We start from the raw sequence: 62,650 nt of genomic DNA, 5'->3' as shown, positions 1-62,650 counted from the left end.
ACATATCATTCGCTATTAAGAGTTTACTACGGATAGCATAAACCATAACCTACCTCCACCGAAGATTCGTGATCAAGCAAGCAAATTCCCCAAATTCTTGTTGTCCTCTTCGTTTCTCTCTCTCTCTCTACTCGTTCTCCCTCTCTTTCTGTTCTTTTTCTTTTTCTCATTCAAACCCTCTTTCTTTTATCCTAATTAGCATATAATTAAGTATAAAGATGGCCATAATATCCCACTAATTAACTCAAGGTTACCTCTTTTAACCCCCAAGTAATTAGACTTATTAACATTAACCCACTAACTTTATAATTAAAGCAGGAATAGTCCAAAACGCCCCTTAAATTACTAACAGAATTCCGACCCAGCCTGGGATTACGCAGTCTGTGACGGGCCGTCGTGCCTGCGACGGTCCGTCCTGCTGCTCCGTCACAGAGTTCAGAGACTAGATTTTCACCAAGAGTCTGTGACGGCCCGTCACGCCTGTGACGGTCCGTCCTGCCATTCCGTTACGAAGTTCAGAGAATCGATTTCAGTACCCAAATTTCAGAATTCTAAGTATTTTGGAACGAGACCCCCTCGACGGTCCGTCGTGGGTTCCGTCGTCTCAGCCAGTTTTTCCAGAAATAAAATCTGCAGCTCAAAACGACTAAACAGGTCGTTACAAAAACCCACTCCAACCCGCCCATCCCTCTGGCCCGCACAATCTTAAATTTGCCCGGCCCCTCATAGCCTTAAACCCACACCACGCTGCATCAGCTCCGCTTATGGCCATCCCTACACATGATTTTTAGACATACCCTTGTTGTGAATTACTATTTACTAAGAAGTCGTGACGGCTTAAGCTTAGAGTCCCACATGCACATAATGGTAATGACATATTTGATATGTTTGGTGTTGACAAGTCTAATTTATGGGCCCGAGGCATATCTAGGGTTTTGAGAAAATAGGTGCACTAGTACGAAAAGGTGGATCTAACATATAAATTTGATTTGTTTAAAATTTAGGTTCTTATCACTGAAAATTTTAAAATTATAGGTCAAAAATTGTTTTTTTATCTATCCAAAACACTTAAAGAGGTGTTATCCATTTTTAAAAAAGAAAATAAAATAAGATAAATAAAATATTGATATATCCAACCTAGCGCAGAGTCCACCGAATTATCATCACACGATATATATATATATATATATATATATATATATATATATATATATATTATACTTCTACTGTGGATTCACACATTTATATCGAAATATATTTAAAAATTTAATACTTTTATATACAATTTTCGAAGGAAACATGGGTTCACGTGAACCCGGTGATCCCCTCCTTGATACGCCTCTGTCTAGGGCATATGAGGATATTAAGCAATAATCTTTTTTCTTTTAATGACAATACTGTAAGAGATTAGGTTGCATCCACCTTGACCAATTAGAGTTTTTTGAAATATAAATGTCAATCTTTTCCCTTTTGAAAATGTCAAACTAGCTCACCATCACAATCTGCATATTCTCAGGTGATGCCATTTGTGGATGCGTTGAAAAAGACTCCCACGTTCTCCAGGTATGATTCTCAGTCTCCTTTCTATATTTTCCTAATTATAAAATTTGGACAATTGATAGTTACTCGTAATATACTTAATCCTTTTCTCAATCATTGCTATGCTTACTCTTGTCATTCTCTCACTAACCTACTTATAAATGTTTATATTCCCTCAATTTGGTCCATATATGGTTCAACTAAGTCTATGTTAGGTGTAATTGCCCCATTTTAGACAAAATCTATTCATATTTAAAGCAATCAGGGGCATTTTCTGTTTATTGGTTGCTAAGTCATAGAATATTGCTATACCTACCAATGTCAATACCTTCTGTTATTGCTATATATTGCTATAAATATGCACTTCTATCTCTCACTATTTCCAACATTGAGTTTCTCGATTTGAAGAAGTTGTTAAATAGAATGGAGCATGTGGCATCAATTTCAGAAGGAGATTGGAGTTCCTTAAGTGGAATGTGTTTTACTGAGGAGGCGGATTTCATGGCACAGTTACTTGGTAACTGTTCGTTTCCAAATGAGTTACCAATTAATTCTAATTTGATAGAACCGATAATTCTACTTCAAAAATTAGAGTTAAGCGAAATCGATGTTTTGATGATAGACAAGAAATGCACATAGTTAATGCAGCAAAGCAGCAGCCAAAGCGATACAAAATAAAGTAGCAAAATGTCGCAGCCACGTAGTCAAGAAATAGAGTTATTTGTCAAAGCCAAAAATAATATATTAAAGGTATAAGTTGATACAAATAAGGAAACCTTAAATATATTATTAAGGAAGGAAGTTGTATATAATAAGGATTGTACTATAAAAGGTAATCCTTGTTTAACTATAATTTCCTTACCTTATCTGATAAGAATTCAAGGCAAAAGAAAACTCTATAAGAAGAGGACAATCTCAGATGAAGAAGATCACGACTTCACATAGAAAGAAAAGTGAGTTTTATTCATTGAGTAGAAGTCTTCAAGATCGATAGGTTTCCTAAGTTTAAAAAGTTCTTGAGTGAGAAAGTTTTAAACGTGTAAGACTATCTTCTTGTTTCGTTCTTGATTGTAAGTTATGAGTTATTGTACAAGGAGCGGGTTTGGCTTCTTGTAGGGTTGAGTTTCTGTGAGGGTTATAACAAAAGGTGGGTTTGACCTTTTGAGAGTAGAAGTCGATTGTAGTCAATCGAGAGAGGTAGTAGTTATAAGGCTTTTTGATTATTGAGTTGTAATCACAAAATCTTATAGTTGAATTAATAAAACGAGGTTTTTCCTTCCTTGAGTGAGGAAGGTTTTTAATTTAATAAGTGTTTGTGTCTTTACTTAAAAGCAACTTACAAGAACCTGGTTCTTGTTCTAGGGGATAGGTTTCTTCAATTGGTATCAGAGCAGGTCTTTTCGATAAAAGATTCACACCTTGAAAAGACTCAATGGCAGCACCACCTACCCCACAAGAAGGAGCTTCACAAACACGACCACCATTGTTCAATGGCAAATACTATGGATGGTGGAAAAATCGTTTGATGGACCATCTTATTGGTGAAAACCCTGATCTATGGGGAGTAATTCTCGATGGACCAACTATACCTATGAAAACTGCAACTGATGGAATCACCAAAATTCCAAAGGAAAGAAAAGAATGGAATGCTGAAGACAAGCTTGCAATCCAAAACAATGCCAAAGCCAAGAAAATTTTGATCTGTGGCATAGGACCAGACGAATACAATCGAATCCCGTCTTGTCAAGATTCCAAAGCCATATGGGAAACACTACAAACCGCTCATGAAGGAACAACGCAAGTCAAGAAGTCCAAAATTGATAATTTGAACAGGCAATATGAGCTGTTCAGGATGCCAGAAGGGGAGACTATTCAAGATATGCACACCAGGTTCACTTCCATCATCAATGAGATGTACTCCTTGGGAGAGATAGTTCCTAATGGAAAGGCAGTAAGGAAACTCTTGAGTGTCCTTCCTGAAACTTGGGAAAGCAAAGTCGAGGCTATCACTGAAGCCCGCGACCTAGATTCACTGGCCATGGATGAGTTAATTGGTAATCTCATCACATACGAACTCAAGAAAAACCAAGAAAAGGAAATTGGAGGAAAAAGGAAGGAAAGGAACCTGGTTCTAAAGGCTACTACATCAGATGATTTTGAAGATGAAAATATTGCCCTCATAACCAAAAAGTTCACCAGAATGCTAAAGAGAGGGCAGGCCTTTCAAAAGAAAACTCCTCAAAAATCATCTGAAAACACTTAAGACTTGGTTTGTCATAAGTGTGGGAGCCCGGATCACTTCATCAAATTCTGTCCACTTTGGGCTTTAGAGCAGAAAATGGCAAACTTTGAGAAGGGCAAAGACATCAAGAAAGATAAGTTTGTCCCCTCAAACAGAAGAATGACAACTCAAGAGCCAGATATCTCAATGAAAAAGGCCTTTGCAGCAATGGGGAATTCATCTAATAAAGAGTCTGAGGGTGATGAGACAGAAAACAAGTCCCTTCTTGCACTAGAAAAGAAGATGATTATGACTTTCTTGCTCTTGTAGCAGTGGAAACCAAGGAAAAAGGAAACCTGCAGATCAGAAGAAACCATACTAGCATTCATGGCTGGATCAGATTGTGAAGAGGATAAAGAAGAAGAAGATATGAATGAAAAGGTTAGTCTTCATCACATACAAGATAATCTAAACTCATACTCAAAAAGGGAGCTAGAATCTTTACTCTACACTCTCATTGATGCATATAAAACCATAGACTCAAAAAGGGAATTGATAATGGAAGACTATGCATCACTAAGAGAAGAAAACAAGAATCTTGAAAAACAAAATCTTCATCTTTTATCCAAGAATACTGAACTAAGTAAAAACCTAGACTTGGTAACTAAAAGGAATGAAACACTCTCCAAAGAGCTTCTTGTGACTAAAACTGAAGCTGAAAATGGAATGAGATGGACCAGGTCCTCCATATTGCTTGACAACATTCACAAGAATCATACGTCTGAGAGACATGGGATAGGTTTTGATAGAACTAGATCTCAAGTAAAAAATCCCAACATAGATTGTCTATGCATGCACTGTGGGCTGGTAGGGCATAAAAGTCATGATTGTCAAAGAAAACAAACTGCTCATAACAAAAACTTGAAATCCTTGAGAAAACCTCCTCATGAGAAAACCAATGAGCAAAAACAAATTCCTACAGTCAAATCTCTTCCTAGATGGGCCAGAAGAAATCTTATCCATCCATTCTCTAAGCATAAATCAAAGTGGATTTGGGTACCAAAATCTAATTCCCAAAATTAAACTGCAGGGAACAGTGAAGAAGAAGCAACAACAATGGTACTTGGATAGTGCATGTTCCAGACACATGACTGGAGATAAAAGCAGGTTCCTCTCACTCAAGAACATCAAAGGAGGAAACGTTGCCTTTGGTAATGGAAAAAGTGGTGAAATTCAGGGAATTGGAAAGGTTGGATCAATGGATACTCATGCAATTGAGAACGTATACTATGTGAATGGCCTACAACATAATCTATTGAGCGTATCTCAAATATGCGATAAAGGAAACAATGTTCTCTTTACAGAAAAGGAATGCAGAGTAACAAACTCAGTGACTGGGAACCTGGTTCTACTAGGTAAGAGACACAAGAATGTGTACAAAGCCAAGATTGTTGACTCCAAGGAAGATACTCTTAAATGTCTAAGTGCAGTCTCTGATAGCTCCATGCTATGACACAAAAGAATGGGACACATTAGCATGACAACTATAAATAAACTCATATCCAAAGACCTGGTTAGGGGACTGCCAACCAAAAGTTTCAGGGACAACCAAGTATGTGGAACCTGCATTCAAGGAAAACAGGTTAGATCATCCTTCAAACCAAAGTTGACAGTGAGTACTACCATGCCACTAGAACTGCTTCACATGGATTTGTGTGGACCAATGCGTGTACAAAGCAGGGGTGGAAAAAGATATGTGTTTGTAATAGTTGATGACTACTCAAGATTCACTTGGACATTGTTTCTTGCAACAAAGGATGAGACATTCACTATCTTTGAAATCTTTGCAAAGCTGGTTCAGAAAAAATTCAACAAAGAAATAATTAGCATCAGATCCAATCATGGGCTGGAGTTTGAGAACTCACAATTCCTACAATTTTGTACTACAAATGGGATTGAGCATAACTTCTCAGCACCTAGAACACCACAACAAAACGGTGTAGTTGAGAGGAAAAATAGAACACTGGAAGATATTGCAAGAACAATGTTAATCTCAAGCAAACTTCCAAAATTCTATTGGGCTGAAGCAGTGAACACAGGATGCTATCTAATAAACAGATGTATGATCAGATCAGTGTTAAACAAAACACCATATGAGCTGCTAAAAGGAAGAAAACCAAATTTGGCACATCTTAGGGCCTTTGGGTGTGTATGCTTTATACACAACAATGACAAGGACAATTTGGGAAAATTTGATGCCAAGAGTGATGAAGCTACTCGTCACAAAACAAAGCCTACAAGGTACTGAATAAAAGAACAAACCGTGTAGAAGAAAGTGTTCATGTTGTCTTTAATGAAAATAATAGTGAAGTTGAAGGAAATTCAGAGGATGAACAGAATGAGGAAACCTGCTCCAAGCCATCAGAACCAAAAATATTGGGAGAAGAATCTACACCCTCGCATAAAACACCTGAAATAGGAGATAAGTCTACTAATGAAACTGGTTCTTCTGCACCTCAAGAGCCAGTAAACATTCCAACTCACAGTTGGAAACATCAAAGCTCTCACCCATTGCAAAACATTCTTACTCCTCTTAACTCAGGCATCTCTACAAGATCCAAATTACGGAGTATGTGTGCATTCTCTGCCTATGTGTCCGTAATTGAGCCAAAAAATATAAAGGAAGCACTACTAGACTCTGATTGGGTTAGTGCCATGCAAGAAGAACTCAATCAGTTTGAAAGAAGCAGAGTATGGAACCTGGTTCCAAAACCTCAAAACAGGACGGTAATAGGAACAAGGTGGGTGTTTAGAAACAAGCTCGATGAGCAAGGTCAAATAGTACGCACTAAAGCTAGGCTAGTTGTACAAGGATACAACCAAGAAGAAGGTATAGACTACGATGAAACCTTTGCACCAGTAGCAAGAATTGAGGCAATCAGAATATTGGTCGCATATGCTGCTCACATGGAGTTTAAACTCTACCAAATGGATGTCAAAAGTGCCTTTTTAAACGGTTATCTGCAAGAAGAGGTGTATGTGAAACAACCCCCAGGTTTTGAGAATACCATGTATCCTGATCATGTATATAAACTGGACAAAACACTCTATGGGCTAAAACAAGCACCTAGAGCATGGTATGATCGATTGTCCACTTTTCTTCTCATACATGGATACACAAGAGAAAAAATTGATAATACACTGTTTCTTCGAAAACAAGGTGAAGATCTGTTCTTAGTCCAAGTATATGTAGATGATATCATATTTGGAGGAACCAATGACGCACTGGGGGTAGAATTTGCTCAACTAATGAATAATGAGTTTGAGATGAGTATGATCGGAGAGTTAAACTTCTTCTTGGGACTCCAAATCAAGCAAAATCCAGTTGGAACATCAATTCATCAACAAAAGTACATCAAGGAATTACTAAAGAAGTATGATATGAATGAAGCTAAATCAATTGACACACCCATTGGGACAACAACAAAGCTTGATAAAGATAAACCAGGTTCACCAGTAAATGACACTAAATATAGAGGTATGATTGGATCACTCCTATACCTTACTGCCAGTAGACCTGATATAGTGTTCAGTGTTGGTCTATGTGCACGGTTTCAGTCCTGTCCCAAGGAATCACATCTAAAAGCTGTCAAAAGAATCCTGAGATATTTAAAAGGCACAATGCACCTGGTTCTCTGGTATCCAACTGGGGACTCTTTTGATCTAAAAGGATTTGCTGATGCAGATTATGCAGGACATATGGTTGACAGAAAAAGTACCTCTGGGATGGCACACTTTTTAGGACCATGTTTAATATCTTGGGCAACTAGAAAACAAAATTCAGTGGCTCTATCTACTGCGGAGGCTGAGTATGTTGCAGCTGCTTATTGTTGTGCCCAACTTCTTTGGATAAAACAGCAGCTTAAAGATTTTGGCATAGAAACAGGTTGTATTCCTATTCTATGTGATAATACAAGTGCTATGAACATGGCCAAAAACCCAGTTCAACACAAACGCACCAAACACATAGATGTTAGACATCACTTTCTTCGTAATAATGTTGAAAAAGGAAACATAGTAATGAAGTTCTGCAAAACTGAGGATCAAGTTGCTGATATTTTCACCAAGGCACTGTGAAGAGAATCGTTTCAGAAAAATAGACTTGAGTTAGGGCTCATCTTTTTAGATTGAATTCTGTCCAACCAAGTTCTAAGGAGACATGAACCAGGTTCAGTCAAGTTGGTTCTAAAACTGCTTTACACTTAGGTGTCAAAAATAAAAAATAAAAAAAAGGGGAAAAACAATTTCATCTTCTCTCTCCTATGTCACGTCTCTGAAAAGCAGGTGCAACCATCAAAGCACACGTCTCCTCGATGTCAATCCCCCATAATTACTCAAACCCCTCGAATACAACATCAAAACCGTTCCCAATAAAGCACTCTCTCTAAACAAGCAACCAACTCTTTCTCATCTTCATTCTTCAGAAAAAAAAAACAAAACAAAATCCTCTCCATCACCATGGTTAATCCACTCGTTGCTTACTCAGATGACGAAAATTCATCTGACAGTGCATCTTATCAGGGGGAAGAGAACCCCGTAGTTGATACTGTGCTTAATCAAGGGGAAGAAAGCCAACTCCCAACCAAACCATCTATATCCTCACCCAAATTAGATCCGTCTACATCTCCACCACCAAAAGTTACATCTCCACCATCACCAGTTAAAGAAACATCTCCACCTCCTGTTGCAGAATCTCCACCACCACCCGTCATAGAATCACCACCACCACCAGCCCAAGAAACCCCATTACCACCGAATCCAGAAACTCCCAAAAATCCCTCTACTTCCCCATCTCACAAAACCACTCCTCAAAATCCACCACCATCTCCACATTCTCCAATCAATGATGACATTCTTCTAAGTACACTTCACCCTAAAAAACCAAGACGGCCAAGAAAGCACATTGCAGTTAAACAGGTTCTTCCACACAGGCCAGTGACTAGGAGTGCGAATGTGGTCAAACCAACTGATGATGCAACATCTAGTGTGAAGCGTCGTCGTCTGGGTAAGTCTCCTGTTCACTCATCTGTTTCTCCAATGAATCTTGATTGAAACTGATGATGTCTCTTAGGGTAAACATTCTGAAACTCCTCAGTCAAAATCAAAATCTGCAAAAAGAAATGTAGATAAATTTCTCAAAGTGGGAAAGAAAAAGTATTTTCAAACCAAGACAGTGCTTAGGGGTAGATCTTTCACCCTGATATACTATCAATGGATATAGTCAAGCAGGTTTGTGAACTACTAAGGTTTCAGGGGTGGGAGGAGTTATTTCTTGAACCTAATCTGATTTATGAACAAGAAGTGGTAGATTTCTATACAAATTTGGTAATCTTGGAAGGAGATGTGGTATCGTCTAATGTGAAGGGAGTTGACATTGTTTTTAATGCAACCAAACTTGGGGAAATCTTGCATACACCATCTGTGGGGATTAATGAGTATCATTGGGGTTTTGATAAACATTCTAGCTTACCAGCTAAGTTCTCTCAAGGTAGAGTCAATTCTAGGGCACAAACTGTTTTAAAGGGCATTATGAGATCATTGCATAAGCTCCTCTTTGAGATAGTACATAAGGTGATACTGCCTAGAGGTCACCAACGTCACATTGCCTCCATAAGAGACATGGGACTTATGAATGCTCTTGAGTGCAAAGAACGCATTGACTGGCCCACAATGATTATCAAACATCTTGCTAGAATTTTTGATCCTAAACTAGGTTCTTATTAATTAGCTTTTGGAAATCTGTTAACTAGAGTGTTTGATGCATTTGAAGTACCATTGGGAGAAGGTAGAATTTTGACTCGTGTAGATATGTTCACTCAAACCATTCTTGCTGATTGTGGCATTCCCATGGAGTCGGAGCAGGTTGCAAATGCTTCTCCACGAACATCTGGTCCTGTTGCTCAGTTACTCAGGGAACTCAAAGTAGCTGAAGAAAAATATTCCACTCTTGAGTTAGAAAACCAGAATCTACGTGCAGAACTTCATACTTCAAATGCTGAAATTCACAGGTTGAAAGATTAGTTGGTGCAGCAGCAACTTGCTAACAATGCAAGGGTTGACAGAGTTTTGGATATGCTTGCTTCTGCTTCAACCAAGCCTAGTCAAACTTCAACTTGAAAAAGCATCTTGTTTGAACCTGGTTCTCTTAGTTTTTTAACTCTGTGTTGTTACTTTTCGTTTTGTTGCCAGAACATTTTATTATGCTCAACTGGCTGAGCTTCAATTGTTGCTATGGATGTTATTTGGTTTTGTTTAGCTGCTATTGGACTCTTTTTGATTTGTCAAAAGGGGGAAGAAGGTTTGCATTGCATCACACGGATAGATATGTCTTCATCAAAAAGGGGGAATTTGATAGAACCGATAATTCTACTTCAAAAAATAGAGTTAATCGAAATCGATGTTTTGATGATAGACAAGAAATGCACACAGTTAATGCAGCAAAGCAGCAGCCAAAGCGATACAAAATAAAGTAGCAAAATGTCGCAGCCACGTAGTCAAGAAATAGAGTTATTTGTCAAAGCCAAAAATAATATATTAAAGGTATAAGTTGATACAAATAAGGAAACCTTAAATATATTATTAAGGAAGGAAGTTGTATATAATAAGTATTGTACTATAAAAGGTAATCCTTGTTTAACTATAATTTCCTTACCTTATCTGATAAGGATTCAAGGCAAAAGAAAACTCTATAAGAACAGGACAATCTCAGATGAAGAAGATCACGACTTCACATAGAGAGAAAAGTGAGTTTTATTCATCGAGTAGAAGTCTTCAAGATCGATAGGTTTGCTAAGTTTAAAAAGTTCTTGAGTGAGAAAGTTTTAAACGTGTAAGACTATCTTCTTGTTTCGTTCTTGATTGTAAGTTACGAGTTATTGTACAAGGAGTGGGTTTGGCTTCTTGTAGGGTTGAGTTTCTGTGAGGGTTGTAACAAAAGGTGGGTTTGACCTTTTGAGAGTAGAAGTCGATTGTAGTCAATCGAGAGAGGTAGTAGTTGTAAGGCTTTTTGATTATTGAGTTGTAATCACAAAATCTTATAGTTGAATTAATAAAACGAGGTTTTTCCTTCCCTGAGTGAGGAAGGTTTTTAATTTAATAAGTGTTTGTGTCTTTACTTAAAAGCAACATACAAGAACCTGGTTCTTGTTCTAGGGGATAGTTTTCTTCATAATTACTACGGAGTTTCATCTGGTTATGAATCAAATATCAACATGTTTGGATAGTCAGGAGGAAGAGAACATAGTAGTTTCTTCTTTCCTCCACCAAGTCATGAAAGTCACTACTCAAGTAATTCTCGGCCTATGTTGATGAGAAATGATAGTTTTATAACAACAGAACGTGGTGTGATGGATACTAATAATCCAATTGAATCAAATCAGTACTTCGTTAATAACGCGGCGTTTGATGAAAACATGGCTTGACCTCTTCTTGATGTAAACACCTTGCAGCTAGGAAGAATACATTATGAAGATAAAATGGATCATAGTCCAACAGAGAGTTCTAAGAAAAGAGCACGGTTACATGGTAATGTGAGTGCTATTTATCAACTGTAAAACCATTCTATCGGATTTGATAGTTGTTGTTGTTAATCTGATTTAATGATCTCTCATAATTTTGTGATATAGGTACCAAAGAACAAGAGAAGCACAAAGATGCAAACTGACGTTATGATTGGCGATATGGATGGGAAAAACAAGGCAGTGCTTCAGAGGCAAAACTCTATGATCCGTTGCTGCTCAGAAGATGAATGTAATGTTTCTCTCGAGTTGACTTGAAAATCCAGCGCAAGCAGGGGTTCAGCAACGACCCCCAGAGCTTGTATGCCAGGGTATGTAACTAACTGCCTATTATGTATATGATATTAAATTTTGTTGTTCTGCTAGTATATACTCCCTCCGTTTCAAAAAGAATGTCCCTATTTTCTTTTTTAATTTGTTTTAAAAAGAATGACCCCTTTCCTTTTTTGGCAACACTTTAATTTTAAATTTCCACGTGGCATGTTTAAAACTACAAGATTAAAGCGTATTTTGGTACATTTGACATAACTTTAATTTAGAACCACAAGATTAAAGTCTTCTTTCCTTTCTTAAACTCCGTTCCAAGTCAAACTAGACCATTCTTTTTGAAACGGAGGAAGTATGTAAAGTAATTTCTTCTAACAGAAAAGAAGAGAGCGAATAAACGAGAAATTGAAGACCTTACAAACTCTCATACCTAATGGAACCAAGGTAAGTTAAGTCAGTGTAACTGCATTAGCCATCGATCGTTCTGTTATATATCTGCTGAGAGAATGTGAACCTAAAACGGCAAAATATTTTATGACCGGTTGACATTAGCACCATGCTTGAAGAGGCAGTTCAGTATGTTAAATTTTTGCTACTCCAAATCAAGGTAAGCTTTATTATCTTCCTTAAACAAAGTGTTGCAATGCATTAAGGATTTAAACAACACCAAGACAATATGCATACCCAATCATATTCACGGGGAGACAATAATCTATGAGCTCAGACTCCCCAAAAATGTTTCTATATCAATATTGAATCTTCCAAAATTCACTATTTTTGAAGGATCTGACACTAAAACTGAACAATATTTTGAAAAATCTCATCATATTGTGTGGACAAGAGTGGTATTAAATACACACATTGTTGAAGGGGTGGGGGGAATTCAATGAATAAAATAGATACTATATACTATTATTTTATTTGCATATGTTGACATGCTATAGAGGTTCATTTCCTTTTTTTATGTTACCAAATAAAGACTTATGTTGAGACTATAATCATATATTATTATAAGAGGGAAAAAACGTTAAAAGTTGAATTACAATTTTACTCTTACTATAAATTAAAATGTTCTAAAAGCATTTAATTATTCAATTTAAATGTTAAATTGTATCATTTTAAAAAAATGTAGATGACTTTTGCATTCCTTAAATTAATTTTTAATTAAATATTTGGAATGTGAAAAGATATATTTTAATTGTACATGTATATCCTAGAATAATTACTGGCATATGAAAAGTGTGACCCCTCATTCATCCGATTAATGCCACTAATTTTATTTATTTAATTTATTATTACTAAGATATTAAAGTGTGTTATTATATATGTATGAATTAGTAATAAATTATTGAGATAATTTGTAATTGCCTCGTTTATTACTAATTACAATGATTTGTGTTTTTCATCTTTTTAATTATTCATTCAAACTAGACTAGACTCCAAGTTCAAAGCATAATTATTAATGGTAACGTTAATTCTCTTATTAAGTCTAACTATGATTTGTATTTTTCATCTTTCCATCTATCTATATATTAAAGACTATTATTTAGAACTGAAAAATATAGAATTTAAACAGACATTTTTACTACTATTCAAGAACTAGGTGATAACTATTGAAAAATGAAAGAAATTGTCATTCAATTGATAATAAAAAAACTATTCCATCTATGATAGGAAAAAAAGACATAAAAAATAGAATACATGAGGTGGGGAGAAGAACTTGAAGACTTCTTTTTAGACACGCCTAAGTCCTCATATCTCTTTCGATATATATTCTCCATCATGAAGATTGTTGTTGTTTCTAATTTCTTTTGCTTTTCTAATAAACTCATTGCGGTGTTGTAATCTTATAGATATTATTATGAGCTTTTGAAATAGATGTTGTATGTATGAAGTTCAATGTTTAAATTATATCTGTCAATTTATATTTTAAATGTAATTGCTTTTAATCTTGTATAATTTTGATAGTACTGTCTTTTAATTTTAGAACCTTACTTAAATAATATAAATATTTACTCTATGGTTTCTCATTAAAATAAAATAGGCAATCTTATCAATAAGTGTGCATGTATTTTTAATATCCATTTATGACTATAAAAGGTTATCACTGATATTTAGATTCTAAAAAGACTTATACAAAGTTAATGGAGACTATATTATATTAATTAATTTCACATACTTTTTGCTTGATGATTTAAACGTTTCTATTTGATAGCACAATTTTAAATTATATAACAATAGTGAAAAATAAACGTGCAACGCACGTTGTCAGAGACTAGTTAACTAATAAAAGTGTATTTTCTCTAATAACTTAAGATTTTAGATTAGATAGTTACACACTTTAACATCATATTAGAGCAGACAAAGGTCCTTGTAAGGAATTTCCATGTGCTCGTCCCATGAAAAAGAATATGACTTGCACGTGAGGAGCATGTTGAGGAAATAATAACTAAAAAAAAGTGTTCTCTATGCTACTTTAGAATGAACAGATGGATGTTAATGTGGTGTGTTTTGTGCATGCAGCTCTTGAACTCTGATGATCTACGGATGTATGCTCCCATTGCCTACAATGGAATGGACCTTAGGCCTTGATCTGAGGATTGCTATTCCAAAATGATAAACGGTTTTTCAAAAGCTCGACACATGGACACATTATTTCTCTATTACTTTCTCTGTCTCAAATTTATGTGACACATTATTTTTTTCAGTTTCTAAGAAAATATATCACACTTTGCTATAATTAAAAGTAACTTAACTTAAAATTTTCATTTAATAAAATTACTTATAGTCACATAATGGTTAAAAAGTGTTTTACACCAAAAATTTGAGAAGTCTTCATTTTTTATTTATTTTTAAATTAGTGTCTATTCAAAATTAAAAGTGTCAGATAAATTAGGATCGAGGAAATATTAGATTAAGAGCATTATCATACTGGGAATATAGAAAATATTGTAATTTTACAATTGTATCAAAATTAGACTTAACGACTACTTATTATCTAATCCACAACAACAAATCGATCTTCTGATCTAACATAAATTCAAATGTAACTCAACTTGATGAATGGTGATATATAATATACGATTTAGAAATATGGAAGTTTGCGAGAAAGATTGTAATAATTGAGTTATAATGTGTTTATCTTTTCAATGATAAGCTGATTGGTTCTAGTTTGTCTGTAAAGAGTATTATTTTAATTTTTCATCTATTGATAGTCGTCAATAACCCAACATGTTGCATTCAATTAGGTCTTCAAATCGGTCTAAATTACAAGAGGTGATATATGTTTATTGAATTAAGGGCTTTTTTGTTACAAAAATTAATAAGAGAAATTTGTGAAAGAACTTGGAGGAAATTTGGGATTTAGGAGAATGATATTAGAATGGATAGTTTTGGGACTTAAATACTTATATAGGGCTTAGAAATGAGGTCAAAATGAGATAGTTTAGGTCCTAGACGCATAACAAAAGACTAAAATAACCCCGACTTAAAAAGGTTGACGGAACCCTTGTAAGGAGGCCTTCACAGAAAATTGGGGAGGGGGGGGGGGATTGTGATTTACAATCACTCACCACGGTTCTGTAAACATACCATTTACACCTTCACGGTCTGTTCAGGCGTCCGTGAAGGGTTCACGGATGGGAACATTCGTCCTCCAAGTCTAAGGTGTTATAGCTATGAATGATTGTTGAATATTGATTTCGTTAAGATGAAGTTGGTTATCATCTAAATGATGTTTGTGTTCTTAAATTAATTTGATGCTTGACCTCCAATAAAATAAATACATTGCCCACTTTTAAAATTCGAGAGTGAAATAGAGATGTAGAATGTGGAATACAAGGAACATAATATTTTCTTGCATATCACTTGAATTGATTTGGTATTTAGGATAGAGATATATCTAGAGTTGTGTTTGGTAATAAAACAAGAAGAGATATTTAATGCTCACTAGTTGGTTCGATCTATCCCCGCTCAACGATATAGTTAGATTGTCTGCTAGGGTAGGTGATTAGAGGTCGAGAGATCATGATCATAATATTAACCTTATAAATATGTCATGATTTCCCTACCTCTAATCACCTATCCTAGTTGCACTAGCATCAGCACAGGCTAAACTTTAATTTTTATGCTTTGGAATCATCTGGAGTTCCGTGAACACAAACGATGTATGAATATGATTGTAATGACATTCTGGACTCCATGCAATCAACGAAAAAAATATTTAGAGGACATCTACTAAAAATGTTGACTGAAGTCAACACCATAACTATATTAAAAGAAAGCAATTGAATGCCCAAAATCAATATGAAGACCTAGAGATCCAAACCAAAGGTCCTACTAGGAAAAAATTAATATTCTGGAGCTAATGACGCTAACAAAATTCTCATACTGTAACTAATCCTCCAAAAGTTGACTGAAGTCAACTCTATTTTAAACTTTCCAACATCTCACCTAAATGCACAAACTCACACTAGGAGCCTCTGGACACAAACCAAATGTCCTTGTAGACTTAACACAATATTTCAGAGCTAATAGAACTCTCAAAATTCCATTCTAAGGCCATCTACTTGTACTTCTGATCAAATTCAATCATTCAAGTTTCAAACAATTTTCAAAGTATAAAAACTCACACGAATTCTAAAAGAATGACCCGGTGACCGAACTATTAGTCCCAGCAAGTCATAAATGACTTAGGGTCACTTTTGGAAAGATCTAAACACATAAAAGATTGGGAAATAGAGGAAATTTAATGGAGGTCATTGCAATTATGAAACTATGTTTGTGTAGAAACTATCCAAACAAGTGAATTGAGAATGCTTGGAAATGAAAACAAATACTAGGAAACATTTTCTTTAATCTCCCATGGTGTGAATTTAGATTTTTTGAATGAATTTTTGTTTTTCTTTCTCAGAGTTTTTTCTTGATAAGCATAGTGGGAAGAAATGTTTTATAATTGTAAGCTCTCTTGGTGCTATCATAAAACACTCTTCCTACTATGCTTAACAAGAAAGAATACCGAGAATGAAAAAAGCTTTTATTCGATTAATCTTAATTCACATCATGTAGGACCAAAGAAAGCGCTTCCTATTTTTTTTTCATTATTGATCATTTTTTAATTCACTTGTTTGGATGGTTTCTAGACAAGTATATAGTTTCATAATGGATAATATTGTATTCATTTAATGATATAAGGTTTATATAAATTGTTTTCTACATTAAACCTAGAATATTATGATTATAAAGTAATATAGAGTTAACCGTGATGAAAAAATTCTCATCTGAACACATTTACCTAGTATGTTTGACCAATGTCAAACTTAGGCCCTAAGCTTAAAATTTAAAATGCCTGATGACACAAAAACATACCAAAAATCTCGGGATCCAAGATGACCATGACACTAGCCTAAAGTGAACCTTTCAGAGTTGATGGAACTGCTAGAATTGCATTCAAAGACCGTTTTCCTGCACTTTTAATCAAAATCAATTGTTCAAGGTTCAAAAGATCAAAAACACAAAAATTCACATAAAACCCAAATGAACGACCATGTGACTAAGATGTCATCCCCAACAAGTCATAAATGACTTGAGGTCTCTATAGGTACACTCTAAACGATGAATGAATAAATAAATATAGAAATAACTTGGAGAGTCATTACTGTTAATGGAAAGAATATTAGCCTCACTTGCCTCCAATCAATGCCAATAATCATCTGGAATCGAGTTTGGATCTTCAAATCTATAAAAACTAAAAGGAAGGGGGGACGAACATTGTTTGTTACCTTTGCGGTTGGTGGACTAGTCATCCATATATACTCCCGAGTGTATAATTATTGGATGGACTTAATATGAGGATCCATAAATTTTAGCCCCACAATGACAACTTCTTCTAACTCCGTCCATCGAAAAAGTATAGAAGGAGATAAGTACACCAAAGATGCCAATAAGCTAACATTAGTCTCTGGGATAACAACTACAACAACATGAGAATCAACAGGGTTGAATAGACCTTACAATCAGGGAAGAACATGTATAGTGTAGAACGAGTGCCAAAATAATGGGTAATAGGTAGGAATCATAGGTCAATCGACCTCGCGATTACAATACCATTGTTACAAGTGAGTAATTAACAAAATAATAGGGAAATAACAAAGACATAATAACTAGGCATGCATCAAACTAAAGATACACCAGTAATTAATGAAAGCAATATAGTTATCTTAGCTTAAATGGACCCTCTTAAGACTAGAAGGCACATACAAATGCATAACAACAATAATTATACTAGCAATAACCTGTCTAAACCCCATAAGCTCAATAAGTACAAGAATATACTACACTATAAGATACAATTCCATAGTAAACACCAACATCATCCCCAAATCTAATGTTTGGATAACCTCAAATAACCTATTATATCTCATAATCTTATATTAAAGCAGTTGGTCCTTCCTAGAATCTTATAATAGAAAGCCTTATTGAAACCTAACACACCTCAGAATCTTACATCATAACGCCTTTATATAGCATAACATATCCTAGAATCTTATCATGACAAATTAAATAGGTTATTATAAAATTAGATTCATTGTTTCTTGTGAATGTTTTAAATGTAATTTGAAGACTCCTTGAAATATTGCAGTTTAGATGCAACAGATACAACATATCATAGAAGGAGCAAAACTAAGATTACCTCACATTCTAAGGGAAGAGAACAAAGTTTCAGATTATTTGGATGATAAAGCTTTAAATGATGGAGCAGTTACATATCAATAAGTTCCAACAATTGACATTAGAAGGGAAAAGGTTGATAAACAGTGACAAGTTATTATGTCCATACTTCATAACAACAGCAAAGTGGTAGATGCAAATATAGTTTCATGATCGAACAACAACAAGGAAATACAATAAAAACATATGGATGTCAAGGAGATCTAGAAGAATCAATCCCAAAAGGGAAATAATAGAAAGTAAGAAAGGTGTACCTGATAATGAAGAAATCTTGGAGCTCAACAATCATAACAAATGATGATGAAGGAGAAAAATATCTCAAGCATAAACCACGAAAGAAATGGTGAGACACAACATCAGACACAACAAAGAAGAAGAAAAAGCAAGATCTAGAGTGTTCTTACCTCAAATGGGGCTGAATAACAAGCAACAACATTGGTAGAGATTGAGAGAAAAGCGCAACAAAATAGAAATAGGGTTTTGGTTTTGATTGTATTTGTTTTTTAATTTGTTTTTATGATTTTTTTTTGTATTCGTAGTGCTGTCTTGTGGGTTGGATCTGATTGGATCTATTTTATGCCTAGTTTGATTGGACCATGTATAATAGGTGATTATTTTTTCATTTACATTAAAATGCCTACATGGCAACCTAATTTATTAAAATATTAATATCGCATAATCTACGTCAAAATTGCTAGTCTTTTTTTGAATCTTACATTGGAAAGCCTGGATATTACCAAACATATCCCAAAACCTTACATAAAAAATGTTGCTCCTTTCCGAAATTTCAAATTTGATATCCTTTGTTGTGGCATTTTAATATTATTATAATTTGCTAAAATCCCATTTGCTTTCTGCCTAATTACATTAATATGGTGCAATACTACCGTTTGGCAGTTGATGACATTTTGTGTCATCTTTATTACCATTGTAAATATATAGTGAAGTGTAAGTTAGACTTTTGGCTTTCTTGGCAGAATAAGTAGTGGTTATTCTTTGACCATTACTTCCCCATATTGAAAGCTCATTATTCATCCTCCATTACTTTTGTAATCTATATAATCTATGTAACTCCTAAGGTCATTATCTTCACTATTTACTACACCATTATGTGACATCCTGCCACATTTCCAGGCCAGTTTGCAGCAGATCCAGCCCAATTCGCAGCAGCCTGTTGGGGCAGGCCCAAGTTTCCAGCGTCTGATGGGGCAGGCAGCAGCCCAGGCGGCCCAAGGGACTTGGAGAGGCTTGCAGCAAACTCTAGAACGTCCTAGAGACTTGGAGCAGACCTTGGGGGCAGATTTTGAGGCAGACTAGAAGGATTCTAGGAGCCTTTTTCGGAAGTCGTAGAGACATCTTCTAGGGATATGAAGCATGTACATAGGACTTGTAAATCAGCACTTATTTACTCTTAGGCATTAGAGTAGTATAAATAGTAGGATCATTTCATTTGTAAAGCATCCAATAATCCAACAAGTAATATAAGTCATTCTTCCGAAATTCTGCTTTTGTCTTTCTTCTTATTTTCTTAGCGATCCGAGTTTAAGGCTTACTTGAGTTTGCAAGAACGTGAAAGATTCGTGAGTAAACCGTCAAGTGCCGCACGAAGTCTTGTCCGAATTAAAAAGTCCGTGACAAGTGGTATCAGAGCAGGTTCATCGTAAGAAAATGACTAACGAAGGAGACGGCAGTGGCGCTAGCAACACCCCCAACGTTCGCACTGATGGAGGAAAGAAAAACAAGAAAGGGAAGAACAAGCAGAAGGGAAACGAACCCAATCTGCCCGATCTTCCACCAAGCGATCCTACACCAAGCGATGGACAAACATCTCTCCCGCCCACTATTGTCGATGGAAATGACGACGACAACGGCGAGGATGCCGTAGACGTTACTGTTGGACATGAGTGGATTGCAAGCGTCGAAATGGCAAGGCAAGCTGTTGAGATCTTAGGCCAGCGCTTGAATGGAATGGACAGAAACTTCAAATACCTTGAAGAGCACGCCCTTGAGGAAGTTGAGGACCTCCGGAAGGAGTTGGAGGTACGCAAGCGGACTGAGTTAGCGATGAAGGAAACCATTACTTCTTTGGAGTTCAGGTTCTTAGACGCCCTTGCGACGATTGAGACGCTGAAGAACAAGGTAGAAACTCTCGAAGAAGAAAGAGAGGTTGGTGGATCAACATCACTTGGCCAGGAAAGGGAGACCAGAGTCGAGGTTCCCAAGCCACCAATATTCAAAGGTGTCCGTGACGCCTTAGAGGTGGGTAATTTCCTATGGCACTTGGAAAATTATTTCAAGTGTAATCGGGTCAGGAGCGATGCCAACAAGATCAACACTGCCGTGTTGTATCTTTCCGATGTAGCCATGTTATGGTGGAAACGCAAGGATGCCGAAATTGAGAAGGGCTACGTACCATCGACACATGGGAACAATTCCGTGAGGAATTTAAGAAAGCTTTCTTCCCCAATAATGCCGTGTATGAGATGAAACGCAAACTCCGAGAGTTGAAGCAGACGGGAAGTATTAGGGCATATGTGAAAGAGTTCACAATCTTGACCCTCCAAATTCCCCAACGTACGGAAGATGACATGCTGTTCACCTTCATGGACGGGCTGCATAATTGGGCGAGGACCGAGCTAGAGCGGCGTCAAGTAAAAACCATTGATGAAGCCATCACTCAAGCCGAAACCTTGACAGATTTCAAACATGATCGTTTGGACAAGGCGAAGGGCAAGGAGGCAAGGGGCAGTCAAGCCAAAGGTGGGGGAGACCGTGGCCGAGGCAGGGAACAGTCGGCACATCCCAAAAAGCATGACACGCCCAAACCGGATGGCAGACGGTTTGAACGCCAGAAATACTCGGAGAAGCGGACGCAGTCCAGCAAAGGAGACGGGTGCTACATATGCGGCGGACCACACGGTTATGCCAGGTGCCCAGAGATGAAGAGCCTTGGTGCCATCGTCCGTGAACGGAAGGAAAAGGAGGCACAAGACAAGGCGAAACCGGCAGACACAACTCAGTTAGGCATGGTTAGTCTGTGTGGTGCCATAGCCAAACAGACCGACCAGCCAAGAGACTGCAGGACGCAGTATGTGGACATCTCCATCAATGGGCAACCAGCTCGGGCCATGGTGGACTCCGGTGCCGAGGCAAACATCATGACCAAGACGATGGCAGAAAAATTGGGACTGAAAATTGTTCCAAGTAACAATCGCATCAAGACGGTCAACGCTCCACCAACTCCCGCATGCGGAATCGCTCGTGAGGTCAGCATTACCTTAGGAAAATGGCATGGTAAAACGAATTTTACCGTTGCTCCTCTGGATATTTTCGACATCATTCTTGGGCAGGAATTCTTTCAACTTTGTCACACAATGATTGATCCCTACCTTCAACAACTCATGGTGATGGAAGGGGAAAAATCATGCATGGTACCTCTTGTTAAGGTGCCAAAGAAAGATGGGCATGCTCATCTATCGGCCATGCAGATTGTGAAGGGCCTGAAGAAAGGAGCACTGACTTTCCTTGCCACCATTGCAAGTTCGAATGAAGACCATGGTGCTATGGAGCCCTTGCCACCAATCATAGAAACTGTTTTGGGGGAAAACAGTGATGTGATGCCAGAGGAGCTGCCGAAAACACTACCTCCAAGACGCGAGGTAGACCACATGATCGAGTTGGAGGCTGGAGCCAAGCCACCTGCGCGTGCACCCTACCGCATGGCTCCGCCTGAGTTAGAGGAACTGAGGAAGCAGTTGAAAGAGCTCCTCGAAGCAGGTCACATCCGTCCATCCAAGGCACCCTATGGTGCGCCAGTGCTGTTCCAAAAGAAGAAAGATGGGTCGATGCGCCTATGCATTGACTATAGGGCGCTCAATAAGATCACAATTAGGAACAAATATCCGATCCCGCTGATTACAGATTTGTTTGACCGTCTTGGACAGGCCAAATACTTTACCAAGATGGATCTTAGGAAAGGCTACTATCAAGTGCGCATTGCAGACGGGGATGAACCAAAGACAGCATGCGTAACCAGGTACGGAGCATTCGAATGGTTGGTGATGCCCTTCGGCTTAACCAACGCCCCTGCCACCTTTTGCACGCTGATGAACGAAATTCTACATCCCTACTTGGACCAGTTCGTAGTAGTGTACTTAGATGACATAGTCGTCTACAGTAACACTTTGGAGGAACATGTGGAGCACTTGAAGAAAGTCTTTAAGATCTTGCGGGAGAATCAGCTTTATGTCAAGCGGGAAAAGTGCGAGTTTGCCCAACCCAAGATACACTTCTTGGGCCATGTGATCAGCCAAGGTGAACTTCGCATGGACGAGGAAAAGGTGAAAGCAATTCAAGATTGGGAAGCACCTACCAAGGTGACCGAGCTACGTTCATTTCTTGGACTTGCGAATTATTATCGCAGGTTCATTAGTGGGTACTCCGCTAAAGCCGCCCCACTGACCGAGCTGCTGAAGAAGAACAGGCCATGGGGGTGGAGCGAGGAGTGCCAGGGAGCATTCGAAGGTCTTAAGACTGCGGTTACTGAAGAACCAGTCTTGATGCTGCCCGATTTCACAAAGATCTTCGAGATTCATACGGATGCTTCTGATTTTGCCATTGGGAGAGTCTTGATGCAGGAGAGACACCCAATAGCATTTGAAAGCCGGAAGCTAAATGAAGCTGAACGACGGTACACTGTGCAGGAGAAGGAGATGACGGCCATTGTGCATTGTCTACGCACATGGAGACACTATCTACTAGGCTCCAAATTTGTGGTAAAAACCGACAACGTTGCCACTAGCTATTTTCAGTCGCAGAAGAAGATCACACCAAAGCAGGCTCGATGGCAAGACTTCTTGGCGGAATTTGATTATATTTTGGAATATAAACCAGGAAGGGGCAATGTAGTGGCCGATGCATTGAGTAGGAAGGCTGATCTAGCGGCTATCTCTTCAGCTCGTTGTGACTTACAAGGCGCAATCAAAGATGGTATGCAGCACGATCCGGAAGCCAAGAAGATATTGGAACTGGCTGCCCAAGGCCGAACCAGGCGTTTTTGGGTAGAAGACGGATTCTTGCTTACCACCGGCCGGAGAATTTATGTACCAAAGTTCGGCTCAATCAGACGGCAGATTATAAAGGAGAGCCACGATACTCCGTGGGCAGGGCATCCAGGCCAGCGAAGGACGAGGGCGTTGATTGAAGCTCTTTACTTCTGGCCACGTATGCGGGACGATATCGAGAGTTATGTGCAGACTTGTCTTGTGTGCCAACAAGATAAGGTGGAGCAAAGGCAACCAGGAGGGCTGTTGGAGCCACTTCCCGTAGTAGATCGTCCATGGGAAAGCATCACTATGGACTTCATCACTTCTTTGCCGAAGTCTAATGGATTTGGCACCATTATGGTCGTGGTAGATAGATTTTCTAAATATGGTACCTTTATGCCAGCCACAGCCGGTTGCACTGCCAAGGAAGCTGCACAACTGTTCTTTAAAAATGTAGTGAAGTATTGGGGGCTGCCGAGGTCCATCATCAGCGATCGGGATCCTCGTTTCACTGGGAACTTTTGGAATGAACTCTTTGAAATTCTCGGTTCAAAACTTCATTTTTCCACAAGTTTCCACCCCCAAACAAGCGGCCAGACAGAGCGCGTCAACGCCTTGTTGGAGTGCTATGTTAGGCATTATGTCAGTGCGCACCAGAAAGATTGGCTAAGCTCTTAGACATGGCGCAGGTTTCTTATAATTTGCAGAAGAGTGAGTCTACTGCGCGCACACCATTCGAGTTGGCCACAGGTCAGCAACCCCAAACTCCCCATTCACTACCAACTTCGTTTGAGGGGAAGAGCTTGGGCGCTAACCATCTTGCCAAGGGTTGGGAGGAACAACTTGACACTGCCAAATCTTATTTGGATAAGGCAGCAAAAAGAATGAAAAAGTTTGCCGACCGCAAGCGTCGTCCCACGGATTACAAAGAAGGCGACATGGTTTTGGTAAAGTTCAATCCGAGGCAGTTTAAGGCACTAAGAGGCGTCCATCATAATTTAGTGCGTAAGTATGAGGGTCCGTTCAAGATTGTTGCCAAGGTGGGCAAAATTTCATACAAGTTGGAGTTGCCTCCACACTTGAAGATCCACCCGGTCTTTCATGCAAGCGTCCTTAAGCCGTATCATGAAGATAAGGACGATCCCAGCCGGAACAAATCGCAACGGGCCCCTATCACTATCACTGCCTCGCATGACCGAGAGATTGAAGCCATCATAGACTACCAAGCCAAACGGAAACGAGGACAACAAGCCAACGCTATGTTCCTCGTACATTGGAAGGGACAGACTCCTGAAGAAGCCACATGGGAGAAGAACGAAGACTTGTGGCAGTTCAAGGACAAAGTCCAGGAGTTTTTGCAACGATGCGTCGCGGTCGTCGCATCATTAGGTGGGGGAGATTGTGACATCCTGCCACATTTCCAGCCCAGTTCGCAGTAGATCCAGCCCAATTCGCAGCAGCCTGTTGGGGCAGGCCCAAGTTTCCAGCGTTCTGATGGGGCAGGCAGCAGCCCAGGCGGCCCAAGGGACTTGGAGAGGCTTGCAGCAAACTCTAGAACGTCCTAGAGACTTGGAGCAGACCTTGGGGGCAGATTTTGAGGCAGACTAGAAGGATTCTAGGAGCCTTTTTCGGAAGTCATAGAGACATCTTCTAGGGATATGAAGCATGTACATAGGACTTGTAAATCAGCACTTATTTACTCTTAGGCATTAGAGTAGTATAAATAGTAGGATCATTTCATTTGTAAAGCATTCAATAATCCAACAAGTAATATAAGTCCTTCTTCCGAAATTCTGCTTTTGTCTTTCTTCTTATTTTCTTAGCGATCCGAGTTTAAGGCTTACTTGAGTTTGCAAGAACGTGAAAGATTCGTGAGTAAACCATCAAGTGCCGCACGGAGTCTTGTCCGAATTAAAAAGTCCGTGACAATTATCTTCCTATTCATTGCTAGGAAGACTTCTTCTAGTATAAATAGTGGTGGTCTTCATTTGGTTTTATACACACAACACCCAAGAGAAAAACATAGAGTGAAAGAGTTACTCAAAAAGAGAGTTATTATTAGTTGAAGGGAGGTGCTCTTTTTTGTGGAGCTTTGGACTCATCTCTTGTCCAGAGTTGTTGTGTTATACTTTGTGAAGGCTGTTGTATCCTGGAGGGGACGAGTTAAAGATGACTACTGCTAGACCGGTGAAAACATTTGCTGCAGTGGGCTTGAATCTCCTTAAAGAGAGCGAGATATGCGCGCCTCAGCCTGAAGAGATTTATTTTCTTCATTTCATTTTTGAATTGTAATTTTGTAATTTTTTGTTATCTTGTAAGTTTTCGCTAACAAATTTTATGGAGATTCATAGATGACTACAATTGAATAAACCGCGGATGTCAAGATGGGAGATCATAACAAGCCAGTTCAATAAAATAGTAACCATTTCAAGAGATGGAAGGGTAAAGTACTTTTCTACCTAAGTCTTCTCAATGTTTTTTATGTATTAACCGAGAAGAATCCAAATAAAGAAGACATCACCTCTATGAATGATGATGAAACTATTTCTCATCTAGAAAAAGTGGAAAAGTACGATGGTGATTCCTATAAGTGTCGATATTATCTTCTTAATTGTCTATATGAAAATTTTTATGATTATTATGATAGAACTTACTCTAGTGCAAAGAAAATGTGGATGGCGTTGCAGAGTAAGTATGATACCGAAGAGGTTGGAGCGAAAAAATATGCAGCTAGTAGATTTTTTTCATTTTCAAATGGTGGACAACAAATCAGTGGTAGAATAAGCTCAAGACTACATCATGATTGTTAGAGAGCTTAGATCCGAAGAGGTTAAGATTGGAGATAACCTTATTGTTTGTGGAATAGTAGATAAACTTTTACCTTCTTGGAAGGAATTTCAAAAAACTATGCGCCACAAACAAAATAAAACCTCTCTTGAAACCTTGGTAATGAAAATCCGCAAGGCAGAAGAAGCAAGGGGCCAAGATGCACTTTTACAAACAGAAGAGAACAACATCATATCGAAGGTAAATTTGATTACTTCGAATAATGCTACTTTTGAAAATCACAAAAATACTTCTTTAAAGCCTAAGAAGAAAAAATTCAAGAAAAATAATGGTAGACCTCCAAAGAAAAATAGTGGTGAAAATCACCAAGCACAAAATCAACAAGTTCAAGAAAAGAGACCATGCTTTGTTTATGGAAAGAGTGGGAATATTGCTCAATTTTGCAGATTCCGGAAACGGGTTCCTAACCCTTAAGCAAACATTATCGAAGAACCTTTTGTGACAGTGATTACCGACATAAACATGGTTGAGAAGGTTGATTGATGGTGGGCTGATTCTGGTGCAATCCGTCATGTCTGTTGTGACAAAAACTGGTTTAAAAAATATAGTCATTTTGAGGAGTCCAAAACCATCATGCTTGGTGATTCTCACACTACTCAAGTGCTTGTAAAGGAAAATGTTGAATTGTGTTTTACTTCTGGAAGAGTATTAACTTTAAAAGATGTACTTTATACTCCTTCCATGAGAAAATATTTGATGTCTAGTTTTCTTCTTAATAAAGCAGACTTTAAAATGATTATTGAATCTGATCAATATGTAATAGTGAATAAGGGTATTTTAGTGGGTAAGGGGTATGTATGTAATGGGATGTTTAAATTGAATGTTGAGATGAATAAAACTTCTACTTCTATTTATATGCTTTCTTCTACCAATTTTTGGCATGCTCGTTTGTGTCATATTAGTGATCGTTATGTTGGAATTATGAGTAGTTTTAGATTAATCCCAATGGTTAAAAAGAATTTTGAAAAGTGTGAGGCTTGTAAAACCAAGATCACTAAAAGACCTCATTTTGAAGCTGAAAGAAAAACTGATTTGTTAGAATTAATTCATAATGATATTTGTGAACATAGTAGAATTCTAACTCGTGGAGGTTATAGACATTTTATCACTTTCATTGATGATTTTTCTAAGTTTACATATGTTTACTTAATGAATAATAAAAGTGATGTTTTTGAAATTTTCAAAACATATCTCCATGAAGTTGAAAATCAGTTTGGTAGAAAAATAAAAAGAATTAGAAGTGATAGATGTCGTGAATACGAATCAAATGAGTTTTTAATTCTTTTGTTAGATCATCGGGAATAATTCATGAAAGCACTCTTCATTACTCTCCTTCATCTAATGGAGTAGCGGAAAGACAAAATAGAACTTTTTTGGTTGAATCGACTAATGTCATGCTTATTGAGTCACATGCACCTTTGAATTTTTGGGGTAAAACTATTTTAACTGCTTGTAATGTGTTGAATCGTGTGCCTCATAAAAAGTGAAAACTAACACCTTTTGAATTGTGGAAAGGTTACAAGCCAAGTTTGGGATATCTAAGAGTTTAGGGTTGTCTAGCATTTGTGAGGCTAATGGATCCCAAGATTACAAAGTTGGGTAAGAAAGTTACTACTTGTGCTTTTCTTGGTTATGCTTCAAATAGTACAACCTATAGATTTTTTAATCTTGAAGATAATATTGTAATAGAATCTGGTGGTGCTATTTTTTATGAAAATAAATTTCCATTTGATTCTAAAAAGTGGGGGTCAAAGAATTGAACAAAATATTTTTCACTACCTAGTTCTTCTACTCCCACTTTGAAAAATAAAGAAGTTGATGGTTTTGAGATAAGAAGTAAAAGAGCTAGAGTAGAAAAATATTTTGGTCATGATTTTTATGTGTTTAATGTTGAAAATGGACCTCTAACTTTGGAAGAAGCATTATTATTATATGATTCTATTTTTTGGAAAGAAGCTGTAAATGATGAAATGGAATCTTTAATTTCTAATAAAATTTTGAGGTTAGTTGATTTACCACCGGGTTGTAAAATATTTAGTTGCAAATGGGTCTTAAGGAAAAATTTCAAACCGAATGGTTCTATTGATAAATATAAGGCTAGGTTAGTCCCAAAAGGTTTTAAACAACTAGAAGGCCTAGATTTTTTTGATACTTTTTCCCCGGTAATAAAAATTAAATCCATTAGACTTTCAGTTCCTATAGCTGCAATTTTTGATTTGCAAATTTATCAAATGGATGTAAAAACTGCTTTTCTAAATGGAGACCTAAATGAGGAAATTTATATGGATCAACCCGAGTGTTTTGTTGAAGCAGACCAAGAAAGCAAAGTTTGTAAACTTACAAAAATCCCTATATGGCTTGAAACAGGCACCAAAGCAATGACATGAAAAATTTGATTCCTGCATGATTGAAAATGGTTTTAAAACAAATGGGTGTGACAAGTGTATATATCATAAGTCTTGGAATAATTCACATGTGATTATTTGCCTATATATTGATGATTTGTTGATATTTGGATCTAACATGCATGTTATTGATGAAGCTAAAAATGTTCTTAGAAGCCATTTTGATATGAAAGATCTTGGTAAGGCAAATTTTATTCTTTGAATAAAAATAACAAAAACATGTGAGAAATTTCTCTTGACTAATCACATTATGTTGAGAAAATTTTGAAAAAATATAACTTTCATGATTACAAGCATGTAGCTACTCCTTTTGATTCAAGTGTTCACTTATTTCCTGTTGAAAGTGAAAATGATGTAATAAATCAAAAGGAATATGCTAGTATAATCGGAAGTTTGATATATGTGACTGATTCCACTAGGCCTGATAGTGCATATGTAGTAGGAGTACTTGGCAGGTTTACAAGCAAGCCAGGTATTGAACATTGGCATGCTGTAACAAGAGTTATGAGATATTTAATTGGAAAAAAAATTATAGTTTGTTCTATAAAAAATATCCTGCTATACTTGAAGGCTTTTGTGATGCAGATTGGAATACTTTATCAGGTGATTCCTGTTCTACCACTGGTTATGTCTTTATTTTTGGTGGTGGTGCTGTTTGTTGGAGATCAAAAAAGCAAACTATATTTGCTAACTCTCCATGGAGGCTGAACTAATTGCTTTAGCTTCAACTAGTGAGAAAGCAAATTGGTTAAGAGATTTATTGTTTCAAATTCTTTATTTTTGAAAAACCAATAACTCTTATTTTAATTCATTGTGATAGCACAGCTGCAATTGGTAGAGTTCAAAACTGTTATTACAATGGTAAATCCTGACCTATAAGGAGGAAACACGGTAATGTAAAATCGTATTTAACAAATGGTACCATTGATGTTGATTATGTCAAATCTTGTGATATTTTTGTAGATTCTCTTACGAAGGACTTAACAAGAGAAAAGGTCTGGAGCACATCGAGGGGGATGGGATTGAAGCCTACAAATCCTTGAGTCATATATGAGGAAACCCAACCTGGGGACTAGAGATACTATAACCAGGTTCAAAGGGAAAAAACTAATCGTATGATGACTTGTTTTGGAAAATGCATTATCTTTTTAGTCCCTCCCTATGATGTGAGTGCATTGTTTCCTATAGTTTTTGAAGGTTGAGTTGATAAAACTCTTAATGAACATCTGTAGGCCATATGGGTGGAGTGATAAGCTTAAAGGAGCACTCTCGACAGATTTCACCTTCGTGATGTGTGGAAGTAGGTCGCTTTCTATGAGAATGAGGCTTATTCTCAAATGCACTCATGAAACCGGGATAGCACACGACCATAACGTGTTGCTTTAAAGTTCATGTCAACACCTTGATTATTATATGTGAGCAGTGATATTTTATTTCCCTTGAGCAGTCACAGTTCAAGTCTGAGACCACTACAACTCTGGAATAAAAGTTACTGTTTCACTAAGTGGAGGTTCAATGCACAGTACACCTTCATTATGCATCATAGTCTTCCTTCAGCTGATATACTCTCTTGTCTGATAATTAAATGAGTGGGGGATTGTTATGACATTTTAATATTATTTTAATTTTCTAAAATCCCATTTACTTTCTTCCTAATTACATTAATATGGTGCAATACTACCGTTGGTAGTTGATGACATTTTATGTCATCTTTATTACCATTGTAAATATATAGTAAAGTGTATGTTATCCTTTTGGCTTTCTTGGCAGAATAAGTAGTGGTCCTTCTTTGACCATTACTTCCCCATATTGAAAACTCATTATTCATCCTCCATTACTTTTGTAACCTATGTAACTCCTAAGGACACTATCTTTACTATTTACTCCACCATTATCTTCCTATCCATTGCTAGGAGGACTTCTTCTAGTATAAATAGTGGTGGTCTTCATTTGGTTTGATACACACAACACACAAGAGAAAAACATAGAGTGAAAGAGTTAGTAAAAAAGAGAGTTATTATTAGTTGAAGGGATGTGTTCTTTTTTGTGGAGCGTTGGACTCAACTCTTGTCCAGAGTTGTTGAGTTATACTTTGTGAAGGCTGTTGTATCCTAGAGGGGACGAGTCAAAGAGGACTACTACTAGACCGGTGAAAACATTTGCTGTAGTGGGCTTGAATCTCCTTAAAGAGAGCGAGATATCCGCTCCTTAGTATGAAGAGAATTATTTTCTTCATTTCATTTTTCAGTTGTAATTTTGTAATTTTTTGTTCTCTTGTAAGTTTTCACTAACATCCTTAATATATCAAGTCTCTCCTGAAATCTTACATTAGAATGACTACAGAGAAACATAACACTTCAAAAAATCTTATATCAAAATAGCCATAACATTAGCTAGGCCCTCCAAAAAATTCACCTTGAGTTAACTATAATATAATAAGAAAAAGGATCTTGAATGAGCCTAGGTAGTCATCTCACTAAATCAAACCCATTACACATAATAATAAGGCTACTCGAAGGTCACAACCTTTCCTGAAGGTTTGTATCCAACCCAATTCATCTGTGAAACAAGCCCCTCAAACCACATAATCTAACTTTAAGCCAATACTATCCAACCTAGTTTAAGTGTATTACCCTAGAAAATATTTTGAGCTATGACTCGAACCATTCTTCATAGTGAGTGAGATTTTACCAAGAAATTTAAAATTGTCATTAGTCTTAAGGTCACTAGATGTAGCACCTTCAGTTCCAAGAAGAACTAAAGAGAGTTCATTTAAGTCATTCCAAATTTTTTTTAATGTTTTCGATCAACTTCAAACGATCATAACTTTTAGAACATGATGATTTAGGAGACCATAAGATATCAAATGAAAGGTCTTGGCATCCTCTTTCCGATTCCGCCAAGTTTTATAATTTTCAAGCTCATATAAGGTAGATATGTCCGTTTGAAGTCAGATTGACTAAATAAGAAAAGTTACCCGAAAATATGAGGGTTTTTTTGGTCTTTCCCTTATCCAATAAGATTCAATTTATTTCATTAAGGTTTTAGAGGTTAAACTGATTTGTTTAAGATTTTTAATACTAATCTACGCCCTAGGGTTTTAGTTGAGAGTTCACAAAAAGAAAATAAGAGTAAAAAAGGAGAAAAGAGAAAAGGATCAAGGTATTCATCGAGATTCTTGAGTTTTTTTGTGGATTTTTGTCATGGGTTAATCCCTATGAGGTATATAAGCTTACATAGTGTTGAGTTTGTTCCCCACATGCAAATTATGAGTTCCTTTTACAAATTTCATCTATGAGATTGAGTATGTTGTTGAGTTCTTGAGGTTTTTTGTTTCGTTTCTTGATAATGAAGTTCTTGTTGAGTTCATGAGGTGATAGTTGGGAATGAATGTTGTTATTGGTGGGTTTCTCGTGTCGAATCCACTGTAATTAGGTTGGGTTTAAGGATCTAAAATAGATTGGAGGAAATCATTTGAGTTTAGATGAGGTTGGGCTGGAAAAATTGAAGAAAAAAAAATCGGATTCGTCTGGAATCTGGTTAGGAGGGTGCACCCTTCTTGCGCCATAGACTAACCTCAATCAACTGATGTTTGGCGCGGTGCACCAATTTTTTGCCAGGGACGTCATGTTCTTTCTAAAGAGATTAAGAATCAAAGAAAACTTGAATGAATTTTATTCTATCGTCCATCAACATAAATACAAGTGAAGTGTAGCTAACTTGACTAATTCTAAGGGACTATTCTAAAAACATAATATGTAACTAACTTGACTAAATCTAAGGAACTACTTTAACAACTTAATTTAATCTTGTGGAAAAGGTTGGGGCAAATGATATTTACTCTAACAACCTGATAAAAATTGATAACATACTACTGAGTAACTTAACACACACCCTCAGGTTAGGTGTGGTGCAACAACACCTAACTTGGATAAACATTGACGAAAGGCAGGCTTGGGCAGAGACTTTGTGAAAGTGTCTGCAATTTGATCCACCGTAGTATGATATTTGACTATCACTCTACCTGAGGTTACACCGTTGCGGAGGTAATGAATGTTTAGTGCAATGTCCTTCATCTTAGCGTGGAAGACTGGGTTTTTGTTGAGATATAAAACACCATTGTTATCACAAGAATTACTTAATGTTTGCGAGACTTGATATTGTAACTCATTCAACAGGTTGTGGACTCAAGTAATTTCAGAGAGTGCATTGGCTACCGATTTGTATTCTTCTTTAGGATACAAATATGATGTTGCTTCTTAGAGGAACAACAGATAGGATTTGTTACCAAGAATGGTGTAACCAGATATGGATATTCTATCACAAGGACCACCCGCGCAATCAACATCAGCGTACATATATAAATTACTATTAGAGTGACGAGAGATTTGCAAACACGATGTTTATGATGCCTTGAGATATTGAAGAACCCTTTTTATTGCTTTCTAGTGCTCCATACTTGGGTATTGCATAAACTAAGAAAGCTAATTAACTGCAAATGCAATATCAAGACGCGTGAATGACAAGTATTGCAACTTACAAAAGTGCGTCAGTACAAGGTTGCATTGGCAGGAGGTGAACCATCGCCTGCTTTCGGTGGTGAACTTGAATACAAAAGTGTTGTAACTCCTTTACATTCAGCAATATCCACATCAGAGAGAATCTCAATTATGTATATGGACTATGATAATAAAATTTCATTTGGAACATGTTTGACTTCGATTCCCAAAAATAATTGAGTTCACCAAGGTTCTTTAGGGAGAACTTGTAAGCCAGAGAATTGATTACATGTGTGACCAGGTTTGGGTAATTCTCAGTAAATTTAGGATATCATCAACATAAACCAGAATATACATCGTGATAGATATAGATGTGAAATTAAAAAAGAAACATCTGATTCAGACTTAACAAAATCCAATTTTAGTCAAGTGAGATTTGAGAGATTCATACCAGGCACGTGGACCTTGATTTAGGCCATAAATGGCCTATTTGAGATGCCATACATCATTGGGAAAATCAGAGTTGACATAGCCTTTCGGTTGAGCCATGAATACTTATTCCTTTAAGTTACCTTGCAAAAATGCATTATTCACGTCAAGCTGCTGAACTTTTCAGTTATTTAAATTGCAATGGAAAGATTAATTTTGATGGTGGTTGGTTAGACAACCGGACTAAACATTTCATGAAAGTCAAATCTTGGACATAATGTGAAACCATTTGATACTAATCGCGCCTTGTACCTGTCAGTAGAACTATCAACCTTTATTTTAATGCAAAAAACTACTTACAATCAACAACTTTGTTGATGGGGTCGTTAGGTACTAGTTCCCAAGTTTTATTTCTCATTTTAAGGCTACGTATTGCAAATCCATGTCATTCTTCCATTCAATGTGTTTAACGACTTGATTAAAGGTATTTGGAGTGGGAGAAAGCTGAGCCAAGAAGCTGAATCATTTCTTTGGCGTGAAGATATTATTTTTGGATGTTGTGACCACACTAGAGGGTGGAGGGACAGCGGCAGTGGGCATAGTTTCTGGACGATTCGTTGGCTGCTGGTTCAATATTGGCGGGGAAAACTGGAATCGTTAATGGATGAGAGGTGTTGTGGGCGACATAATTACATAGTGAAGGAGGTTGAGAAGCAATAGGAATCATACATGATGAAGTGGACACTGCTGGTAGTTGCCTTTCAATTATGGACTCTGGAGTGTTTGAATAAGAGGGAACTGTTAGGGGGATAAGACTCGTGAGAGTTTTGGAGGGGCTGTGAAATCATAAAGAGATTGAGAATCAAAACAAACTTGAATGGATTTTATTCAATTGTAACATCAACTTAAATATATGTAAACTGTAACTAACTTGACTAATTCTAAGGAACTATTCTAACAACTTCATATGTAACTAACTTGACTAAATCTAAGGAATTACTTCTACAACTTTATCTAATCTTGTGGAAAATATTGGATCAAATGGTATCTACTCTAACAACCTAATAAGAATTATAACATACTACTGAGTATCTCAACACTTTTTTCCTCCGTTCTTCATATGAGTTAAAAGTAGAGTTCAACCTACATCCAATCATTAAGAAACAACTTTAACAAAGCATGTCTTCGCTCTCTTTGTGATTTTTACTATCCAACCTACATCCAATCATTAAGTAATCCTATATATTAAGTTACGATCCTTGAATACATAATTCAAATTCAAGGAAATGTTAAGAGTAGATTTCAAGAAAGTCTTTGAGTTAAATTGTGAATTCTTCGAGATCATCCATCAATTTGAGTTTTTTAAAAGGGTTCCTTGAACGCCTATTTATTCTGTCCGATTATTATTATTATTAGTTGTTGCTGTTATTCTGATTCAATGATCTCTCGTATTTCTGTGATGTAGGTACCAATGAACAAGAGAAGTACAAAGATGAAAATAGACGTTAAGACTGGCGAGATGGATATTAAAAGCAAGGTTGTGCTTCAGAGGTAAAACTCTATGATCAGTTGCTGTTCAGAAGATGAATCTAATGTTTCTCTCGAGTTGACTCAAAAATCCAGAGCAAACAGGGGTTCAACAACTTGTTGACACACTCACTAGTTTGTTAGTTTGTTATCAATTCTTATAAAGTTTTTAGAGTAGATTTAGATTAAATTGTTATAGTAGTTCCTTAGATTTAGTTAACTTAGTTATATATTAAGTTGTTAGAATAGTTCCTTAGAACTAGTCAAGTTAGTTACATCTAACTTGAATTTAAGTTGACGCTTATGTTTGAATAAGATTCATTCAAGTTTGCTTTGATTATCAATATTTTATGGTTTCAGATCCCCTCTAAAACTCTCACAAATCTGATACAATTTTTTTCCCCTCTCGTTGTGTCAAAACATGGTTATTCCTGCTACCACCTGTGATAGTGTTGTTGCGGTTCCAACTACCAAAGTTTCATTTTTATAATCTGTGTTCATCAAATAAAGCTCATCGTTTGCATTTTCAGCGACTCACTTTAAATAGTAATGCACCACTTCAAGTTTAGTGATTTATGTATCCACCACCCATTTTATACATTGATAAAAAGTTGTATTAGTGTGTTTTTGTTGATCATTACACCAAATATACTTGGTTGTATACAATCAAAAATAAAAGTGAAGTTGCTTCAGTTTTTGCAAACTTTCATCCTTTAGTGGAAATTTTTTTTTAAACACAAAATAGTCTCACTTTATACTGATGGAGGGGTGAATTCCCATGTCTTAAACAGTACCTATAATACCATGGCGTTGAACATTTGATCTCCCCATCCTACACACCCCAACGAGTTGTAATCGCTGAATGACGACATTGTCACATTGTCGAAACAACTCAAACTTTTCTCGATGAAGCCTCACTACCATCTGAATTATGGTCATTTTCCTTGTTATCATGTTGTCTATGTCATAAATAGACTCCCCAGACCTGGCTTGAATAATGATTCTCCATATAAGAAATTATTTGGCGAACCATTAAAATACTCTTCCCTGAAAATTTTTGGTTGTCTTTGTTATCCATGGCTTAAGTCATTTACATAAAATAATTTTCAACCTAGATATACACCAGCGTATCTACTTAGGAGTTTATATTGTTCATCATGCACACCTCTGCTTTGATCCAGTACACTAAAAAAATTTCGTCAATCGTGATGTTCAATTTTGTAAAGATATTTTTCCTTTCACTCAAATGTTCTCACACTTCCAAAATAAGTTTTCCAAGTTACAATGTGAAATCGTAGAGTCCCAAGTCTATAGGGATACTCATCCGGCAGTCTCATTAAATTTTGACTCCAATTCGCTCCAATTCTTCCGCCTCGTATTCCTATCACCCTAAAATTTCCCTCTCATTCAAACACTCCAGAGTCCATAATTGAAAGGAAATTGCCAGCGACCACTGAATCCGCCAGCAATATGCCACCAACCGTTGCCCCTCCACCATCTAGTATAGTCACAAGGTCCAAAAATAATATCTTCACACCAAAGAAAAAAATTAGTTTCTTGTCTCATCTTCCTGTTACTCCAAATACCTTTAAGCAAGTCGTTAAGCACATTGAATTGGAAAATGTAATGGGTCTGGAATATGAAGCCTTAATGAGAAACCAAATTTGGGAACTAGTACATAGGGACCCGATAAACAATGTTGTTGATTGTAAGTGGTTATTTCGCATTAAAATAAAGCTGATAGTTCTATTGACAAGTACAAGGTGCGATTAGTCGCAAAAGGTTTCACACAATGTCCAGGATCGGACTTCTATGAAACTTCCAGTACGGTTGTCAAACCAACCTCCTTCAGAATTGTCCTTTCTATTGAAATTCAAAATAACTGGAAAGTAACTTACAAGATCAAGTATTCACAGCACAGCCGAAAGTCTATGTAAACCCTGATTTTCCTAATCATGTATGTTGTCTCAAAAAGGCCATTTATGGCCTGAAACAAGATCTTCGTGCTTGGTATGAAGCTCTCAAATCTGACTTGACTATAATTGGGTTTGTTAAGTCTGAATTAGATGCTTCTCTGTTTATTTTCACATATGAAACTATCAAGATGTATATTCTAGTGTATGTTGATGATACCTTTATTACTGGGAATTACCCAACCTTGGTCACATATGTAATCAACTCTTTGGCTTACAAGTTCTCCCTAAAGAACCTTGGTCACTGAACTATTTTTCGGGGATCAAAGTTAAACATGTTCCAAATGGTATTGTCTTATAAAAATTTAAATACATACTTGAGATTCTCTTAGATGTGGATATGGCCGACTGTAAATGAGTTATGACACCCATGTGCTCAATCTCACCACCCACCTCTTTCCGATACAACCTTGTATCTGCACACTATTTGTAAGTTGTAATACTTATCATTCAAGTGTCCTAATTTTGCTTTTGCAGTTAACAAACTATCAGAGTTTATGCAATCCCCAAGTCCGGAGGATTGGAAAGCAGTAAAAAGGGTGCTTTGATACCCCAAGGCATCATCAACATCGTGCCTGCAAATCTCTAGCCACTCTGATAGTTATCTGTATATGTACGCCGATGCTGATTGGGCAGGTGATCTATGTGACAGAATCTCTTCATCTGGTTACATACTCTTGTTCTGACCAAATCTGATCTGTTGGTCCTCTAAGAAGATATAATTAGTTGCTCCTTCCACTACTGAAGCAGAATACAAATCGATAGCCAATGCACTCTGATTAAATTATTTGGGTACACAACCTGTTAACTGAAATACGATATCAAGTCTTGAAAATTCCAAGAATTTTTTGTGATAATATTGGTGTATCATGTTTCAGAACAAAACCCAGTATTCCACACTAAGATGAAGCACATTGGAGTAGACTTTCAATATCTCCGCAATAGTATGAACTGAGGTGGAGTAGTAGTCGAATATCTTCTCGTCGGGGATCAAATTGCAGACACTTTCACAAAGCTGCTGCCCAAGCCTGCCACCCTTATATGTTTGTCCAAGTTGTGTGTTGTTGCACCACGCCTTACTTGAGGGGGTTATTGACATACTCACTAGTTTTTTTAGTTTGTTATCAATTCTTATCAAGTTGTTAGAGTATATTTAGATTAAGTTGTTAAAGTAGTTCCTTATATTTAATCAACTTAGTTATATATTAAGTTGTTTGAATAGTTCCTTAGAATTAGCCAAGTTAGTTACATCTTACTTGTATTTAAGTTGATGCTATGTTTGAATAAGATTCATTCAAGTTTGCTTTGATTCTCAATCTCTTTACAACTAACCCTCAAAACTTGTATTCAAGGGTATGTAACTAACTGCCTATTACATTTTGTTCATCTTCTACTATATATGTGAAGAATTTTTTTCTAACAGAAAAAAAGAGAGTGAATTAACGAGAGATTGAAGACTTATAGAGTCTCATCCCTAATGAACCAAGGTAAGTTAAGTCAGTGTAACTGCATTAGTCATCGATAAATCGTTCTGCTGAGAGAATGTGAACCTAAAATGGCAAAAAATTTGATGACAAGTTGACATTAGCACAATGCTTGAAGAGGCAATTCAGTATTTAAGTTTTTGCAACACTAAATCAAGTTAAGCACTATTATCTTCCTTTCACAAAGTTTTGCAATGCATTATGTATTTAAACAACACCAAAGTCCAAAGATATATATTGATCTAGTGTGAACATACACATTCATATTAACACGGAGAGAACATCGATTCTCTATGTACTCGGACTCTCCAAAATTGTTTCCATACCCATGTAGGATCGTCCAAAAATACACTTCTTTAAGAGGATATGACACTAAAATCAGGCGACATGTTTGAAGAGTTTGAACAGTATAGAAAAAAAGATAAATTAATTGTGACTTATGCAGAATGAAGTGATGGATGTTAATATGGTGTGTTTTGTGCATGCAATCATTGAGCTTTGATGATATAAACAGTTGTTCAAAAGCTCGACTAGTGGATGCATTGGAGTTCTATTACTTTGTGTCTCAAATTTATGTGACACATCATTTTTTAAGTCAGTTTTAAGAAAATATATCACTTTTCTATAAATAGAAATAGCTTAACTTTAAAATTCCATTTAATGAAATTACTTATAGCCACATAATGGTTAAAGAGTTTTATTCTATGTTGTTCAGACTCGGGTAAGGGTATCAGAGACGGATGCAAATTTGATAGTTGAATTCGGAAAAATCTAAATTTTAACTGGGGTGCGAATCCGAATATGGATACCGGTGCGGGGATATGACTAAAAATTTTTCGTATTATAAGAATATAATTATAAAGATATTCTAATTATATATAATTAAATATCACAAAATATTTATGAAATATATATAATAATTAATTGTATATTTTGGTACAATTGCATACAAAATAAAATACAAAATAAAAGAAGTATAATTGTGAAAGAAGAGAGAGCATATAATAAACATTAAAAGTATAATTTGTTTTATAAATAAAAGGACACACTTATCTAGAGAAAGCCTTCTTATCTAACTTTCTTTTTCAAGAAAACTCAAGGGACTAATTTTTCTAGAAATATAAAAAAGCTTTGTACTTTATGTAATTTTCAAGAAAAAAACTCCCCTTTCTTCTCTGCTCTTTTTTAAGTTTCAGGTACTTTTTCAATCTTCATCCTCTTCAATTTTTTCATGCTTCATCTTGAGAAGTATTCCTCCACTCGGAAGACTTTACTGAAAACTGATTTCTTTTTCCCCAAATATATCTCGGCTATGGTCAAACTGTCCGGATTGGATTGACTGAATCCAACACGCACCCCCACTACTGTTGCGTCGTGATGGGTTCGTCGGCAAAAATGAAGAGTCCGCCAACATAGATTATTACACCACAAATTTCTGAAAAGTCTTTATTTTTTATTTATTTTCAAATTTTGTGTCTATTCAAAATTAAAAGTGTCACATAAATTTGGACCGGGGAAATAGTTGATTAATAGCATTATCATATTTGGAATTTAGAAAATATTGTAATCTTATAATGGCATAATACATATATTGGACCCTAAACTTGGCTTTAAATATTAACTTTGACCTCCAACTTTCATAAGGCACAAATAAGCACTTTAACTATCCAACTTTTAAATAAATAAACACATGCGTCATACATGAAACAATACACGTAAGAAGCCACGTAGGACAAAAAATGACATGTAAGATGACATGTAGGACATGTGTGTCTATTTGTTCAACTTAATACAAGTTTAAGTGTCTATTTGTGCACATAAAGTTGAAGGGCATAAATGTGATTTGAAGCTAACTTAAAAGGTACATTTATGTATTATTCTTTTTACAATTGAATTATATTAAACTTAATGACTAGTTATTATCTAATCCACAACAACTAATCATTCTTCTGATATAACATATATTCAAAAATAAGTTTCCTTTCTTCCTTTAATCTCAACTTGATGAAGAGTGATACATAATGTCCGATTCAAAAATATGGAAGTTTACAAGAAAGCATTGTAATAATTGAGTTATATTGTTTTGCCTTTTCAATGATGAGCTGATTGGTTCTGTATTGTCTGTGAAGAGTACTATTTTAATTTTTCATCTATTGGTACTCTTCAATAAGCCAACACGTTGCATTCAATTAGGTCTTTAAATCGGTCTAATGTACAAGAGGTGATATGTCTCTTGAATTAAGAGCTTGTTTGGTACAAATATTAAAGAAATTTTCCAAAGAACTTGGAGGGAATTTGGGATTCAGGAAAATGATTTAAGAATGGATAGTTTTAGGACTTAATACTCATATAGGTTTTAAAAATTAGGTCAAAAGGAGATATATTAGGTGCTAGATGCGTAGGAAAAGACTAAAATAGCGCTAACTTAAAAGGTTGATAGAACCCCTGTAAGGAGGCCTTCACGGACCATTTAGCCCATCATATAAAAATGGGGGGGGGGGATGATGATTTGCAGTCACTCACCACGGTTCTGTAAACAAACCGTTTACACCTTCACGGTCTGTTCAGGCGTACGTGAAGGGTTCACAGATCGAAACATTCATCCTCGAAGTCTAAGGTTTTATAGCTACCAACTATTGTTGAACATTTATTTCGTTTACGTGAAGTTGGTTATCATATAAAAGATGTTTGTGTTCTGAAATTAGTATTTTAATTCCTGGCCTCCAATAAAATAAATACATTTCCACTTTTAAATTTGAGAGAAAAAGAGATGTAGAATGTGGAATACAAGGAGCATGATCTTTTCTTGCTTATCACTTGAATTGATTAGTATTTAGGATAGATATTGTAACAGCCCGAACAATCGTTAATTGAGTAGGGAAAAATTCACTTAACTTCTGGACATTGTCCGGTAGTAGCGGGACAAATGCCGCTTGTGCAGCGGCGTTTCAGTGGCAATTTACCCCACTAAAGTGGGATCAGAGAGGTAGAATTTAAATTCCGGGAAATCTTTGTTATTCATATTTCCAAAAATAACCCATAGGTCATAAATTACCCTAGAAACCCCAGAAAAGCTCTTTGAAGTTTGGAAAAGAAGGAGAAGAATTTTTCTACTGTGGGGAGGGCGAAATCTTGTGAGAAATTGGCCAAATTCACCGTAGCAAATTCGGAAAAGATGGAATAGAAGTCAAACTCCGTACAAATTGATTGGCAACCAGGTAGGTTAGATTTTTATGCATTGAGTAGTTCTAAATCCGTTCTTATCATGTAATATATGAAATCAATCGTTGGAGCTATGTGTAAACGTTCGTGCACTCAGTAAAATCAATGGAAAAATTCATATGATTGCATCATATTTGGGTTAGTAATTGATATAGGGAATTGATGATGGATTGAGTGTCTTAGTTAATTCTTGAGTAAAATTCATTCATTATACAAGGGTATCTGGTAGAAGGGAATGAATTTAGGTATATGCTAGGTTTAACATATCGAAGTAATTAAATAATAAATGTCTAATACTTTATGTTAAGACCCTAAAGACGAACCTTAATGAAGAATTAGGATTGAACGTGACCTCTTATGATAACAATTGGGGAAAATTAGTAGGTGATGGTTGTGATTTCGTGATCGGGTGATGTATACATATTCTTGCTTCATGGTGATACTGATACTTGTATGTATATGTATGTTGCAATATTGATCACAATGTGTTGAAACTGAGATAGGTGAATGATGTAGTTGTGAAATCATGATGTAAAATTATGATCTTGATGATGTGTTATGATTGTGAATATGGTGTGTGATTGGGGATCGGATCGTCATGTTTTGGTAAGAAAACATTTGGATCAGATTGCCAAGTTCCGTCAAGCTAAGTTTGATCGGTTGCCATACTCCGGCATACTTGGGATCGAATTGCCATGTCTAGTAAGCTAAATGTTTGGAAAAACTACTTGTTATAAATATGTAGGGAAAAGGATGTTACACATTTTGGTTTTGTGATGTGCATAAAACTATGATGATTACGGGTATATCTAATAATAACAGGGTGTGGTGGAGCTAAGTGTCTCTATGTGAGTAGGGGTTATGTGTAGTTATTATATGAGGGGTATGTGTTGGAAAAGAGTGAATTATTGAGGTGTTGTCTTGGGTAAGTACCCAAGGGGGATGGAATGGGGTTTAGAATTGAGGTAAGAAGAAACTATGTGGTTGGGTGTAGATAAAGTGACGATAATTTAAGAATGTGACAAGATCAAGTGGTAGGAAAAGGTGTTAGCAGCACTAGGAATTATATAATGTAGTTATATTATTAGGCTATGATTTAACGGATTTAGCACTGTTTTTAGCGGTTGGGAAAGTAAATTTATAATAGTTAGAGAATTGGTGTAAGCTGAGGGTGTTATAAGAAAGAGGAAAAGGTGGAGAAACGAGTGGTCCGAGCATGATCCTATTATTCTTTTCTTATTTTATGAGGTGGGCGTCGAGTTGACCAGTTATGTCTACCATCATGTGTGGTTGAACTGATACTACTTTTCTTATGTCTTTTTGACATAGTATGGATGCGGGATAGGTGATACTTTATTAGGTTAAGACGAAAAATTCCTCCAACAACTTTACCTTTTCTTTTCACATGGTGGGAGATGTGTCCTTTATTTAAATTACTTTCCATCGTCATTCTTAGTAGCTCTTGCACAGGTTAGACTAGATCTTTGGGGTTGTATGTTAATTTTCAAGTCCTAACTATTTTGTGCAATAAAAAAAAGAGTTGTTATAAAGATTTAATCATTATATCTGTTTTCGTTAATTTTCCGCATGAATAAACCTTTGGGGTATACGGGTTCTCCAACTTAGGAGTTAGAGTTGGTGCCCGCAAGGCCCATTGATTTGGGCCGTGACAAATTGGTATAAGAGCCTAGGTTACAGTTCTTCCTGTACAAGAGCAAAATTTGAACTAGACTTTCGTGGATTTGTGTGTTGGCGTCCACATTTAATCTACAAGAGGCTAGGAAGCATGATAGGAAGTCTTTCCACTCCTTTACTCCTTTCATGTGAAGTGTCACTTGTGGTGTGAGTTGAGTCCAATTGGTATGTCTCGATTCCAATTGGTATCTTGACCTGTGGACTGACGTGGTTCATACAACATAAGAACATCAACAAGTCCATTGGAATTGGAAGGTTTTAATTGGTATCTAGCCCAAGGGGCTATTAAGAGCATGGATGGCCAGTAATGACCATCTATGGGACGAACAAATTAATATATTTGAACTTCGTGTGCATTTTTAGGAAAAAATATGGATTTGTGTTCCTTGCTGCCTAATAAATAGTTGGAAACGTTTTTTTTTTAATTTAACTATATTGTGCATTTTTTTTGAAATCATATGTATTGTACATTTTTCGTTGAATGAATCAATTGTGTATGTGGGAATATTTTTGGATGACGTATCTTTCTGATTGAATTGTAGAAATTGTACGAGTTGTAATGTTTGGGTATATCTTGAGGATATGAAGCTTTTTTGTGTCGAGTTACCTTTTAGCTTTAGAACCCAAACCTCGCGTATCGTAGATGGATAAATTTAGAGCCCGATGGGAATGTGAAGAAGGAGGTCATAGAAATCCTGGTAAGTGAAAAAGTACCCAGAAAATCCTTAGCCAGATGCTAATCCTGTTTGAGTCACTGCAACGGGATTTTCCTCATTAGCGCGGCGCCGCTATAGCGGGAGGCAGAACCTCAATAGGAATTTTCCTATTCTCCCCTGTTTTCAACTATTAACCCGGAATGAATCCGAACTAATCCCTACAACTACTAAACATGAGTATAACAACAGTAGTAACTAAAAGTGACTAATATTAAAAAGGGGTTAGTTGAGACAGCCAAAAAACGACCATCCATGTGGTAAAAAAACATAGAAATCATCGAAAAGAAAAAATTTAAAGCTAGTTGTCTTAAATTACAAGCTCAAGAGGGGCGAAAGGAAAGCAAACGAGGGGATCTTAGACAGGGTGGTGTCAGTACCCGAGTCCAGGTTCTCCAGAGGCGTCACACAATTCCAAGCCTCATTTAGCATGTGGAAGTCCCTAAAATCTGGTGGCTCGAGCTTAGGAAGATCCCGACCGGGAGACACACAAGAGAAAATAGCCTTCATCGTCTTCCACATCCTCAGTATTAGGTGGTCTCTCTCCACACTTCCTCCTCTCCTTTTGAAGCTAGTTGTGGAGCATCTCGACCTATAGGGAAATGCTGGTTGAGAGTGGAGTAAAGTCAGTGTAAGCGCTCCTCATCCTCTCCCAGACAGTCGCCGAATCCTCTCAAACCCATGCACTTGAGAGTGGGTCCTCGTCATCGAAAACCACGGCTGCTCTGCTACTGCTAGCGTTGCTCGTCCTCCTCCCCTTACCCTTAGAAATAGAACATGCCCGAACCAAAATATGGTTAATAGGGGTATCCACAGGTAGTACCTCATCGATATCGAACAAGGAAACCCAGCCAGCTTGCATAGGGCAGTTATAAGACCTAGAAGTAATAATGCCTTCTTGTTGTCCTAGTAGAACATCTTTCACTCGGATATAATCTGCGGCCTCACATTGAGTTGAATGCCCCTGTATAGCGTATGCTACCACCAGATCCCAAGGAAAAGTAACGTTGGTATGGTTGCTCGACTGGCAAATCCTCCTAGATACCAAGTCCAACCACCAATAGCATCTGATGACTAGTCAACAATAGTGAGGACCTCTGTTGTAGCCCAGTAAACCTGATCCCATTTCGTAGAATCCACAATAGTGTCCCTCAAGCACTACATATCCATCTATCTTATCTTGGCCTCATACTCCAGGTTTGGGACCTATGTCCTCTCCAACACCTCATTAGGCAGGTCATGGAAAATTTTTAGACTTAGTTGATTTGGCTTTTGCATGTTGCTTGATAAAACACCCTGGCATGGAATCCTAGTACTCCTTTCATGTAGTGCATTTTAACCCCTCAGTTTTTAGTTTTTAATTTAAAGACCCATGAGGGCGAATTCATTAAAATGATAAAATATACAAAAAGACTTAGCCCAAAGTTCTAAGTCCACAAAATCATCAATAAATCCATAAATTAAATTGAACAAAAATATCAGAAAAGGAAAGTGGAAAGGTCAGTCCTCTGGAATATTATCTCCACCACGACCTCTTCATTGATTAGCCATGGAGTTCCATAAATTGAGCTCCCAGGTAGGATCCGTCGATCATATATCAGTAGCTGAGGTGGGTGAAGAGGTCTCTACATGGTCGAAATGTTGAGTGCTAGTAAAAAAAGGTACCCATTAACTTGATCTTTATTTCTTTGATTATTGATCTTTCTTCCATTGTAGGACTCAGATACAACCTCAAGGCTAGTTTCTTAAATGTCAACAATGGTAAGTTTATACCTGATTTCCCAAATCTACTCTCGGTGGGTTGAATACGATAATGGTATTAATACCACCACCTGAGTTTATGTCTTAAGGAGAGGTATTGACTTATTAAATCATACAAAACGATTGAAGAATTCAAATCTTGAGGTTGACTCGACAAGTAGAGTAGTTTAAAAGTGTAGGTACGCAACTCCATCTGCCATCTTTTATATTAGATTATTGAATAAATAACATAATGAAATACCTCCCAGACATATACAAGCGTAATACCATTTTTCCTGGTTTTTTATCACTTGTGACACTTTAAACTCTCACCAAATGCATGATATGTAACCGAAGGAATCTAATTCAAACTGAAGTAGTATATAGTCCTACTTAGATTAGGAATATTTTATCCGTTACTATGTTAATCTATGTATTGTTGGACATTGGATGATTAGTCTGTCTTGTTCTCAGATGAGGAAAACTATATCTGTCTACATTTATTATAGCTTTCCCTACTCTAGGGACTTCGTCAAAATGATTAAACTCACATGTACCTGCAAAATGAAAAACTAAGATAGCTAAAAAATTAGAAAGAGTATTTCCCTCCCTTAAAAAAGTGGTAGACTCGACATCAATAAAATAGAATAGGGACACGACCCTTAACAACATAAGTGAATTATCTAAACTATTACATGAACTCAAATAACATCTTGACATGAAGGTCCTTGAATCATAAGGACACACTTGAACTTGGAAATACCTATCGAAGCTCTTCATTCTAGGAAAGATCCTCTAGTCATCACAACCTACACTTTGTGTAAAAAGATGAAGAAGAATGGTATTATTACAAGAATGCACTAAGTATGATAACCATGTAAAACCATTAGTTAAAGAGGACATTTGCTTAAAATCATGCATCATGTCTTTATAGTAAAACTTCATGAACATTGATACAATAAGCAGAATATAGTTTACACACATCATATAGACATGAATGTCACTCATAACAATACTTGAAGCCATTTTATCACATTTAAGGCACATTCATTAAGAACAATCTACACATACGAACCACAACCTAAGACAACCTCTTAATCTCACTAGTGCAATGTACAAGTAGTATCCCATAATGCTAGTCATACCAAGTGATCATAGGAAGTCACCCTATACTTAGGCACATCAAATTCCGTAACATACCACACATGCATTTAACCTTAGACATAAGACCAACTTACTTCATTAATGGTCACATAAGAACTCTTTCATTCATTTAATCCTAGTGATAACTCATTTAGTTCATATCATAGGTAAACCATCTTGACAACCCTTTCACAAGATTGCTTGTGCAATGTACACATGGAGTCTCATAGCCCAACATATACCAAGAAAACCCATTTAAAAGACATAAGTTGTAATTCACATGCATAATCATATTTCATGACTTGACATAAGTAAAGTAAACCTTAACATGTATTCATGATAATCATACATAAACATAATCCTTATTTCATAAAGAAACCTCATCATAACTTCCCTTAGGATCCATTTGTGCAATGTATAAGTAGGGACCGTAGTCCTACCTACACTAAGTAGTCCTTCAAGGAATCATGAAAAATACTCATAATCTTATATTAGTTCATTTTTTAACTTTAGGGATGCTTAGACATAACCGACATAGACCATGTGAGCTACATGGAATCCGGTGTCGTGTAACCCCACACCAAAAAAGGCGTTCTACTTGCCAAGGTAAAACCATACATAATAGCAATCTAGGTAGATCTACTAGTTATAACCTACGGGGGCACGTAGTTAAGGGATAGTGAGATTTCTTCTAGAAACCCAACCTATTTCATTAGCGGAGAGGCTTTCATCTCATGAGTATCACTTGGATGACCCAACCTATCGTATTAGCAGAGGCGTCTTCTCCTCGTTGTACATATCCACTCGGTGCAAAGCTTAAACTCCCTCTTTAATATATTTAAGCCTTTATTTATCATTAGTTCATATATTTTAGGGACTTTATCCCTCATACATCATATATCTCAAAGGTTTCTAAGATGATAATGGACTTTCATCATAGAACCTATATTATGTGAGAATGTCCTTTCACATAATTCACCCATTCATACATTCATGTGTGTGTGCATTCATATGTGAGAAATACTTTCAATTAAACACCTCTAGGCAACACATGCTCATAATTCATTAATCATATACTTTACATGCATAGTAATATAAAATGGTGCATATGAGAACAATACTTTCAATTGACACCATATATCTATCCTATTCATAATTATGCATGCGAGTGTGTGTGTTTTCATATTGATCATCATGATCACATAAGAGCAACAACCTAGCTATTGAGGAAACCACACTCCAAGAGATCATAATACACATTCAATATCTATCAAAGTCATAAACAACTTCACCTAAGAGTATTAGGGACTATAGACCACACACCCAAGTTACATCACAGGAGGCAAGAACATATCCCACATTAGAATAGGGGACTCTTAACATGCATAAGATCACATATTCATATAGGGTTCACACAGTTAGGGGTCATGCTACAAGAATATTCATCATAACTAGTCATGTAGACCATTCCAAACCCTAACATGATCATCCTATATGCATAACATCATCAACATATATACCTAGATCATGCAACTTGAATGAAAGACTACACACATAACTTCATAGTCATGATAGTCATCATATTAATACACTTTACATCTGTTGCCTTCAAGGCAATGATCACAACACATAAAGATAGAAAAGAATGTAAACACCGCCATCATAAGTGGATCATACCACACAATGTCAATTCCAATACTAAAGTTAGGTCAACTTACAAATTCTCCAAAATATGATCACCATTGATCAATTTCAAAAATTCATAATAAATTTACATATATAACATTAGAATTAATAAATACACTATAATCAAATCATAATTGACTCATAATCTAATCAATCTCACAAAGCCCATATTATATCTTAAATTAAGATATTAGGGAGACCATGGGTTATTCATGGAATTGGATTGAAAATAATTATAAAAAACATTGATTAATCATAAATTCATCATTTAAATGACTTTGAAATCGATTTGACATTGAACCCATGGCTAGATTAAAAGATAGCAATTTTGACCTTAGAATCATGTTGAAAAACTTTTGAAAGAACTCCTTAAATGAAAGCTTAACTAAGGATCAAGGGTTACCATATCTTAATAGAATAAAAGACCAAGAACACTTGAAAATTCATCTTCTAGCTTGAGCTTGAGTTTGACCTCTAATGAAGGTTTGAGAGAATTTGGAAGAGAAGAGAGTTTTTGGGATTTTTCATTTATTATTGGATGTTGGGGTTTTGACTTGGGAAACGGGTTAAATATGATATAAAACAGTTTATAATCGACTCCCAAAGTTACCAAAACACCCCATACTTATTTACTTTTAGACATGTCAAACTTGACTTTGAAACGACGCAACCGAAGCTGGGAAGTGGCTCTGCGTCGCCGTTGCAACTCCTACTTTTGCCTCACAAAATTTTTGAGGTAGTGAGCCTCGTGTCAGTCGCGTGACACGTAGGCAGACTGAGTGCCAGGCGCGCGATGCATGAGGGACTCCAGATCTTTCCTCTGCACTGTGCCTTTGGCAGCTCCTTTGTCCAACATTTGGGTCCTCCTCTGGGGCCCTTAGGGTGGTACTCGGGGAGTCGTACCCGAATGTTTTGACCCTTAAAACGTTTATTAATTAAGAAACTAGGGTAACCTTCACTATTTTTAGACTACAAACAACACATAAAAACAAGGCAAACATACAAAGACACACTAGAACACAAATGACTAGTTTCCAGACGTCTTGGTCGTCCTTTGACGTTTGACTTCCAAACTCTTTAAAACAACTATCACAATTTGTGGCACACTTTATTTACATGTTATTAACTCTTAAAACACATGTGAGGATTGATATCATCCTAGATCATTTTGAGGGTTGTTACAGAACCTCACAACAACCACACATTGGTGAAGTATTTGAGTTCCATTGTGCCATTAGAGTGGCAGCTGGAATTTTGCTGGTACAAACCTTCTAAGTCATGAAATTTTAAAATAAATACCTTGTACCTGTATATTCTTGTAGAATCAGTCTTCACTTTTCTTTTCCTAAGTAACTCCCATGTACTCTTGACTATAAACTTACCTGAACAAGTTTTAGTCCACAAGGGCCTATCAGAAATATCATCTTGTCTCACATACTCCATATTCTGTTTGACATGTTCCACTACATGATCTGGTATATGCATTTGCATCTCATCATAATCCAACCCATTATCATTCAGGAAGATCTCAATATCAGTCATATTATGGCAAGTTTGTTGTTCTATAGGTTGTGCAAAAAAGAGGACCCAATTTTTTCCTGTTATCAAACAAAATAGAAGAAGTACCACCTTTAGGTTCCTACCACATGTGTTGTTCAATAATATCCCTATCCATCAGCATATTGTTCTATAGTTGTGATCCACCGTTCCATTGTAATAAAGTTGGTATTGTTTCTTAGTATATTTATTCCAAATGAAAATTGACCATAGAGAATTTTCAATTCTAAATATCCACCAAAGTTTAGCATATAAAGCTTGAGACATGTGAATCATAGATCTAAAACCTAAACCTCCTTCCTGTTTAGGTAAACAAATATTATTCCAGGAAGCCCAATGTTTGCTCTTTGCAATGACTTTGTTACTCCAGAAAAATTTGGCAAAGATTCAATGAATATCTTTTAATACACATACTGGAGGAACAATAGCAAAAAGGACATGGATAGGAACACTCTGAAGTATACTTCTAATTAACACTTCTTTATCTCCATAAGATAACAATATTCCCTTTCCAAGCCTGTAACTTTGATTTAACTCTTCCAACAAGATCAGAATGATGCTCCTTTCTTTCCTAGCATATGTGATAGGACATCCTAGGTATATAAAAGTGAACTGACCTATATACAACCTGTACACTTTTCCAGTAGAGATCTATCAACATCAGCTACATTTTGGTGAACATAAAAGGCACTCTTGTCTCTGTTAGTCTTTTGGCCTGATTGATTGTCGTATTTCTTCAACACTGACATAATCTTATTCAAAGAATATTCGTGGACTATGCAAATATAATAGTACCATCTGTATAGGCCAGATGATTTATATTAGCACTTCCTTTTGGCATTTCATGTCCCTAAAACTAGCTATCCTCAAATAAAGCATATAGGGCCCTAGATAAAACATCCGTTGATAGTATAAATAATGCAAGGGATAGAGAATCCACCTGTTTCACCCCTCCGGTGGATGAAAGATATCATGTGATTGCTCATTTATTAACACAAAATACTAGTTATTAGCCAATAATCTCTAAATCAAATAAACAAAAGTTTCGGTAAAGCCCATTTTCCTTGGCACCTTCATCAGAAAAATTGAAGGGACCCTATCATAGGCCTTAACCACATCAATCTTATATATAAAATTTGAAGGCTTAACCCTCTCTCCGATATATGTAAAAATCACACGTGTTAGTAACACATTTTCAATAATATATCTACCTTTCACGAAACCTGATTGGTTTAAAGTGATTAATTTGGGGAGTAAGCCTTCCAAACCATCATGATGAAAATGATCTTATTGATAAAGTTACTCCAGCTAATTGGCCTTAGATCAGCAAATGTGTTAATCTGATTTTTTTTGGGTTAGTAAGATCAAATTAGTATGAGTAATTGACTTAGGTAGAGAGTTACCACTAAGAAACACTTGGACTATTCTGAAAATGTCTTGACCTATTATATCTCAACAACTTTGATAGAATTTACATGTCAAACCATTAGGGCCACCAGCACTGTCACCATTCACGCTGAAAACAACTCTCTTCACTTCATCAAGAGTAGGATCTCTACACAAATCTTCATTTTCCACTTCGGTTATACTCTAAGGAATGTTCCTCAATAATGAAAAGGATGTAGAGTCTCTCTCTTGAAGAAATTGGTTAGTATAGAATTATGTTGCCCTGCTATTTCATTTCCTTCCACCAGCCAATCACCCTGACTATATTAAATTCTATTAAGTTGAAGTTTCTTCTACCATTAACAATGCTATGAAATTTGTTTTGTATTTTTGCCCCATCTCAAACCAGTCAAATCCAGCCTTCTGTCTCCAAAAAGATTCTTCAAAGTGCAAGTATTTTTTATGTTCTTCATGAGCCTTCTGGAGTAATGCTCTGTTTTCAGCGTTGGAAAACTCCTCAAAAAATTGCTCTTTAATTTTAACAATATCTTCTATAATCACTAATTGTTTAAAGTTGTCACCATAAGTCCCTTCACTCCACTTACTCAAGGCAGTTTTAACCCTTCTGATATTTTCCTTAAATAATGGAAAAGGATTCCGATTTTCATTAGCCGTCCAATTCTGTTTCACAACTTAGAATAATTAGCATTTTCAGTCAAAAAACTTTTAAACGTAAAAGGTTTCTTATTTCTAATCACCCCCTCCTCCATGTGTACTAACATAGGAGCCTGATCAAATCTTGTTCTAGCAAGATGTTCAACCTCCATATGATTAAACCAGTTCTACATCGGTTGATTAGATAAGATTCTATCTAATCTCTCAAAGATGCAATCATTTCCAGTTCTTTAATTCCACTAGGTGAATGGACTTTCTTTAAATTGAAAATCTGCTAGTTCACAACTATGGATACAAATATCAAAATCTTCATGATCAGCATCTTGGACTGGTAATCCACCAATTTTTTCTTCTTCATTCAAGATGACATTGAAATCTCCACCTATTAACCAAGGGCTTTCCATATCAGCTGATAGTTTATACATGTCTTCCCAAAGCATTCATCTATCATCTACATTACATTTAGCATAGACCAGTGTAACAAACTATTTCTGACTTTGTTAGTGATGTTTTAAGCATAATTTCAATTGTTGCTCTGTATCGGTAACAAAGCACCATATTTCGCCATTACAGTTTGCCTTCACCACCTATTACTTCAGTCTTCTACAGTATTTGTTAATGTGTCTCGTATGTTGAAAATGTTCCAATAAACCAATCAAACAAAATTTATGGATGTTATGCAACATTTGCACTCTATGTAAAGCTTGTTGAGATTTCACCAACCTCATGTTCCAATTTAGAGATTTCATAATTTTTTTCTTTGATTATTACTCTTCGGCTGCACCCTGATACATTGATATCCACTCCAATTTCTTGTTGCTTCCCTTTTCTTGAGCTTTTTAATAACTGCGGGCATAAGTCTGCTTCCCATGGTAGATAATTAATTTCCTCATTTAGATATTCAACTTCTGATACACCTATAACCTGATTTTCCTCCAAGACCAGTAGTTCCTCCTTTTCCAAGTTATGAGAAACTATATCATGCAATACCCTAATGGGAGATATGTCTTGAATAACATTTGTTTGACTTGGTAACATAATGATAGCCCTTTCATTAGCTACCTTCTCTGTATGCTGCACTACTTGATGAGTTTGGAATACTAGTATTTCTTTGTTGTTTACTTGCTCACTATCACATTCATTCTCAATACCATCACTCTCTTCTGCCTACTATTGTTCTATTGACTGATAATTGTCAATTGTTGCTTCCTTAACCTTCTTTACATTTGTTTCTTCTTCTGAAGTTTTATCCACTATTATTTGTTTCTCGTTACTATTGTCTTTTTCATTTGTAGGAATTCTTTGACAACTGATACCTTGAATTGATCAGTTAATGTTTTGCCAAAGACTTGGTTAACCCAATCCTTAGATGTTTCCTTTGTTTTTATCTCCTCCCCTGTTTCTTTACGCTCATGTACATTGTCTGTAATATTTGGAATGGGAATGTTAGCACTAGAAGTGCAGTCATCAGAAGTTACTTTATTTGTAGCATCTTCCCCTAGACTAGCAAATCTATTATTCTTCACAACTCTCCATCTACCTGGGTCTCCAACTACCAATCCACTTGATAATACCCTTGCTTTTCCTTTTCTAAAGTAGTGAATCCAAGGTCTATCAGATTCGCTAGTGTTCTCCATTGCATTGTCTTTCTTTTCCTCCACTTTGTCTCCAATCTAGTTTTCCAGCACCACTATCTCCTGCTTTTTTATCAAAATTCAACATTCCTTTTTGTCATGTCCTTGAATATTGCATTATAGACAATACTTAGAAACATAGTCATATCTAATTTGAATTTCTTCAGTTCGATCTCTCAATTCTTGTCATTTATAATATCCATCATACTCGATTTAGGAAAATTTCCTTTCAAATCCAAACCTTCACCCTCGCACAACTTGTCCTACTTTTATTAATTTTTGCTAGATCAAGTTGTACGGGCTTCCCCGCTGCAGATGCAAAAGAAAATAACCTTTTGTTAACAAAGAAAGTTGGCAATAGGCTTGGAAACGAAATCCAGCCATTGCCATAGTGGTTTCTTTAATAATGTTAAAGCGTTCATCATAGATCAATATGCGCATAAGATATGAATATCCATCATTGCACTCAATATAGTAGGCCCCTTTCGAGATAAGATTAACAAAATCTTCATGTTGATTAAGCCTAATAAGAATGTTTTTGTTGCATAGTAGCCCAATTTGACAATCTCCATTAATATTACATTGTTTAGGAATTATCAACCGTAACTCCTCCAGATCTTCTATATCATATTTAAAATTGTCAACGATTGCATACTGAAAATATTCAATTTTGTTCATGGTATCCATCTCTGCCTCAGTCCATTGGATATGTGGAACGCCTTTCACATATATTACTTCCTTAAGTGTAATATGTACTGGTGTAGGAGTACAATTTGTAATTGATTTAGTATAAGACTTTTCCATAGGCAAACTAGGAGCTCTGATAGGCATTTTAGGGTTGAGATGTGGGAATTCTGTCATAGAAACTGACCAGCCTCCCAGGAGAGCTAGCCGGTGGCCATGGCAGCGGCATTACCATTCTAGGTTTGGAAACCTTTGAAAAAATCAGCCCTTCCGTCTTAGCACGTATCTACCCTTTTAGGGTTTCGAATCATTAGAGTCACGAACTTTTGTCCTCCCATGCAAAATTCATTTTACTAGCAAGAAGCATCCCAAAGTAAGAGTGTGTGATGACTTAGCCTTAGTCGTTCGAGGACAAACGAGTGGTAAATTGGTATCTATTGTAGCTACCTGAACCGTCGTTAATTGAGAAGGGCAAAAATTCACATAAATTCTGGACACTATCCTGCTACAGCTAGACAGATGTTGCTGGCACCATGGCGGCGCAGTGACAACTTACCCCGCTAAAGCGGGATCAGCGAGGAAGAATCCGAAATTTCGTAAATCCTTATTTTTCCATCTTTCCAGAAATAACCTATAAGTATTAAATTACCCTAGAACCCCATAAAAGTTATTTGAAGTTTCGAAAAGAAGGAGAAGGAGTTTTCTAGCGTGGGGAGGGTGGAATCTTGCGAGATCTTGGTCAAACTCATTATGGAGAATTCGGAAAAGCTTGAAAAGAAATCAAACTCCGTACAAATTGTTTGGCACCCAGGTAGGTTAGGTTTTTATGCATTGAGGTGTTGTAAATCTGTGATTATAATGTAATATGTGAAATCAATCGTAGGAGATATGCGTAGAACTTCGTGCACCGAGTAAAATCCATGGAAAAATTCATATGATTGCATTGTATTTGGGTTAGTGCTTTTGATATAGCAAATTGATGATGGGTTGAGTGTTTTTAGTTAATTATTGAGTTAAAGTCTTTCATTAAACAAGGTTATCCTGTAGAAGGGAATAAGTTTTGGTATATTCTGGGTTTAACCTATCGAAGTAACTAGTTGATGAATGTTCAGTAATTTAGGTTTAAACCCCTAAGAATTAGGGCTGAACGTGGCCTTTTGTGTGATGAGAATTGGGTGAAAATTAGTAGGTGATGGTTTTGATTTCATAATTGGGTGATGTATGAACATTCTTGCTTCATGGTGATACTTGTATGTATATGGATGTTGCAATATTGATCACATGTGTTGAAACTGAGATAGGTGAATAATGTAGTCGTGAAATCATGATGTAAATGTATGATCTTGATAATGTGTTATGATTGTGATTATGGTGTGTGCTTGGGGATCGAATTGCCACCTTGGCATACTTGAGATCAAATTGCCACGTTCCGGTAAGTTAATAGTTTGGGCTTGGGTTCCGTGAGAGGACCAGCTACTTGTGATAAATTTGTAGGGAAAAAGATGTTACATTTTGGTTTTGTGATGTGTATACAATTGTGATGATTACATGTGTATCTAATAATGATAGGGTGTGGTGGAACTAAGTGTCTATATGTGAGTAGGGGGTGATTTGTAGTTATTATATGAGGGGTACTTGTCGGAAAAGAGTGAATTATTGAGGTCTTGTCTTGGGTGGTTACTTACAGGGGATGGAATGGGTTTAAGGATTGAGGTAAAAAGAAACAATGTGGCTGGGTGTAGATACAGTGACGATAATTTAAGAATGTGACTTAATCAAGTGGTAGGAAAATGTGTTAGTAGCAATTGGGATTATCTCATGTGGTTAGTTTGTTTACGCTATGATTTAACGGGACTAGAAGTGTTAGTAGTTGGAAAAGTAAATAGTTAGTAGTTAGAGCATTGGTGTAAGTTGAGGGAGTTGTCAGAAAGGGGCAAGGGTGGAGAAGCGAGTGATTAGAGCATGATCCCATTATTCTTTTCTTATGTTAGTTCTGAAGCATAAAGTCTAAATGGATACTTAATTGTTTTAATATACTTAAAATACCTAAGAGTTGTGTTAGAGTAGGTGTCCGCACGACCCGGTGGTTTTGGTCGTGAAAGAGATAGATATCTAAGAGTTGTGTTTGGTAATGAAACAAGAAGATATATTTAACGCTCATTAGTTGGTTTAATTTGTCCTTGCTCAACGATATGGTTATACTGTTAACTTGGGTAGGTGATAGAGGTCGAGAGATCATTATCATAATATCGACCTTATAAATTGGTAATTTTTTAATGTTAATATTATGATCATGATTTTTCTACCTTTAATCACCTACCCTAGTTGCACTAGCACCAGCACAAGCTAAACTTTAATTTTGATGCTTTGGAATCATGTGGAGTCCCATTAACACAAACCATATATTAAATCTTATTGTAAACGATATTGTAGACTCCATGAAATCAACCAAAAAAAAATTTACAGGTCATGTACTTAAAATGTTGATTGAAGTCAATACCTTAACTATAATAAAGAAAGCAATTTTATGCCCAAAATCAATTTGAAGACCTCGAAGATCCAAACCAAAGGTCCTACTAGGCAAAATTCAACATTCAGAGCTAATGGCTCTGACAAAATTCACATATTATAACTAATCCTCCAAATGTTGACCGAATTCAACTCTATTTTAAACTTTCCAACATTTCACCTAAATGTGCAAACTCACACTAGGAGCCTCTGGAGACAAACTAAATGTCCTTGTAGACAAAATTCAACGTTTAGAGCTAATGGAACTCTCAAAATTCCATTCTAAGGCCATCTACCTGTATTTTTAATCGAATTCAATCATTAAAGTTTCAAAATCCCCAAAGCATGAAAACTCACCACAAATTCTAAAAGAATGACCCGATGACCGAACAATCAATCCTAGCAAGTCACAAATGACTTAGGGTCTATCAGATTTGAAAGCTCTAAATACTGAAAAAGATTGGGAATAGAGTAAATTACAAGGATGGTTAGTGAAATTATGAAACTATATTTATGTATAAACTATCCAAACAAGTGAATTGAGAATGCTTGGAAATGACAACAAATACTAGGAAGCACTTTTCTAACCTTACATGGTGTGAATTTAGATTAATTAAATAATTTTGTGTTTCTTTCTCAGAGTTTTTTCTTCATAAGTATACTGGGAAGAGTGTTTTATGATAGCACTAAGAGAGCATATAATTATAATCTCTCTTAGTACCTACATAAAACTCTCTTCCTACTATTCTTAACAAGAAAGAACTCCGAAAAAGAAAAAACTCATGTAAAATCAGAGAAAGCGCTTCCTAGTATTATTTTTTTCCATTTCAGATAATTTTTATTCATTTTTTTGGATTGTTTCTACACAAATATAGTTTCATAATAGATTATATTGTATTCTTTTAAATGATATAAGGTTTAAATAAATTGTTTTCTACGTTAAACCTAGAATATCATTTACCTAGTATGTTTGACCAAGGTCAAAAGGCCCTAAGGTTATAAGCTAAAATGCCCGATGACATAAACACACACCAAAAATCTAGGGATCCAAGATGACCATGACACTATCCTAAAATGACCCTTCCGGAGTTGATGGAACTTCCAGAATCGCATTCTAAGACCGGTTCCCAGCACTTTTTATCAAAATCAATCGTTCAAGGTTCAAAAGCTCAAAAACACAAAAATTCACATAAAACCTAAAAGAGAGACCATGTGACCAAGATATCAGTCGCAACAAGTCATAAATGACTTGAGGTTGCTATAGGTACATTCTAAACGACAAAGGCAGAAATAATTATAGAAATAACCTGGAGGTTCATTATAGTTTTCAACAAGAATATTATCCTCACTTGCCTCTAGTCAATGCCAATAATCATCAGGAATCAAATTTGGATATTTATATTTAAAAAAACTAAAAGCAAGGGGTGATGAACATTGTTCATTGCCTTTTCTGTCGGTGGATTAGTCATCCATATCTGCTCCCGAGTTTATAATTATTTGGTGGCCTTAATATGAGGATCCATAAATTTTAGCCCCACAGTGACAACTTCTTCTAACTCCGTCCATTGATACCCTCAGTGTATCCTTCTGCATGTTTCATAGGCATCTTTTGTTCCAAACAGATATGATTGATATTTTCTTTCTTTGAACGTTTCATATTTTAGTTTTGTGTCAAATACTTAAAGATTTTAACTCTCGGAAGCATCATCGCAGCTTCATCACAATGCAACCGTACCATTCATGAAAGAGTGAAAGAAATGAGAATACCTAAAACCAACAGGACCTAAAACCAACAGGACGAAGAACGCGCGATATGGGATAAAAAGAAAGAATCGTCCTGAGGATCTCCTATAGTCTCCTTAAGATAGGATACGTATGTCTCTGCACTGACCCACATAATTCTACTAGATATAATCTTTGCACCAAAACTAATGTACTTGAGACTTTGAATTTATTAAATCACATTTATAAGTAAGCCAACCCTTCGATAGCAACCAACGATAACATGCCTAGGGAGTGGAAGAAATAGATAGAAGCATAACCAAATAGATTTAAGGTAGAAACAAAAAAAATAAGATAAAACACACACACGACAAAATACAAGATCCAACCTAAAACCTAGTAGATACTAGCGCAAAGTTGTTAGAAAAGATCGATTACATACTAGACATACACAAGCAATATACAATTACGCTCGAAACAATAAAGAGTCTTTCAAAAGAGTATTTATGGAGACAAGTACACCAAAGATGCCATAAGGTCACCCTTAGTCTTTGGGATACCAACTACAGCAACACGAGAATCAACGGGGTTGAATAAACCTTAATATCAGGGAAAAAGATGTATAATGCAGAACGGGTGCAAAAATAATGGGTACTAGGTAGGAATCATAGGGCAATCGATTTTGCGATTACAATAACATGATCAAAACCGAGTAATTAACAAAATACTAGGGAAATAGCAAAAGTGTAATAACGAGGCGTGCATCAAACTAAAGTTTCGATAGAGATTAATGAAAGCAATATAGTTGTCTAAGCTTAACTAGAACCTCTTAGGACTAGAAGTCATATAAAAATGCATAAAAACAATAATTATACAAGCAAAAACCTGTCCAAACCCCATAAGCTCAACAAGTACAAGAATATGCTACACTATAAGACACAATTCCATAGTAAACACCAATATCATCCCCGAATCTGATGTTGGGATAACCTCAAGTAGCCTACCATATCTTACAATCTTATATTAAGATAAATGGTCCTTCCTAGAATCTTATAACAAAAATCCTTATCGAAACCTAACACATCTCAGAACCTTACATCATAACACCTTTATGTAGCCTAATGTATCCAATATCTTATTACAACATATTAAATAGGTTTTAATACAATCAGATTTGTTGTTTCTTGTGGATGTTCTAAATGGTAAGTGTAAGACGCCTTGGAATATTGTGGTTTAGGTGCAACAGATACAACATATCATAGCAGGGAGGAAAGCTAAGATGACCTCGCATTTTAAAGGAAGATAATAAATTTGCAGATTATTTGGCAAATAAAGCTTTAAATGATGGAGTAGTACATATCAATAAGTTTCAACAACTGACGTTAGAAGGGAAAAGGCTGAAAAAAAGTGACAAGGTATTATGTCCATACTTCATAACAACAGCAAAGTGATAGATGCAGATATAGTTTCATGATTTAACAACAACAATGGAATACAATAAAAACATATGGATGGCAGCACGAGAAGGAGATCTAGAAGAATCAATCCCAAAAGGGAAAGAATAGAAGTAAGAGAATTGTACCTGATAATGAAGAAATCTTGGATCACAACAATCACAACAGATGATAATGAAGGAGAAAAATAACTCAAGCAAAAACCACAAAAGAAATGTTGAGACACAACATCCGAACAACAAAGAAGAATAATAAGAAAAATCAAGATCTAAAGTGTCCTTACCTCAAACAGAGTTGAAGAACAAGCAACAACAGTGGTAGAGATTGACAGAAAAGCGGCAACAAAATAGAATTAGGTTTTCTATTTTTATTGTATTTTTTTTCTTAATTTTTTTAGGATTTATAATGTTGTCATTTGGGCTGGATCTGATTGGATCTATTTTGGGCCTAGTCTGATTGGACTATGTGTAATAGGGGATTAGTGTTTCATTTACAATAAAATGCCTATAAGGCAACAAATTTATTTAAAAATAACTTCGCAGAATCTTCCGTCAAAATTGTTAGTCCTTTTTTTAATCTTACATTGGAAATCCTGGATATAACCAAACATATCCCAAAATCTTACACCTAAAAATGCTAGTCCTTTTTGAAATCTCAAATCAGATATCATTAATATAACACAGTCTATCCAGAAATCTTACATTAGAATGATTGCACAGAAACATAACGTTTATCAAAATCTTATATCGAAATAGCTACAACATTAGCTAAGACCTCGAAAAATCTCACCTTGGGTCAACTATGTCACTAAAAGGAAAAGGATCTTGAATAAGCCTAGGGAGTCATCTCACTAAATCAGACCAATTACAAATATAAATAGGGTTACTCAAAGGTCACAATCTTTCCTAAAGGTTCGTATCTAACCCAATTAATCTGTGAAACAAGCCCCTAAGGCCATATAAGCTAATATTTAAGATAATACTATCCTACCTAGTTTAAGTGTATTACCCCACAAAAGTTTTTGAGCTAAGACTCGAACCATTCTTCGTAGTGAATGATGACCAAGGAATCCAAAATTTTCATAAGTGTTAAGTTCACTAGATGTAGCACCTTGAGTTCCAAGAAGAACAAAAGAGATTTCATTCAAGTCATTCCATTTTTTTTTTAATGTTTTGGATCAACTTCAATCGATCATAACTTTTAGAACAAGATGATTTAGGAGACCCATAAGATATCAAATGAAAGGTCTTGGAATCCTCTTTCCTATGCTGCCAAGTTTTATCATTGTCAAACTCATATAATGGAGATATGTTTTTTTGAAGTCAAGTTGTCCGAATAAGGAAAGTTACGCGAAATATGAGGGGTATTTTGGTCTTTCACTTACCGAATCAGATTAAATTTAAATTTTAGTACGGTTTTAGGGGTCTAAATTGATTTGGTTCAGTTTTATAATTATAATCTATGATTATTCTTTTAAATGAGATCTCAAAAAGATAAAAGAAGAGAAAAAAGAAAAGTATCAAGGCATTCGTCAAGATTCTTGAGTTTTATTGCGGATTAGAGTCTAATGGAAGTTAAGTAGGTTATACTAAAGCCTTACATGGTAATTTATAGTTGTAAACTTGTTTAAATTATGAAAAATGGATATTTAAGTTAGTTTGGTGATTTTAGAAGTCAAATGTCAAGAAACAACCTTACGTCTGGAAAATAGTAAATTGAACTAGTGTGTTTAAGGATCTTGTAATGGACTTTTAGAGTGTGGTATGAAGGTCAAAATCAAGGTATATGTTTACAACACATAGAAGGACTTAAAAAGGGGTTAAATGTCTGGACACGACACACACACACACACACCGAGGACTGCCCAAGAGGTCCTTGAAGGGACCCCAAAGGCAATCCGCTAAACTGTCAAATGGGTGACTTATGAAGGACATCTACGGCCAATAAGGGGAATGACGCCCCGTTGGTAAGGGGCGCAGTCCACACTTAGAATTTTGAAGCCTGAAAATTTTAGAGTTGCAGACCCCAACCACGAAGCTCACCTACGGCAAGTAAGATGACCTACGGTCCATAAGTGACCCAACCGTAGGTGCTGCCAGTTTTAGTGTTTTTAGTTTTAAGTTAGCAGTTAGGGGTGGGGTTAGTTATTAATTAGAGGATAATGTGGGTCGGTTAATATGTTATTTAACCAACTATATAAGACTAAATAAACCCTAAACTAACCATTCTAACTAACCCATCGAAAGACCCCAAAATCCTCCCCAAATATTCCCTCTCTAGAGTAGAAGA

The 62,650-nt window shown here is 36.2% G+C and overlaps 1 pseudogene; it reads left to right on the top strand.

The window, feature by feature from the left end:
• The first annotated feature begins 1,962 nt into the window (after positions 1 to 1,962).
• On the top strand, positions 1,963 to 14,221 carry LOC114074398 (annotated as a pseudogene).
• Positions 14,222 to 62,650: the final 48,429 nt, after the last annotated feature.

The sequence above is a fragment of the Solanum pennellii genome, chromosome 10, assembly GCF_001406875.1.
Source record: "Solanum pennellii chromosome 10, SPENNV200".
NCBI classification, from domain to species: domain Eukaryota; kingdom Viridiplantae; phylum Streptophyta; class Magnoliopsida; order Solanales; family Solanaceae; genus Solanum; species Solanum pennellii.
This window is presented reverse-complemented; position numbering and strand designations above follow the sequence as displayed.